The following is a 72,089-nucleotide window of genomic DNA, read 5'->3' as shown; positions in this document are numbered from 1 at the left end:
ATTCAGCCCAGTAAACCTGCCTACAGTGTCACTGGATCCAAAATGGATACAGTGGGAAAATTCTCTTGGCGCGGTAGATGTGAAATACTATTTCGCCCCGCACATGAAAAAACTGAATGATTTAACTTCTGAGCAAGAATATCCTCTGCCAATCGAAATTCTTCCTCTCCAACAGTACTCCTGTATAATCTACACAGACAGATTTGTACAGCATTACAACGTAGAAAATAAATCCTACGATGCAGCCTGCGCGATTGTTAAAGGTCGGTGGCTGTGCGGTAAATTCAGACCGAAAATAACAAAAACTGAATCAGTGAGAAACTGTTCGGCTCAGCGAGCTGAAATCAGATCTTTAAAGATGGCGCTTGAAAATGCGGAACGTGAATTACCGACACTAATCGTGTGCGGTTCGTATTTTTGTGTCAACTCTTACAATAATAGGTTGCAGAGCTGTATTCAAAATGATTTCAAAGATGACACAGGTGCCACAATCAAGCATAAAATGCTTTGGAAACAGGTAGTTCTTTTACAGAAAGAACTACAAAAGACTCACGTGATACACACTCTGAGTCATCAACGTGATGGCGTTCACGTTGCAGGGAATTCATTGGCTGATACAGCCACAGCGGAAGCAACTAAACCGGCTTCCGTAGCCACAAAAAAGCGTTCAGAAAAATATATAGACTGGGAAACCATGCTGGCAGTAAAGACGTCCTTAAAAGGCGACTGTGCAGCACTACCCGTGAACTATCCACTCAATTATGCATACGTAATTGATGCAAACTCCGTTCCTTTTGCTCGAATCCCTGAAGTGGGGGATAGGGTAATTCCAAACACGAACCGGAGAAAGTTATTAATAGCAGACGCACACATGGGTGAAGGTCCAAGGCACAAACAGATGAAGGAATCTCTGACTGAATTACAATCAGTTTACTGGTGGCCGGGGATGAGCGTGCAACATCAAATATATGTAAAGAACTGTCCCGAATGTGACAGAGATCGCAGTAATGAACCGGTCCAGTCTGTTGCCCAATTACCGTTTATAGACAGGGTAATGCTGTCTAGATGCAAACCAGTGTCCTATTAATTGTTTAAGACTAAAATGTGGCCCCAGCGCTCGGCTGACGCCAAAACTGTTATAAAAGATCTGCGAGTCTTTATCGGCACATACGCAATTGCCATGTTCCATTCTGACCAGGGTCCTGCTTTCAGCTCTCGAGCTTATAAGGAGGCCATGGCCAGTATGAGCGTTGGGTTGCGATACTCTTGTCCATCACAACCTGAGGGGAACAGTGTAGTGGAAAGAAAAAACCGAGACATAAGGCAATTTATAACGGCAAAGGTATTAGGTTCGGGTGATGGGTGGGTCAAACATTTAATAAGTGTCCAACTTAGTCTAAATAATTTGCCAAGAAATTCTCTAAAAGGTTTCAGCCCGTACAAACTATTGACCTCGATAGTCAGGCTTCAGTGGTAAAAGATAAGAATAAAGACTTTGACATCAAAGATCGTTTGGCTGTTTTACAGGACTTGAATGAAACAAGAAAATCCTTAAGCAACATAAAGTTAAAGCAACAGCCAACTACCCCTGAAGACACACCACCTGTCCCAGCAAGACCTGTCTGGATTCCAAAGATTGGGGATCTAGTCAGAGAGAAAATAGCGGTGAAGAAGGAATTTGGGCCTTCTTACGAAAAGCAGTACCTGTCTTGGCACTCAACAGAACAAGATCAGTAGTACTACCGCCTCTCGCTGGTAAAAAGGAGAACCGAGTTGTATCAATCCACCTGGTCAAACCACAATCATGTGGCCTATAATCAACAGTAGGCCAAGTGGACTCCCAAGAAATAACAGAATACCCAAATTTGCAACAATCCAAGAGGTTCAAACTGAAAGACTAATCACATTTGATAAACCTGCAGTGCACAGAGAGGGACTATGCAATAATGCCATGGAACTCGTGCCACTTAAAACACAGATTGAAACAGTTCGTCATGAAACACCTGTCTACAATGATGTGGCATCAGAATCTGCTAACGAAAGACAAATTGAGAAACAAATTCCAAGAATTGACAGAACTGCCTCTGGCTACTTCATCAACTTCAATACCTTTTCTGAAGATCAAAACGACCCTGAAGTGACGCCAGAAACAAAGACTTTTAAAGAAAAAGCAACAGAACTCTTTCATCAACTCAAGGAAACCTACCTTATTTCTCCATGGTTAGAGTTTTGGTTTGGGCTAGGTGTAGTTTTCCTCCTACTTTGGCTCATCATGATACTTTGTTTGGGAAAATTCATTGAAGGAAAATACAGTTCAATGGACACAGCAAGTCAGAACATCAACTTAGTTCTAAAACCACACAAATCATTCCACGTGAAGAAAAGATGACTATCATCAGTAAATGTCACAGCCATTCCAATACCCGGCTGGGTAGTATGGGACAAGACTGACTATGAAGTATATGGTCCGGTCGAAATCCTGAAATATCCTCACCAGTTCAAGGTTTCATTAAGTGACTTTGTAAAACCGAGTACATTCTCTGATGATTGGGATTTTGAAAGTATAAATAATATGATGTCTGATTTAGTATTGTCAGCAAGATTTACAGAACATGATTATTTACAAGGTTCGTCTAATTATGAACAGATGTACTGCTTCTCACATTACGGAGACCATTACTTACATAAATCTGCACAACCTAGAAATGTTTTTAAATATAACCAATGGGAACATTGTGCTACTCCACCTAAAAGTAGTTCGAAAACATTCTATGAGAAATTCCAGTACTTCTCAGGGTTTAACACAAGTGATGCAGAAACGTTTTATTATAAACTGTTGGATAAAACAGGGTTGCAAACAATGCTGACAAATACTAAATTGATATATTCAGAAGCATTTTATGAAAAAATGATGACATTTGGTTTTGATTTTTGGAGAAAAAACATTGAAACAAGAACCATCTGGGGTACAAAAGATTGGCAGGTACAAGGTCTAAAAGCATTGTTTCGAGCCTGCATGATCCCAGAACAAATAATGTTCTTAAATGACACAATTCACCTAACAACCTGTCTTGGCCTAGCTAAGATTAAAGACCTTAACAAACCGTCTATTCCAAAGCCAATACCTGATAATGCAACCACAGATGTTGAAATAGACGTATCTAAAATTTTACATCTAAACAGAACACATCCTGATTGGAAAAAGTGGTTAATCTGGCCTACTGACACAAATAACTATCAAGATAGACTCCTGAACAAAACACAGGGGTTAAAAATGACCAGACCAGACCCTAGATACTCCCAGAGACAACATCCAGGGATAGTAACAACATACAGTGTAGGGAAGCTGTGCCTTGAATGGCTAGAATCATCCACACTGGCAGAGATTAAGCAACACTTATCTTTACTTAAAGATGGTGCTGATTTGCGCGATTTCATTCTGGGACCACGCAAACAGCGTCAAAAACATTTCATAGCGGCAAGTATATATGCGGCATACAACGAGGCTTGGAAAGTAACACAAATTGAAACAGCTGAAAAAATACGAGAAATTGATCGTATTAATTTGGGAAAATCACTTTCTGTTGTGGACAATGGGTTAATGACTCTGTCCTCCAGAATATATTCACTGGACAGCATTGTATCATCTGCCATCGATATAATAGATAAAGGCTTGCTAATGTTACAACATGGTGTAGGAAAGAAGGGTCCCAGTAGAACTATAGTACATTTGTTTAGATTTATTACAAAAATTCAAACGTAATAACAAGCAATGTCAATTAATCACAATGCATAAACCATATCATTTAATAAATAAAAGTGCCCCAAGAAGGGAAAGGGAGTGGGATAGCGTGATGCTGTGAAGGAAAGGGACAGTGAGGAAATAGAGTTGGTGACAAATTATATATTGCAAAGTTAATTCAAAATGCAATAAGGTTTCAAGGCTTCAGATCCCTGAGCCGAAAAAATGGGGGATTATGATATATCCCAAAGGTTTTAGACTGTTTCTGTTGGCACTGAAGTTATCAAAATCATATGGAGGTAGCCGTCGACGTTTCGACCCCACGCTACACTTGTAGGCGTATAAATAGCCTTACACCGGGGTCTTCATCAGGACAGGGTAATCAGCAAAGGAGCACTACAATATCTAGAAATATAAAACACTATGGTGTAAATCGCCGACAAACAATGTCAATTTACCGTAGTGAGCGGTAAATACATAAATAACATTATTACCATGGCTATAAACAAACAAATAGATTATAAAGCATTGGGAATTTTACATTTAGAAAACATGAGCAGGACGAATCAAAGCTTAAGTACACATTTCAAATTATTCTAAACAACCCATATTTGGTGTCTAACTCTAAACAATATTTTAAATGTATACAGGCCGACACACATAAACACAAGAATCCTGGCTCGGCCAGAGGAAACCAATTAGTTCAATGGGAATTGCTAATCCCATGACGGTCATAGAGCGCTATGTCAAAAATGACGGTTAGGCTCTGTTGAGGGTGTATTAGATTGGTAAAACAGTCAAGACTTACTATTATGAGATTGGCAGAGATGTATGGAAGAATCAGATCATAAAAAACGGAAAACATGGCCAGTCGCAATTGCGTTCTATTGTACAGCTAGGCTGGACGCTGCAAAATCTTCGTTCAGGCTATGTGCCATGACGTTTAATCAACACAACGTCATTATTTTCCATCTTTAACCTTACTGATAAACAAATCAGCTTGGCACAGAAAGGAGCAGACTATACAATCCTGAGCATCGAAAAACTTGAGAGATTACCATTGACAATGTCAGAAAGGCCTGTCATTGAATGGATAATACACAGGATTATCACAATTCCGATAACAACTTTCCGATTTAAAAATTGCCTTGAATATATACCGACTGGCCAGTATGAACGATTGGGTAAAGGGTACATTAAGTCAGCATGGAAATTACCATATACACACACATGCTACAGTGAAAACAACAAAAATGCATTTCTTATTGGTGAAAATTGCAAACATTCACTAAGCGGTATACTTTTGTGCCAGGGTATTAATTTACACGGGGCCTGTGAAGGAACTTCAAACAACCTTTCATGCCACCAACATGTCACACCTGCAACGCAGATAGAGCCTTTCTTTAAGCAACTCTCTAACAGAAGTTACATTCTAATAACGGATCACAGCTGTTGTGGCTTGCTGTTAGGGAAAGGATATCTCGTAAGCGTAACTTCCATGGTCACTTGCTGTATGCAAGCATTGTTTGCAAACGGCCCTGAAGATTCCGAGGCGCCGATGTGGCCTCCTTTGAAAGTCTCTTCTATACGAATTGATACTTTAAGCAGAATGAAGTCTGTGCTTTTACAGACAACAGTGCCCATAACGTCATCAAAAGAGACGTATGATCTCCAAGTTGCAAGGACAGCTTCAGAGCTACATGAGCTTTTATCAACAAATTGCCCCGTGCATTTCACATAAATGCTTAGCCAAATTCTAAATATGTCAGATGCCGTAGGTATCTCAGGCGTATTTAAGACGATTTTTTCGGGACTGTTAACAACATTCAAAGCAATCCTAGGAATTATTCCTAATTTTGTCCATTCAGTCTTTGGCGGCATACCCCTAATTTTGGGACTTGTAGCAGGCATTTTATTTTTTACCCTCCTGCTCCGATATGGCAAGCCAAAACACAGACATGACTCTGGCAAGGATGGAAGAAACGATCCTAGCAGTACGCTACCGGGACCGCATAACTAGAGTCCTTGGATTGGCCAGGCTGAGAGATCTGAACATGACCTGGTTTCTTTCATTCAGACCTATATGGCAGACCTGCATCTTAACTGTGCTTCGATGTATGCTATGCGGAGAAGAATGCGTGTTAGACACCTGTCTTGCACTACCATCAGCAGTACCAATGGATATCGATACTTTGCTAAGTCCTATAACGGCTCACGCATCGTGTTGTCCCCAGCAGCTACCAATCCTGATGACGGCATTCGTTGAGACTCCTGTGCTACGACTAGGTGGCGGCAGTGAAGCGATACAAGAAAGCAACATCACCCAGGTACGGCCTCCTGTGAGCATTGCTGATCCAAACATCGATGATAGCAATCATTCTCACACCTGCCAAGTTACAGCATTATCGAACTTGGTCGAACTGTCACCTGAATATGTAGACCTGTTCTTTAAAAGCCTGTCTGATATGATGTTCTCGCCTGAACAGCAACAATGATTTTTTGGAAAGCATTCCGACGCACAGCGTTCCCATGAACTCTAAATTCGGCCTTCAGTTTTGATCAACAAAAACTACTAAAAAGCATTTGCAACTCTATTCCCCCATTCACCATGAACATTTTTTGGGGAATTGAACACTTTTTCAAAATATTTACCTTTTTTCTGGCACGAAAACCTTTGCTTAAAGTAGAACTATTCATAAAGAACAGAACTTCTATTTTTAGGTAGATCTAGAGACATAATAACTTTACCTGAGCCTCTAGCACATGTTACAGCAAATGCATTTATATGTGATGAAATAATCCCGCCCTTCCTTTCTGTATAAAGAGATATTTCATGTGTAATTTTTTCGCAAAATCGTTCAACTAATTACATATGCTATCATTTTTTAATGATTTCTATGCTTAAAGACGTACAGTACCAATATTTTAATGTATTTCAAATACGCCATTTCAAATGCAAATATGTATTTTGGGGTGGGAAGTATTACACACGCATCTTATTGCTTTAGTTTTTAGTAATTTGATGGACATAAATTCATGGAGTGGGTGTCGTGTTCTATCTAGGACCCCGATCAATATTGTGACCTTATGCCCCTATACGGCTATAATCCATCCATACCCCTATAATGGCATAAACGATCAGAGCCATATTTCAGAAACTCGCCTCTGCAGCTCATTACAGTATATGACACAACAGAAGCCACTATCTAAGATTCCTAGATTACACACCGAGTTCTTTCAACAGATAAAACCCCCAGCAACCTGGGAAAGCCCCGCTTGCTATGTTTTGATTAGTAATAGAACTCTAATGAGCACTGTAAGAACGACCGGTTCTTAGTGACATCTTTATTGACGTCTTCTGTCCAAAAACGTACGTCAAACAAGGCACCTTCCAGGTATAAATGTTACCAACGTTGCCTTAAGCAAACACAGCGGTGGTGGTAGAGAATACAGGAGCAGAACAGCTGTCCCTTGGAGAGCCCAGCAGATGCGAGAAGCCCACGGACGCTGCCCCTCCTCCTCCTTGACGCGCCGAGAAAGACGCTGTCTTTTCTCCTGCCGAGAAAATCCAGCTCCGGCGTTTCCAGCCTACCCTTGCGGGTGACTGGGATATCGAGTCCTGAGAGGAGATACAGGACCTCCAACATTCTATTCCAGAGGTACAGTGTTGACTAAACCCTTAGAGAGAATTCTTGAAGCAAACTCTTGGCAAAACCAACTTAACTTAAACTGCTACTTACTTACTCCCTTCCACGTATTAGGCTTAGGTCAGGTACACTGGGGTTGGCATAGTTAGAAGCACCAGTTGAGTACGTTAGCTAAATGTATATATGAATGTATATATTTTATTCATTTTAACCATTATATGGCTAAGAAACCATATCAATGCTTTTACAGTATTATTTCGCAATCCTCCTTTTACTGTACGCACTTTTTATAATAACAAGTCTTGCAATTGTGGCAATTCATTTCTCTTGCATGAGAAGAAAGACTGTTCAATAAATAATACTTTTTATTGAAAACGCCCGTCTCTCTATTCTCTGCATCCTGTGAAAGTAATTCTTGCACAACTGACTGAGTGAAATAGCTGTCTATTGTTTCACACGACTCTAGAGATTGACTCTTAATCTAAGGAGCAAAGTTGTCATGTTTATGCGGTTGTTGGAAAACTGAATCCCTTCTTGTCTGAGCCAGGGAAGCTGATCACTTCCTATTCAGTCAAGAAAGTTTCCAGTGACCTCTGAGCTAGTTGGTACAAACCCAATTAAGTTTAGCATAGTCAGTAGAGACCTGGAAGACCGCACTTCTACGTCTACACTGCTGTTTATGTTATTCCAATGCGCAGGGCCTATAGGGAAAATAGTAACTACACTACATGACAACTGAAGCCCACTGTGGCTAATTAACTGTTTCTCTTCTAGGACCACATGTCCCTGGATACAGTTTGGTGCATGAAGCGCGGCCCACTGGGGGCAATTAATTGAATATGCAGAAATAAAGGAGAGTGTTCAGGCGCCAGGAATGAGAAGCTAGCCCCTGGCGAGAGGCGGACGGCCTCGAAACGCGTGGGGCTTACCAACAACACTCCAAGAAGCTGAGGCGGAGAGGAGCTGTTGTGACTCCTAAAAGCTTCGAGTGCATTGGGATAAAAAATATATATATATACATATATATATATAGATGTAGTGAGCAAGGCGGACCTGTCCGCCGAAACGCATCTGATCGTTTTTTCTTGTTAATAAAGACCCTTGATTAGAATCCCACGGATCAACCTAAGCATGGGAAAAATCATAAAGAAATTGCTCATTGTCCGTCATGTAAATCTATTTCTTACATAAGGTATGAAGAAATAGACTAGTATTGGTAGAAACATTACCTTTATTCACCCCACAAAAAGCGCAGAGTAAATCTTTGCAGACTCATAGCATTTGACAATTGTTGATATTGACAAAAACTCAATTGCCTACAACACCCACAATGCATCATAACAAGCCAGGTGGGTGTTTTTGTATAAATTTGCAAAACAAACAAGGGACTATTGTTTGTATACCGTGACCAGGGACTGGGAAAGTCCGAAACGCCTAGGGTGGGAGAAACCTACAGAAAAGAAAGCACTAAAAACCAACTTGAAGTGGTGCGCGGCGTCTTCTTTACTGAGGATCATGATTCAAAAAGTACAGCGAGACTGTCCCATTCCTCGCTGCCAGCGCCAGCTAAAGATTGCTCCCCCCGCTTGAGACATTTGCTCGTGTGTGTATATATATTAATCAAATATGCTGCCATCTACAGAGATGCTATCTTGATTACCATCAAAAAGCTTGAAGAACAAATAAATACAATGGAAGAAACTGAAACCATCAAAAAATTAAAAGATGCCATGAATGAGAGACTGAAAAAACATGCAGACAAAATCAAAACAAGGAAAGTCAGTAAATTTGCACGGGATGCGGCAGACTATGCCAACGGTCAAATATTCACGTTCGCGCGCAAATATAATGTCACAAAACGACAGCAATTCAGAGGAAAAGGGACCATGGCAACAAAATCAGCAGGAACAACTACATCTATGGAGGCACAACATCTTGTCATGGGGAGTTCTAATCCGACATCGCTTCCACATCAAGTGAATCAGTGAGCTCCAACGATGATCTAGCCACAACTGGTCTCCCAATGCCTATTTTGGAAATAGATGAAGAGCTTGGTTTTTTAGTGGAAGAAAGGTTGCGCACTTTGAGACCACGCCAAAAGAACACAACAACACCCGTAGAAACAAAAAAAGACGGGAAAGGAGAAGGAAACGCAAACGAAGGGTGATGGAACAACAAGAAAACAAACCAAACATGGAAGAAGACGAAACAGAGTTAAAGAGATCTATTGTAAACCTCTCAGACATAACTTTAACAAAAGCGGAACAACAGCTTCTGTTGCTTGGACTTAATTTCTGCCCCGAACAGAATTTCAGATATGCCCCCACCAGAGTGGATGTATATCGCTATATTCGAAAATTGAAATTGAAGAAATTCTTTGCGTTACAAAATTTGAAATCCACAACAGGCACTGAAACCTATACCAGCAGTAACAATATTGAAAATATAGCTCAACTAACAGCCTCTGATGTACCACTTTTTCTTGACATGCATGACTTAGATAACGCAACCAGCTCTCAACCAATGACTATTGATGGCGAGACTAGCACACAAAAAAGAGTAGAAAAAATTCATGTGATCCAAAAAGGTGCTGGTATCACGCCATTTAAAGGAAAATCAGATTTTGTACCCATCATGGCAAAAGATGCGGTGGACGTTTTTCAGGATTGTATAATCGCAGACATTAAAGATTTGTACAGAAGGACTAACAACTATAAGAAAAAGAAATATAACGTGCAAAAGGCCAAATATTTTGAACTCATGAAGAAACTAAAAGACAACCCCAATATCGTAATAAAAACTGCAGATAAAGGGGGTAACATCGTCATTTGGCCTAAATCTGATTACTCTGCAGAGGCACTAAGGCAATTACAAGACCCTGCCTGTTACATCAAGTCAAATAATAAAGAGTACTCAAAAGCTAATGATGTTTTGCACAAACTACTTCTAAAATACCGCAGAGAAGGCCTCATCTCAGCAGATGAATATAAATTCATGTACAATGAGCATCCTGTACTGCCATGTCTCTATTTAATTCCAACGGTCCACAAAGGAACATCACCGATTCCGGGCAGGCCCATTATCTCCGCCATTAATAGTTGTGGAGAAAATGTGGGCCAATATATTGATTTCTTTTTACAGAGTTGGGTCAGTAAACTTCCCAGCTTTGTTTGAGACACCACTAACTTTTTTGCCAAAATAGAGGATTTGGAATAGCAGAACGGCATGTTACTCATCACTCTTGATGTTGAACAATTATACACCAGTATTTCACATCTTGATGGCTTAAATGCAATAACGTATTATCTTGGCCAACGACCTGTTGAACTGTACGAACATAACAAGGTGATATTAAGTTTGATTGATTGGTGCCTAAGTAATAATTATTTTTCATTTGGTAAGGAAATCTGGAAACAACTAAGGGGTGTGGCTATGGGGGCCTGCTTCTCCCCCAGCTATGCGTGTTTACAGGTTGGCTGGTGGGAGGAACGGGTCCTTAAGGTCACACACCAAACCTGGGTACGGGAGAAGATTGTAAAATATCTCAGATACATTGATGACATTTTCATTGTATGGCAAGGGGATGAATATGAAGCACAACTATTCATTGCTGAAATTAATGATAACCCCCTCAACTTAAAATTTACTTCTAACATCAGTGCCAAACAAGCAGAATTCTTGGATGTCAAGATATACATAGATGATAACAACCACATCCAAACTACTTTACACAGAAAAGCCACGGCAGGCAATACCACGCTCCATGCCGCAAGCCTTCATCCTAAGCATACTATCCACAGCATACCTTATGGAGAAATCCTAAGGTTAAAAAGAATATGTAGTACGGCTGAGGATTTCAAAAAATGCACTCTTGAGTTAAAAGCACGAATGAAGGCCCGTGGATATTCAGACCAGATATTCAACCAATCACTGGCTAAAGCTGAAAGTTTTTCTAGAGTCAGTCTACTCTCAAACACGGTAAACAAGAACAATGCAGCCACTGATGGGTCCGAAACAGATGATGTAGACTGCCCTAGATTTATTACAGATTACAGTAGTCAGGAAAACAAAATTAGGCAGATAATCAACAAATATTGGCCTACTATTCAGACAGATGCTGTTCTAGGATGCATGTTACTTGACAAACCCTTGGTCACTTTCAGGCGGGCACAAAACATGGGCGCAATTCTAGATCAGAGCAGCCCTGAATTACAACAGAAACCCAATTGGTTAATATCAGCAGGTTTTCGCAAATGCACAACTTGCAGGGCTTGCAAGTTTGGAGTGAACAAGACTCACTATAGAACTCCTTTTTCTACTGTTGATATCCCAATTAAAGGTAGCCATACCTGCAAAACCGAGTATGCTGTGTATGTCCTGATGTGCACTTGCAGCCTTAATTATATAGGCAGCACAAAACAGCAAGTGCACGTCAGGATCCTGCAGCATATCAGTACTATCTTACACAGTGACCAAGCATATCCAGTGGCTCGCCACTTTGAAAGCACCCACAATAAAGATCTCAATTGTCTCTCCTACTATGTAGTGGCTTCTGTCCCCAAGCCTAGAAGAGGAGGCAATCGGGAGCTTAAATTGAGGCGACTAGAGTCGAGTTTGATCCTCGAATACGACAGCAAATGGCCTCAATAATACCGAGGATCTACGCCACTTTCTTTAAACGCTCACTCTAATATTTATATGCCGCACTAAGAAAACTTGTCATCTTAACAGCATCTTAGTGGCTCCCTAGATAGGTCAGGTTCCTTGTGATCTAGGGAGGTGACCCTTTCTGATACATTGCACCTAATGAATAATATGTTCGTATACATTGATGCAAGTGGCTGGTCAAGTTCCTTGTCAGCCACTTCTTTGCACATTTCATCTTGTTCTGCTTCTTCACTGTATATAGTATTCACTTTTATATTTACATATTCATGAATTTTAGATGTGAGATTTTTTAGCACTCATTTTACACATGGTGTCTTTTTTCTAATCTTTTTATATGATGATGTATTTATACTGGTATTGAATGTTTTTATGCATGTTTTTAATAAGACAGATAGGAAATTATCTATTCTCCTCTAATGTCTAAATTAGCATTCATACATTATATACACAGATTACTATCATCATGCACTCACAGCACTTTTTCCTTTTTTCCTCTTCCCTCTACCTGCATTTATGCACAAAATACAAATTACTTCATGAATTGCAGACTGCGATTCAATGACAATTTGTTATTTGCACTTTCACCACCTTTTCCCGCTCCCCCACTGTTTACAGGTCGCAAACTTTGCACATATGCCATCTTTTGCACAGGGATTTATCCCAAAATAACTGAATAAGAACCTTTATGAATATAAATGTTTCTTTAAAAAGGAATATTTTCTTATCAAAAGTTATTCTTGGAAATGTAACACATGTAGTACATGTAATTAGCTGGCTGGTCATTTACAACGTAGAGTCTTTTTTCTATCCTTGTGATCATGTGACCTGAATGCAAAGTGGCAGGGAGGCGGGCTTGCACTGCATTATAAAACTGAAAAAATTCATTGAATCGATGCATGTGAACAAAGGCTTTGGAAGCCCGAAACGCGTCTTGTCCTCGCAATTTTCAACCTTTGCATTAAATATCTGTGTATCCTGACTGTGGTCCGTCTCCTACTTGCCTCGTGGGTTCTGAGTTGCACTAGGCCCTGAAGCGGCGTTTTTGGGAGTTTGCGCAGATTATATATATATATATATATATATATATATATATATATATATATATATATATATATATATATATATATATATATATATATATATATATATATATATATATATATACACATACATACATACATACATATATATTTATATATATATATATAAATATATATATATATAATATATGTGTGTGTGTGTGTGTGTATTTTAGAGTCAAAATACATCATTGACTGGAATTGTAAAACTCCTAAAGGTCTGAACAGTGGGGAGGGGCTTGCAATGGGCACTACATATAGAGAAAGTAACAGTTAGCTGCAATCTATTGATTAGTTTTTTTTTTTTTTTTTTTTGGTTTATGTCACTCTTTCACAATTTTAATCAGGAAGAAGATTTGGACTGTCCACTGTCAATATTGGGCCACATAGTGGCATCAGAGTGTAGTATATAAGTACACATTTGTGTCTTACTGCAAAGGTTCCCAGGATGACTAGGCAACCAACATAAAGTGTGACGCCCTGTTCAGATTCCAGCTATTTTTTTTCACCAGTGTTAGGGGACACTCACTCAGTCTAGTCTCATTCACTTTGCACCTCGTATAGGCTTATTCCTGTTTGGAGATGTTAAAGTCCTATGGTCCTTTGTTTCAGGGGCATATTAAATGCAGAGAAAACAAGCATTTGCAATGCAATAGGTCTCTCAGCATTAAAGTTTAAGTTATTGGCATTGTAAATGACAATGCTTTGCATTAACTTTTTTTTATTTGCAATTGGTATATAAACATTGTTTGTGAATGGTTAGCTGTTGCTTATGCCAAGCAAAGTTGCCAGTAATTTAAAATGTGCTAGTTTTGCTGTGCTGAATAAATATAGGCCTTGTTCGCTACGCTTTTGTAATGGGAGTCAACAGACATAGTCAATGACCACAAGTGTTTAACTTGTAGCAGTGCAGAGTGATATGTTGTAGATTGTATGCCTTATTTGCAGTGGGGGGGAGGACGGGACAGGACATAGGTTAATAAAATAACAGACAATGTAAAATTCAATATGCCACAAACCGTAAAAAGGATAAAAAATAATTTAAAAAACACAACTTGCGAGGTGTTGCGATGTAATAACATTTTTCTTTTACCGCCCCCGAAACATCATAACGGGGCGAGAGGCGCAGCTCCTGCATAATGAGGTGGTGTCCGTGTGTGCACTGCAGTGGTGGTGTGCGTGTGTGCATGGCAGTGGTGGTGTCTGTGTGTGCATGGCAGTGGTGGTTTCCGTGTGTGTATGGCAGTGGTGGTGTCCATGTGTGCATGGCAGTGGTGGTGTTCGTGTGTGCATGGCAGTGGTGGTGTCCATGTGTGTATGGCAGTGGTGGTGTCTGTGTGTGCATGGCAGTGGTGGTTTCCGTGTGTGCATGGTAGTGGTGGTGTCCGTGTGTGTATGGCAGTGGTGTTGTCCGTGTGTGTATGACAGTAGTGTTGTCCGTGTGTGGACAATGTAAAATTCAATATCCCACAACCTTAAAGAAGATACATTTTTTTTGTTTTAAAACACAACTTGCGAGGTGTTGCGATGTAATAAAATGTTTCTTTTATGCCCCCGAAACATCATAACGGGGCGAGAGGCGCAGCTCCTGCATAATGAGGTGGTGTCCGTGTGTGCACGGCAGTGGTGGTGTCGGTGTGTGCATGGCAGTGGTGGTGTCTGTGTGTGCATGGCAGTGGTGGTGTCCGTGTGTGTATGGCAGTGCTGGTGTCTGTGTGTGCATGGCAGTGCTGGTGTCCGTGTGTGCATTGCAGTGGTGGTGTCCGTGTGTGCATGGCAGTGGTAGTTTCCGTGTGTGCATGGCAGTGGTGGTGTCTGTGTGTGCATGGCAGTGGTGGTGTCTGTGTGTGCATGGCAGTGGTGGTGTCCGTGTGTGTATGTTAGTGGTGGTGTCCGTGTGTGCCTTTCAAAAAGAGGTTCATTGCTTAGAGGATGGAAGTGGGCTGGGGGGGGACGGGACAGGACATAGGCAGGTTAATAAAATAACAGACAATGTAAAATTCAATATGCCACAAACCGTAAAGAGGATAAAAAATAATTTAAAAAACACAGCTTGCGAGGTGTTGCGATGTAATAACATTTTTCTTTTACGCCCCCAAGACATCATAACGGGGCGAGAGGTGCAGTTCCTGCATAATGAGGTGGTGTCTATGTGTGCACGGCAGTGAGGGTGTCCGTGTGTGCATGGCAGTGGTGGTGTCCGTGTGTGCATGGCAGTGGTGGTTTCCATGTGTACATGGCAGTGGTGGTGTCTATGTGTGCATGGAAGTGGGGGTGTCTGTGTGTGCATGGCAGTGGTGGTATCCGTGTGTGCATGGCAGTGGTGGTGTCCGTGTGTGCATGGCAGTGGTGGTGTCTGTGTGTGCATGGCAGTGGTGGTATCCGTGTGTGCATGGCAGTGGTGGTGTCCGTGTGTGCATGGCAGTGGTGGTGTCTGTGTGTGCATGGCAGTGGTGGTGATCAGCGTGCAAAGAACAGCGTTTCCTGGCAAACTTTTGTGCGCAGAGATGTAGTCACGCACGGCGGTGTCTGTCTGGAAGGGCCAACGCCGTCCTGTTTTCAGGAAGCGCATCACTTTGAAGAGATGTTGTGTGCAAGTGCTCCGTTTAGACTCCCATCAAAGATTTTAAAAAGCAATAAAAGACAGAGCACTTTAAGCGCGCGGGGCGGATGTTTGCGATTGCACTTTCGGTTTCTTTTTTCATAATTGGCAGTCGGTTGGTTTTAGTGTAATTTCATTGTCAAATCCATGTTTACACATTTCTTGCTCAGACTGCCTTGCGAACTTGAGGTTACATTTGTATAAGATGCGCTCGTTTTGCACAGTGGTTTAAAAGCATTTCCCGAATGAAGCCTGCCGGCTCCAGCCCTCCTCTGCCTCCGCCTCTCCCGCACTCAGTCTCCGACGTCAGCCTCTTTAGCAGCGCAGCGCGCCTCTATGTAGACTCCCCCTGCATTCCAAGAGGCGCAAGCGCGTCGCGATCCGGTCTGCATTGGCATGCTGTGGAGAGAAGACCTGGCCGCGCACAACGTTATCCTATGGGGAAACGCTGCGCGCGGCCAGGTCTAGTCTCCACAGTCTTTTTTGTGCAGAGACGCCGACTATAGTTCTTGCTGCGAGAACGCACTTTCAGCGCGTTCGTCGTAGCGAGACCTAACAAGCATTTACAATGCAACGGTTTCGCCTTTGCAAAAGTTAGAGCTATTGGCATTGTAATTGACAACATTTTTATTTATGTGTTGGTTTTGAAAACAGATAAATAAATGGCATTGTCATTTACATTGCCAACAGCTTAATCTCTCGCAAATGTAAGACCTATTGTACCCTACTGGACGAGCTCAGCAGACAGCAATTACTACCACACACACACCCAGAGCCACACACACACACACCCAGAGCCACACACACACACACACACACCCAGAGCCACACACACACACAGAGCCACACACACACACACACACACACACACACCCAGAGCCACACACACACACACCCACCCAGAGCCACACACACACACACACACACACACACAGAGACACACACACACCCAGAGCCTCACAATGTGTGTGACTAGACACGAGTTTGCTGCATAACACAGTCCTGATAAAGCACAACAAAAAAAGCTAAAACCTTGGACAGAGAGCTACAGGCTCAGAAGTGTCACACGCAGAGGATGAAGCGAAGAGAAGATCAAAAAGCTTCAACCATATCCTAATGTCATGCACACAAAGGCAGACAGAAGTGTAATGGAGACCATTTGTAGGCAATGGACGTTCATGAGATCGCAGAAGCTATAGAGAATAAGCGCTGTTGAATGTGAAGAGAATTACAGTAGGTCACCACAGAGCTGTGCCTACAACTTGAGTTCATGCCCAGAAAAGCAGTTCAAAGGAGGAAGAACTGGGGGCTCAGGAATGCAGGGTCAAGAGTTCTAAACACACAAAGCTATTGAGGCTTTCATCAAGTTACAGGAACCCCCATCCATACACCACTGCCAAGCACAGAAAAGCAGCTAATAGAAGGTAGATCTGGTGGCTGATGGATTATGGGTCAAGAGCTCGGACAGGGCTTTCAGTGAGGCAATTCTGGTGCATTCATATCCCATCAAGCATAGGAAAGCAGCTGAGCGCAGGTGCAGCCCGGTGACAGGTGACAAAACCCTTTGCAAACTTGGAAGAACAGGGCTTACAGCAGATCTCCACCGCTTTCTTGACGCCCACACACAGAAGAGTTGTTAAAAGCACATGGGCCTCAAGAGCTTATGACACCTCCGGGTATAAGCTTTTCAACAGATCACAGACGTTCCAATTCAAACAGGTGGATTTCATGGTAAAGAGATAGACACTCCAGCGCTCTTGACACACTAAAAGGGCGAGGCCTACTGTGTACGGACAGGCCAACTATTCACCAGAGGGCTGCACATGTGTTCTGATGAAATGCTGCAAGCTTGTAGAGCCCAGGCTGGCTGAAGGATGCCATCTCAGGAGCTGCAGATACTTAGGAAGACTGGGTTTAGAGTGCATAAGCACCTAAAAAGAGCCTAGAAAATGGCAAGTCAGTCCCAAAGCTTTAATCACCTAGAACAAATAAGAATCCAGCTTGTCACTCAACAGATTTTCCCATGCTCTCCCTACCTACACAGAGTGCCACTATAGCACAGAACCGGTGGCTCAGACTGAGGGGCGATCAACACCTAGAGGCTAGAATTTACAACTGGTCACTAGACTGTTTTTACAAAGTCACGCACAGAAGAGTAAACAGAAACACTGGCGCATATAACCAGCTTTCTGGGACTACTTGTCTTCCAGTCTACACAGCATGAGACCCAGCAATTAAGGCTTTACTCTTCCTATTATAGCACTACCAAATCCGATTTGCAAATAGTTGTTTTCAGTCTGGAGTGGCATAGTAAACAATAAATGATTAACTGGGATGTGGACGCAGTAAATGACCAGTAGCTGAGATCAAAGCATTCGACCCATCACTTTTTTCGATTTACTATATGAGACACCATAAGTGTGACTGGTCTGACCAGGAGAGGGGCGCATGCTCCATGTGCCACAGGACTCAAACTAAACCCAATTGAAGAGAGCCAGTGCTGCAGCAGTCTGGGATTGCTGGTGACCACGTATTTGGGGGAGCGGGGGTGGGGGACTTGGCCTGGCAGTTCAGGTCAGACTGGTTTTACTAGAATAAGACCACGTTAGACCTGTGCATGGCCAGCCTCTGTTTGGAGCAATAGATGGTAAAAACACAATTAATTGGAAACGGTAATTGCCAGTGGCTAGTTTTAATGCTGGTGTGCCAGCAACCATTTTTTTTGTTTTTCTGTGGCATGTTAGCTCCTCTCCAGTGATAACCTTTCTTGGAGCTGGCACATTCTGTTTATTCTATTCGCACTATAACCCAAAACCGAAAAGCCACTACCCCGAGATCCAGCCAACCAATCTGCGCCATGCAGGAGTCTTACTCCAGGAAATATTATACTATTCTCTGATAAATACGAACGTAACCCACATCACCAGCAATCTCACACCTCGGATGCCAGACACCCACTCCTACTTTAGTGCAGCCGATAACTATGTAACGACTTTTTTATGAGAAGTGCTCGATGGAGGTTTGGGTCTACACTCATCACTGTGGATCCTGGGGGTTTCCAACAGCTCTTTGTCTTACACACTTTGGAATTAACAGTCATGTTTAAACCACCAGCCAGTCGCTGCAGAAATAAATAAAAAAGTTCTAGGCACCACGCGTCACAAGAAATCGAAAAAAACATTCAGCAAAAACATATAAAAAGATAGATGCATGCGAAAGAAACCCCTGGGTACGTATGCTGCTGGACCAACCTGGGAAGCATGCTCGACCTGTGATCAAGTGGTAAAGGGCTGTTTTTCACAAAGTAAACACCGTATATTTCCTCACTTCACAACTCCCCGCAGTGAAGTATTGCAGCCACTGCTCACAAGCATCCATTTGCATAAGGAGAGCGGCCTGCCCACCCTGGAGGTCACCACCGCAGCCTGCTCTCCTGAGCGCTGGGAGAAAGGGGGCCTGAAAGGGGGCATGGAATCAGTGGGGGAGTCTGGGGGCATGGGTGGTGCCACTAGCTCTGAATATCTGGCATTCCTCAGACCCTTCAGCTGCCAGGGTGTGAGAAGAGGCGGCTCACGCATCCTGCGGGGTATTAACATACAATCCACAGCATGGCCCGCGGGAAAACGTGAGGGGGGGAATCAGATAAGAGGGGAGGGACAGGGACACTGAGCAATCGAATGATGGGCTTGATCAAGCGATGATACTGGTCGGGTGGGCATTGGGCAATGTGGCTGGATAGCACTGGGAGCGAACGACAGGAGGCAGGCAATCCGGGAACAGAGGACGACAGCAAGGAGACACGCAAAGACGTAAATAAACAAAATGCTGCTTACCTAATAAGGAGAGGACTGAAATAGCGCAACCCACCCCTGCAAAACACACGTCCAAAATGGCCAAAACATCACGGGAAAAAAAAAAACATCCGCCCACCGCAGCATGACGTTTTAAAAGGGGCGGAGAGGGAAAAAATTGCCGGAACGCCCACGAATCGCCTCGGACAATGACGGACAGATCTCTCTTCCATTGGCTACCCTCCATTTATGGAGCTAGCCAATGGAAGAGAGAGGCGGAACAAAGCCACATACTGTTCTAACATAAGATTTCGCCTGCAGGAATGCTGCTGCGCAGCGGACGCCAGGCGAAACCTAAAAAGGGATTATGCAGTCTTGATTGCATTTAAGAAATGATTCAGAAAAGGGGGTGGTGATGAACAGAGTGTCTGAATTAAGCAGACCACTCTTACCCAGTCCAAAGATCAGGGCTTGATCTTGGCTTGGTAGTTTAGTCTGCCCTGTTCCCATGATGCACTGGGCCAGGGACTGACTGATTTGCATATAGCCAGGTTCTGAGCTGGGATGGTGCAGTGAGCTAAATAACGGTGATGGATCAAGCCCTGATCTTTGGACTGGGTAAGAGTGGTCTGCTTAATCCAGACACTCTGTTCATCACCACCCCCTTTTCTGAATCGTTTTTGGCCACTATAGGTGTGGCAGGGTATACTCAGACATGAGTCCCTTGCTCACTGCATCATCAGGATCCAAGCAAGCCGGGCCGACGACGGCAGAAATGCCAGAAACCGGTCCCCGGAAGCTTGTCTCCTTTCTGGTGATGAATTGGCTTGGTAGTTTAGTCTGCCCTGTTCCCATGATGCACTGGGCCAGGGACTGACTGATTTGCATATAGCCAGGTTCTGAGCTGGGATGGTGCAGTGAGCTAAATAACAGTGAAGGATCAAGCCCTGATCTTTGGACTGGGTAAGAGTGGTCTGCTTAATTCAGACACTCTGTTCATCACCACCCCCTTTTCTGAATCGTTTTTGGCCACTATAGGTGTGGCAGGGTATACTCAGACATGAGTCCCTTGCTCACTGCATCATCAGGATTCAAGCAAACCGGGCCAACGACGACTGAAATGCCAGAAACCGGTCCCCGGAAGCTTGTCTCCTTTCTGGTGAAGAATTGGCTTGGTAGTTTAGTCTGCCCTGTTCCCATGATGCACTGGGCCAGGGACTGACTGATTTGCATATAGCCAGGTTCTGAGCTGGGATGGTGCAGTGAGCTAAATAACGGTGATGGATCAAGCCCTGATCTTTGGACTGGGTAAGAGTGGTCTGCTTAATTCAGACACTCTGTTCACCACCACCCCCTTTTCTGAATCGTTTTTGGCCACTATAGGTGTGGCAGGGTATACTCAGACATGAGTCCCTTGCTCACTGCATCATCAGGATTCAAGCAAGCCGGGCCGACGACGGCTGAAATGCCAGAAACCGGTCCCCGGAAGCTTGTCTCCGTTCTGGTGAAGAATTGGCTTGGTAGTTTAGTCTGCCCTGTTCCCATGATGCACTGGGCCAGGGACTGACTGATTTGCATGTAGCCAGGTTCTGAGCTGGGATGGTGCAGTGAGCTAAATAACGGTGATGGATCAAGCCCTGATCTTTGGACTGGGTAAGAGTGGTCTGCTTAATTCAGACACTCTGTTCATCACCACCCCCTTTTCTGAATCGTTTTTGGCCACTATAGGTGTGGCAGGGTATACTCAGACATGAGTCCCTTGCTCACTGCATCATCAGGATTCAAGCAACCTGGGCCGACGACGGCTGAAATTCCAGAAACCGGTCCCCGGAAGCTTGTCTCCTTTCTGGTGAAGAATTGGCTTGGTAGTTTAGTCTGCCCTGTTCCCATGATGCACTGGGCCAGGGACTGACTGATTTGCATATAGCCAGGTTCTGAGCTGGGATGGTGCAGTGAGCTAAATAACGGTGATGGATCAAGCCCTGATCTTTGGACTGGGTAAGAGTGGTCTGCTTAATTCATACACTCTGTTCATCACCACCCCCTTTTCTGAATCATTGCATTTAAGAAAGGCAGATATAGACTTTAAGAAATTCGCAGGCAGCATTATGCAAGAAGTTCTTTGGTACCTAGATTACATCAGTAGAGGCTCACAGATTAATTAGTTGACATTCTTCGCAAAATATGCGTTTATCAAATGGCATTTGTCATAAAACCACCGTGGGGTTCAAAGAAATGTTTAAAAATTGCATTTATGCACAGCGTAGAAACCATTGCTAAGTACCACATGTATTTGAATTATTGTTAAGTGCCTCACTTGTTCGAATGGGCTGTGAAGATGAAGTTTGAATTCAAAACTTTATTTACTGTGCAGCATTCATGCTGCAAGCTCAATTGTCATTATCATGGAACATGCATAGTTGCATTATAATGTATTTGTAGTGAACAATCATGCCCTTTATAAATTTGACCGATATCGTAGAGGACCTGCAATTGGTATGGCAGGTTTGTAAACTTTATTGTACCAAGACATCATGAACAAGCAACTGCCAATGATTCTTACGTATTTAGCCATAATTAACAGCACTGAATGCGAAGCTCACAACAATGAAATGCAGGCAATTTACATTGTTTTATGATGTATTTAATTTCCATTTTTAGAAGTTTCAATGCATTGTAATTGTAAAAGATACTGGACAAATTAAGTATGTTGTCTATGCCTATGAACTCTTGAACCTATTTCTATAGGAAGTAGTTGTACAGGAAGTTACTTGACAAAGGTGAAACGCTGAAACGCGCCGTCTTTAACGTTAGTGCACAATAAACTATTTGTGCTGTCTCCTGGTGTGCCTGGTGTTTTTTCTCATATTGAGGGACTCCCTTATCTATACTACTATAATAAAGCAGAAACTTTCAGGCTTTGAGGCGGGTAAACTCGGGTACCACTGCGCCAATCTACACACCCGATACACCGTTGAAATCGGCAGGGTGTGTAGATGGTTATAGGCTACATAAATTAAAAAAATAAACGTTATTTAAAATTTTAGATTAAAAACAAAAGTAGTCCCTCAAAAGTAGCGCCGGCCGCGACGTGTGTGGTCACGTTAGGTGCACGGGGAGGAGCGGTGTCCGAGGAGCGGCAGACATGGCGCGGGGGAGGAGCGGTGACGTCAGGAGCAGAGGACCGGCGGCGGAGGAGGAGCGGCGGACATGGCGCAGGGGAGGAGCGGTGGTGCGAGCGGACAGGTGGGAGCAGCGGCGACGGAGGTAAGGGCACTCATGTAAGGGCAGGCGGGGGTCGGGGCAGGCGGGCCGGGCGGGGGACGGGAAGGGGCGGGCGGAGAAAAGACAAACGGTGCATTACAGGAGGAAAAGGAGGAAAAAGTGACGTGTAACCACAGGGGTTTTAGATGGAGGAGCGCCGGCGGAGGTAAGGGGATCCCAAGTCCATTGAGAAGTGGTTTGGGTCGGGGAAGGCGGGGGAAAGGCAGGGGACGGGCCGGGTGGGGGCCCGGCATAATGGACAATGTAGGGGCGGGCTGGGGCAGGGAAGCTGCCTGTTGCTCCCGGACAAGGTCGGGACAGGCTGCTAGTTTATATATATATATATATATATATATATATATATATATATATATATATATATATATATATATATACATTCAGGCCCACAACGCGTAGTTACACGACTGCACTATCCTCGAGAATCCAGTGATCAAATCCAATACCTGGTGCACTTTTCCAAATCCATTTATTTATTTAAATGCAGCATCGTGATGAAATACGGAAAAAAAACAACACGTTTCGGCGACAACACTCGCCTTGGTCACGGGTGATTTTACAAGCAATGTGCAAACAATAAATAAAGTTTCACGTGATTGGTGAAGAAAATAAACAATGGACTCAAGGCCATAATATCGCGGCCATCTTAGAAAGGAGTATGCTTACATAGATACATATAGCCCACAATGTATTATATACACTGTTTGTCCTTAAACAAATACATTTCAAAACAACCTTTTCGAAATATATACCTACTTTTGTCAGAATTAATTGTATTATTTGGTGCAAATGTGTACACAAATCAAACGCTAAGTTCGCGTTTCCCATCAAAATCAGACAACAGCTTTCTAGCATGTTTTAAGCAAGATCGTTCTCTTTAAACTCAAATCATTGTCGATTCTTACAAACTCAAGTGAGTATTTTCCACATACTGTAACAAGTTAAGTAATTTAATAAAAAATAATCTTCATATAGTCCCCAGTGAGATTATATACAGTGTGTTCACACGATCATATCCAAGTATCAGTGCCTCAGTAGGATTTTTCTTCCTGTACACCATTACATTTTCAACACCTACAATTAAAACACAAAAGAAAACGGGCCGATCAAAATACTAGTAAATCATAGCATTCCAAGAGGCTTTTAAATTGGCTCTGAGTCACAAACTAAGTGCATAAAATGGTGAAACAGAATTATCAAATTTATCAAATATATTAAAATCAGCAGAAAGCACGGTATAGATTTTGGACCTAAAGATCTTAAATTCTAGACATCCATAGCCTATTCTTAACGAGAATAGAATAACACAGAATTAAGTACAACTTGCATTTTAGTCCCCTAAATGCCATTTCATTTCTTCTTCAGAATTCAAGCATCTGGGCATCAGAGTATCTAACTCAAGAATGTATCTATTCTCCATTTGTCTTAATTTACGGATTTTGTCACCACCTCTTTTCATGGCTGGGAGCTTGTCAATTACGAAGAAGAAGAAATGAAATGGCATTTAGGGGACTAAAATGAGGACTAAAATGCAAGTTGTACTTAATTCTGTGTTATTCTATTCTCATTAAGAATAGGCTATGGATGTCTAGAATTTAAGATCTTTAGGTCCAAAGTCTATACCGTGCTTTCTGCTGATTTTAATATATTTGATCAATTTGATAATTCTGTTTCACCATTTTATGCACTTAGTTTGTGACTCAGAGCCAATTTAAAAGCCTCTTGGAATGCTATGATTTACTAGTATTTTGATCGCCCCATTTTCTTTTGTGTTTTAATTGTAGGTGTTGAAAATATAATGGTGTACAGGAAGAAAAATCCTACAGAGGCACTGATACTTGGATATGATCGTGTGAACACACTGTATATAATCTCACTGGGGACTATATGAAGATTATTTTTTCTTACATTACTTAACTTGTTACAGTATGTGGAAAATACTCACTTGAGTTTGTAAGAATCGACAATGATTTGAGTTTAAAGAGAACGATCTTGCTTAAAACATGCTAGAAAGCTGTTGTCTGATTTTGATGGGAAACGCGAACTTAGCGTTTGATTTGTGTACACATTTGCACCAAATAATACAATTAATTCTGACAAAAGTAGTTATATATTTCGAAAAGGTTGTTTTGAAATGTATTTGTTTAAGGACAAACAGTGTATATAATACATTGTGGGCTATATGTATCTATGTAAGCATACTCCTTTCTAAGATGGCCGCGATATTATGGCCTTGAGTCCATTGTTTATTTTCTTCACCAATCACGTGAAACTTTATTTATTGTTTGCACATTGCTTGTGAAATCACCCGTGACCAAGGCGAGTGTTGTCGCCGAAACGCGTTGGGTTTTTTCCGTGTTTCATCACGATGCTGCATTTAAATAAATAAATGGATTTGGAAAAGCGCACCAGGTATTGGATTTGATCACTGGATTCTCGAGGAGAGTGCAGTCGCGTAACTACGCGTTGTGGACCTGAATTTATACACAGGGTTACCTTTGCCCCTGAACTGCACCGCTGTCTCAGTGTCCCGGCGTTGCGAAGGATGTGAACCCGAATATATATATATATATATATATATATATATATATATATATATATATATATATATATATATATATATACATACACACACACACACACATTGCTTTTCAGTGTTTCAGTGTTACATTAATCATACATCAGATTACATGGATGCACATCCAAGACCGATTGCACACAATTAGTAAAAATACACTTCCAAAGACAAAAACCTAAAACGGGCCGCCATGCCAGGGGTGAAATTCATACATAAATATTTAACTGAAATTAAATTAGATATCTGGACCATTTGTCCAGATATGACTGTATTAATGTAACTTAGCTAGCGGGGAATAACAATAGCTCATCTTTCATAATACAAAGGACCTGTGTAGGCTATCCTTTTATCTTGAGTGGGACTGTTTTATGAAGACTAGACCATTTCTGTGAAAGGTTGTAAATCTGGAAAGGAGAAGTAAAACTTTTCCTATCACTAATTAGATAGTTGGGCAATAAGGTTTTTGTATTATTAAAAAGCTTAGTTGAAGTTGGAGACGTATGAGTTCACTGATTCAATTGCATTCTTGGCTACTGGATGCCTTGCTGTGCTTGCATCTTCCCAACTCCCCTTTATTCCCTTGTCACCATGGTTAAGCCCTAATTTTGTGGCCCGAAGTGGAACAGTTTGTTTTGCTTGTTGGGTATTCATTAAAAACAGTGCTTTCAGCATACCCGGAAATGTTGCCTGCGTTAAGGATAACATTTTAAGCCTGGAAACCTTAGTTATTGCTTAGACATTTAGAAACCTATTAATTAATTCACCTGTTTCTGTACCTTTTAAAGGCATTGATTTGTCTTCTGAAGGATCTAAATTAAAACAAACAACAATAGACAATATCATCTGCAGGTGTACTTGAGGCAATAAATTCTTTAGTACTTAATTGCAAACAGGTATATGAAGAAATGCGATGTTCTCACACGTTAGCATATCCAAAGGAAAGATCTACACCAGATCTTATAGTAGTTTCTATTATATTGCATTGGTCCCAATATTAAGTTATGTGTTGCAATGTCTTTGCCAAAACTAGTTACAGTCTGAAGGTTTAAAGTGTTTTGAAACAAAATACCATAATGAAGTGTTGAAGTGCAATAGAATGTGGGTTAAACATACCCATATTCTATATACTTCGTAGCTCTCACTGTCAAATATCTTTAATCGGATTTACAGAGTTCTGTTTTCTGTAACTTATTGGTTGAGCTCTGCTTTCAAGATGTGGTTTAAGGCATTTTATGGTCTAGGTTCCTAAATGACCAAACATCTACCTTCTCATTTTTAGGTTTCACCTCGTCGAAAGCTGCGCACTGCGCAGCTTTTCGGTGCAGGCGAAATCTAATGTTACAACAGTGTGGCCTTTGTTCCGCCTCTCTCCTCCATTGGCTAGCTCCATAAATGGAGGCCAGCCATTGGAAGAGAGAAATGTCCGTCATTTCCCGAGGCGATTGGTGGGCGTTCCGCCGATTCTTTCCCTCTCCGCAACGTCATGAAGACGTGGCCACTGTGGGCGTGTCCATTTTTCTTTTTTCCCCGATGTTTGTGTTCTTTGTTAGTCGTGTTCCCTGTCCCGCTGGCTCTTTGCTGACCCCCCCCTCCCGCTGTCCGTGTGCCGTTAACCCGCCCGCTGTCCGTGTGCCCGCCCGCCCCCTCCCGCTGTCCGTGTGCCCGTTAACTCGCCCCCCCCTCCCGCTGTCCATGAGCCCGTTCACCCGCCCCCCTCCCGCTGTCCGTGAGCCCGTGTGCCCGCCCCCCTCCCGCTGTCCGTGTGATCCCCCCTCCCGCTGTCCGTTTCCCCGCTCAGACTCGCCCCGACTGAAATACGTGTCATACGCCAGAAGCGTACGCCTCACACCAGCCTTTGATTTTCAGCCCCCCTGCGAGACGGACCGCCTTGCCTTTGTGGCCGTACGCCTCGTACCAACCTCCCCGCATTAAAGCACAGCACCTCTGATCCTGCAAGCCTGCATGGGTAGAGGTTCGCGTCGTACGCCTGAAGTGTACGCGTTGGCCCCGCACCTGTCCCCGAGGCCGCACCGCACCCGAGAGACGCACTGTACTTAAGTACAGGCCGCCCCGTGCCGCTGCCGCCTCTGGGGGAATCTGCCTGCCAGAGAGGACGTCTGCCCCAAGCCGGACCGGCTCGACAAGACCAGCATCCAGAGCCCGCCCCGCACCCCGCGTGTACCGCGCATCAACAGGTACTGGGCATTCCTTCCAAGGCAGCAAGAGCTGTACTGTACCCCCTCGGGCGCCCCTAATCCAGAACTGCATAGTTGGGGTGAACTAAAATATTGGTAAAGCATTTAAGGAGGAACTCAAAGTACTTTCAAGAAAGCCTCGTTTTTTACATTCCTGAAGTATTTTAAAGAAAGCCTCGGTTTTTTTCATCACTGAAGTATTTTAAAGAAAGCCTCAGTTTTGTGCATTATTGAAACAATTATAAGCTGATACTGATACTTTCGGGTCGAGTTTGCGCTATATAAAACGGAAAAATAATCACAATGTGTACTCGTGTGCATAGTACAACCCTGCTCACCGCTTTTGTGGATGTCCATGATGACATGTCTGGCAGGTTTTCTATGTCTGCATTTTGCTCACACATAGATATGCCTTTTTCGTCTGCACCAGCCTATCAATGATGTGTGGTAATTTCTACATCACCTCGAACACCACCCCTCCCGAGTGTCATCTACCACGAACCCCTAAGCCCCTTTCACCCATCCCTTCACTCTTGTCTCGGCTCTATACTTGCCAAACCTTCATTCCAAGACGCCTTCCAGTTACCCCAATCTCTCAGTCCACCTCTGCTTCATTTCCTCCTCCCTGCCTGTCACCCCTTCTTCCCACCATCAGTTCACGACCCTTCGCCTCACCTACCCCTCCATCACTCCACACAGACCCCTGCTGCAACCCGTCTGTTATTCAGCTCCAGCCCCTGCCGAGCCTCAGCCAGGCACCCTTCCAACCCTCTCATCCTATCCTTCTCACATCTCCTTCACTTCGTCCCTCCTTCTCTCCACTACCCGGTTTCACTCAGCTCCAGCCCCTGCCGAGCCTCAGCCAGGCTCCCTTCCAACCCTCTCATCCTATCCTTCTCACATCTCCTTCATTTCGTCCCTCCTTCTCTCCACTACCCGGTTTCACTCAGCCATTCTTCCCTCTGCAGCCAGCTTGTCCGGCCTCCTTCCTTCAGCTCTCCTGCCGTTTCTTCTCTTCATCTCCTCCCTCGTCTCCTCCCTTCCATTCTGGCCCCTTCCCTTCGTATCCACTTCCTACGACCCTCCCTATCCCTACACCCAATAACTCTATCCCTCCCTCGTCCTTGTATACCACGTTCACCATCCGTCCTTGGCGCCCCACCCCCCTCCCTACGACCCCCTAGTCCCTCCTTCACCCCATCTCTTTTTGCCCGCCATCCCTCATTCACAGCATAATCTGGAAAAGTGTGGGCAGAAGGTGAGGTGGGGAGCTAGAAGGGGGAAGGAAGGGAGAGAATCAGGTGCTAGAAAAGTTTACGCTATATAAAACTGCATTAAGTAAAATAAATACTTGCACCCATTCACAGCATAATCTGAAAAAGTGTGGGCAGAAGGTGAGGTGGGGAGCTAGAAGGGGGAAGGAAGGGAGAGAATCGGGTGCTAGAAAAACTCGAGGAAGATTACTTCATATAATTTTTTTAACATTGTTTTATTTTATTTTAATTGTAACGGATCTGAGTGCAGAGTGAGTGTGTAGAGTGCAGAGTAGTGAGTGTGCAGACTAGTGAGTGCTCAGTGTGAGTGCAGAATAGAGAGTGCAAAGTAGAGAGTGCAGAGTAGAGAGTGCAGAGTAGAGAGTGCAGAATAGAGAGTGCAGAGAAGAGAGTGCAGAGTAGGCAGTGCAGAGTGCAGAGTGACTAGGGAGTGCAGAGTGCAGAGGGACTAGGGAGTGCAGAGTGACTAGGGAGTGCAGAGTGACTAGGGAGTGCAGAGTGACTGCAGAGTGCTAGGGAGTGCTAGGGAGTGCAGAGTGCTAGGGAATGCAGAGTGACTGCAGAGTGCTAGGGAGTGCTAGGGAGTGCAGAGTGCTAGGGAGTGCAGAGTGACTAGGGAGTGCAGAGTGACTAGGGAGTACAGAGTGACTAGGGAGTGCTAGGGAGTGCAGAGTGACTAGGGAGTGCTAGGGAGTGCAGAGTGCTAGGGAGTGCTAGGGAGTGCTAGGGAGTGCAGAGTGACTAGGGAGTGCAGAGTGACTAGGGAGTGCTAGGGAGTGCAGAGTGACTAGGGAGTGCTAGGGAGTGCAGAGTGACTGCAGAGTGACTACAGTGATTAAGCTAATGGCAATGTAAATGACAATGCCATTTATTTATCTGTTTTAAAAACCAACACATAAATACAAATTTTGTCATTTAGAATGCCAATAGCTCTAACTTTTCCAAAGGCGAAACCATTGCATTGTAAATGCTTGTTATATCTGAAGACAGGTTGGTAATCAGGTTGAGCTGGATGAGTGTGGTAAGCATGGGCGAATTTTGCAAATTCGCGATCGGCGAATTTGCGGATTTGCGAATTTGCGATCCGCAAAATTCGCGAATCTGTGCGAATTTGCGGATTTTTGTTTTTTTGCATGTTCGCGGGGTTTTTTGAGTGTTCGCGGGGTTTTTTGCATCTTCGCGAGCCGCTTGCATAGCGAAGTTACCCATGCAGTCATTTATGGGAGAGGGAGAGAGAGATAGATAGATAGATAGATAGATAGATAGATAGATAGATAGATAGATAGATAGATAGATAGATAGATAGATAGATAGAAAGAGAGAGAAAGAGAGGGAAAGAGAGAGGGAGAGAGAGAACGAGAGAAAGAAAGAGAGGCCGGATCTCTGAAGGGCCAGATTCCTGAGTTGCCCCTACAGAACATACAGCTTTTTATTTTTAGCAAAATGCATATGAAAATTGTGCTCTAAAGGTCTCTTTTAGTTTAACCCCACCTGACAACTCAAAATGGGTGTATTTGCCATCCTCTCCCTTCTTCCTGTTTTTTATATCTGTAAGTGCTTCCTGATGAGGTTTAATTCCTTGAACAGGTGCCTCGTTGCCTACTTTTAACTATTCTCTGACCCTGCTTCAAGGGTCAGAGCAGGGTCAGAGAATAGTTGCAAGTAGGCAACGAGGCGCCAGGAAGCAATTAGCAGCAGGTGTCCAAGTTGAAGTTAATTTGTTTGTAACCCTTTTGTAAAAGGTTACAAAGAAATTAGGTTCAACTTTTGCAACTGCTGCTGTAACCCTTGCTTGGCTGAAAATTCGTCCCCGCTGATTCGCGGATTTTACCGCGATTTCGTGAGATTCGCGGATCGCGGAAAATCCGCAAATTCGCCCGCGAAACTGATTTTACGCCCACCCTTAGAGTGTGCTCTCTGGCTGAAACAAAATGAAGAGACAAATTTTGCAGGTAACCAGGTCTTGTTTTCTTAGATCTTATGGGTGGGGTAAAGAATTTTAACAGTGAACTTTGTCTCAGATGTGAACCATTGGGAGGCACTGACTGCTGGTTTAATGTGGTTATGTTTCTGATGGTTTAAAAAAAGGTTTTGTTATCTAATTCTGAAACATTTGCGTTTCCTCCATCAGCTATGTTGGTAGCCCTGTGTTTATCATGTTACAGTAATCCAGTCGAACCATCACTGGGGACTGTGTCAGTTCAATCTGGTGTTTGTTTTGTAGGAGATTGAGGATTTTCCAGAGTATGGACAACTTTAAATTTAAGCCAAATATCTTTGACGAAAACTATGAGCCATTGACGTGGTTGGGGAGAGATACAAGAATAAGTACGGCCAACCTTCAAAATCTATACATTAACATCTACATCTACATGCTCGTAACATGTAGCTGTTGCACAAAGAAACTGAGTAGAAGGAGTTTCAAAAGACTCTGAGCAGTCGACGGCCTTGGCACCTCACCTATCAAAATATAAATAGAGATATATTTAATGGTGGTTATGAGTGTAGCTAAAAAGCTTTGGTGCTTCAAGTTAAAGGGTCTCGAGTAGACCATACCTGTTTATCTTCTAAACTATCATACTTATAATCAGCAGGAGGAATTCACAGCCTCAAAACGATGATTTAATGTGTGCCTTTATTTCATAACAAATGGATTTTGAGGACTACATTATCAATAAAAAAGAACAAGCTTTGGTAAAGCCAATTGTTTTTTACTTTAAAATTCGCCAGCACTTATATGCATTTGCATTATCGTTAGCAACACGAAAGTACCTGTGCATGCATCTGTATGGATGGGTGCTTATCGTGAAATCTTTTTAAAGAGAAAACCCTTCCAAGATGGCTGCTAGTGAGTTAAAATGGATCCGCACACATGGGCAGCTGCCTAAGAATGGTCTTTCTATTAAAGAAGACACATTCAAAGATGGCTGCTGAAACATGTGCATGCGTGTTCATGACTCGTGATGCATCAGCACCTGTTTTGGATTTAAAAAAAAATATATATTTTCCTGTTCTAAAAAGGATGATGGACATTGTAGAATAATTATTTTAACAGAGCATGCGAGTGATGTCTTGCAAACCTACAAATATTTCACTACAACACACAAAGGACTGGAGGTTTTCTGATCCTTCTAGCATAGGAGATTGACACTTCCAGCAACAAAATAAGAGTTTGGAGTGAAAATAATAATTAGGAATGAAGGAAAATAGTTAGTTTAGATTGATTTACTTCTTGTTTTCTCAGGAAAATAGTCATGGCAGTCGCACTCTTTCTCTGGCAATACTTAAACCTAACCCTCACTATGGACTTTGCACCATCTACAGTGATAATGCTTTTAAGAAAGTCTGGCACTGACCTCACAATGCTAAACAATGTCAATTAACTTCAGGCCTAGGCCACGGTTCCACTTCACAGATGGGATTATGGAATGAGGATTTAATTCGGACTCAAATCTTGTTCCAATGTCAACTGCTGAGCAATCAGTGCTCCATCCGGTGTACAGGACTGAATCTGTTATAGTAGCAGCTCCACATATCGCACATTGGACTTCGGTATGCCTGAAGGGTCTGTTCTCAGTTCAACACTTTTGTTTCATAACCATAACGTCTCTTTAACTGTGAACATCAGTGGATTTTCTAGATTTTCTCTCAGGTCAATGTTACAGGGCCCTATGCTTATTTTAAGTGTTTGTTTCATTGAGTGCATACGTTGAGTTTGAAGAGAAGTGATCCAGAGGATGCTGAATGCCTAGCCTGGCACTTACCTAATCTATGGTGGCTGGCACTCGGTCACCAGATTATATGACCCTACCCTACGATATGTAAATAGCTATGTTAATATATTCCTTTTCCTCTTCGCCCAATGTGGGTTTACATCGGAGCATTATCAGTATGCATGGAAGAGGTAGTATGCGATGGGAGTATGAGGGATGCTTGCTGACGATTGCACATAATTTGCTTTCAAGGTTCAAATGAACAAACTTCCCTGCTTCCTGACCCAGCAAATTATAAACAGTAATGGTTTTTACTTGTACTTCTTCACAGGACCGGAAAGACTACTTAGTTGAAATTGGAAGTTATTTTAAGTATCTATATCCTTTTCCTGGTTACTGGCTTCTTCCATGCCCAACCTGCTGGTTGAGTCAGGAGTAAGGAAAATTGAAAAGGAGGCGGAAAAGCCGTTTTTGGGCAGTGCAAGTCTAGCCAAATAGTTTGTATAGAACTTTGTGACCAAATCCAACTTCACTGCAGAAAATAGCTTCAATTGTATAGGGTTTGTAAAACGCATATGGACTAGTCAACATAGCTGCCCTACATACCCTACTCTGACAAGCATAGGCCTAGAGAATTGTGCACATTACTGGAGTAGGCTTACCAGAGCAGATTTAATTAAATATAACCCACTTTTACAGTGATTCATACTAATTGGCACTTTACTTTTGTGCATGTTCTTCACAGGAACATTATCAGAAGTGATGTTGGCAGTGTGCAGTAGAATTCATTCACCAGTGCTAATCAACTAACCCACACTTTTCCTAATAAAGTCCCAATTGGATAAGGACAAAATGCTTTGGCTAAATGATGTTGGGTATGTATTGTAACTGTAGCTGTATACACGATGAAGGTAAGCTTATTGAATAGACTCACATCTGATTAAACTTGACTTCTTAAAATATTCTCATAAGGGGGGCAGCCCACATAGTATATAACACCATTAATCCTTTCAGAGGGTGCTTAATAGTTCCTCTACAGACAAGTTCCATGTAGTCTGCATTGCAGATGCCTGTTTGGGCACATTATCCACTAAGATGTCTTAACAAAGACAATGAGCTCATCCATGACGCAAATGAGAGAGATGAGATTCTATAGCAAGATGTGAGAAGCAGACTTGGCACAGCCAAAATGACATAAACAAGATGACACCCGAGAAGGTGGGTCATTTCAATTTTGAGAAGATGATATATTTTTATGATTTTGGTAAAGTTATCAGAATTTTGCAGTTTGGAAACCAGGGAAAAGTTGAACATTGTGAATTATTTCAAAATAATTTGACAGTGAATGGGTCCTTATGGAGGAACTTATATGGAAACTAGAAGCATTAAAGGCAATCAAAACTCTTAGATTCATTAAATCAAGTGGTCTGAATGGCATTTCATATTTATTTGAAAAGATTCTTAGAAATTATTTCCAAAAACTGTTGGGTCCGCTTACGGATTAATTATTTGGTGGAGAGAGAAGCGGTATCTTTGCCTGCACGAGAAGTCAGTGTAAAAGAATCCTCAGCTTCGCTTTTTGTATCTCCATACTGATGTTGAGATGTTTTGAAAGATATTGGCCAACAAGCACGAGAAAAAAATATGGTTGTGGACGTCATTAGAAGTAGAGAAGCCACAGGCAGATATGCATCTTATAGATTTATCAAGAAGACACCAGATTCCTGCAATATTAGTTCAACAGGATAGAGGAAAGGCATCTGACCATGTGGACGTTTATATTTGGTGAAGATCCTGAAGACACGTGGCTTGGGACCCAGACCTATGAGAGCCGTACCGGGTATTTATTGTGCCGCATGGCAAAGCTACACTTTAATGGTTATTTATGAGGGCTAATGTCACTTGGAAAAAGGATTAAGAAAGGGGTGTCCTCTCTCGCCCTTGCTCTTTTCCATGCTCATAGAGGCTTTTAAGGTGCAGAGAAATCTAACATTAGGTAGATATCATACTTACATGGCAAGTGTAATATTTTCTTACTTTCTGTTGACATACTACCACTGATATATGAATAAATGACCTTCCTGGTGAATTCTGTACTGCTCTCTTGTTGGCTATTTTCCTCAGTATATACTATACACAAGCTCAGAAGGAGTTATTGGATTGCCCTTCTCTGTTCATCAGTATGATTGGTGGCCATCACAGGGATGGTGGCCTGCTGGGGACATTAGTACACCATGTCAGTAATCACATTCTAGTAAAGTAAACTTTTTTGTAAATGCAGCCCGTTTTCCTAAAATTGATACCTGGCTGCATTTAACAATATATATTTTCAAAGAGTTTGAGAGCTACCAGTAATCCCATGGATCATTAGTAACTGCTCAACAAATGTTCCTCCTTCCCCTTTGTGAATGTGTTTCCACCCCAACTCGGGAAAAAGTAACTTTTCAATGATTTGCGACTGGATTACGGTCACAAAACACTGATACATACCATACCGAATTACTGTTTAGAAGGACTGCCTTAATTATGCCACTTCCAGATAGCGATTTGTTATGCCTTTCTAGAAACATTTTGTGATTTTACAACATTTTACGAAATCACAAAATGGGTTTCGTGAATTTAAGAAAGACATTTTGCAGTCACAAACCCTGTGATTATGAGAATTGCAGACTTTGACACCACAAAATGGCTTAAAACATCAGACCATATCAGGGATGGATTTCTGGGTCAGTAACATATGTGCCTTATTCTGCAGCAGCAGCAGGCTATAATGATGTAGAGTACAATACACACTACAGTTTAACTGTAACGGCATTTAGTGATATTAGTGTCACACACAAACACACTTTCTAGATTTCACATGTTGATTATTCTCTCACAACATTTGTCTCCTGTACAGCGCATGTATAGACAGTCTATACCTCATGGGGCTATTATACTACAACACAATGTAAATTCATACTGCATAAACACTTATACTTTGAAGATTCGTTACTCTGTAATGGTATGCAGTAACAGCGTAATGCAGAGGCAAGTGCTACCTTTATTAGGGTTCATTTTTTTGATTCTGTTCATGTTATCTCTCTTTTACATACACTTGCGGGGAAAAATATTTGCCATGGTGGAAATGGTCGATTTTAAGACAGGAATATGTGTTTGGCCTGCAAGGTCAAGGACTGGATCTCACGGTTCATCAAGAATTAATTTTTTGCCTTTGCTTTAAAATATTATTTGCGAATTCCATGAAATTATTTGGGTTACTGTAATGACAGCTTGGCCTCAGGAGATGATTTCTGGGAACCCTTTTAATCCGTTTTCTGATATGTGCAAAGTACAACACAACTCGTTAGACAACAACTTGATAACACATAATTTTGTGGCATGTATAGTTTAATAGATGTTTGCTAGGTAGAGAAAGCGTCCCAACAAGAAATCCAAACACAGACAGGGGTTTAGAGTCGGTAACAGGTAGAACAATACAAGAATGTCGAGTTGGCGGTGTTATACAGTCCAAGCAATGGCAGACAGTGCATACAGAGTGGGTGCAGGTGGTGGTGTACAGTACAAATATGGCTTTGGCATACACTACACAACAGGTTAAACGACCTGCTCAATAGAACTGACATTGACACACCCTGGGTGACAAGATATGACGCTGAGGGCGTGAAGATTACTATCCTAGCATCGAGTGACATCTACAGCGACCTAAGAAGAAGATTCTGCAAAGGAGACCAAGACCTGGCAGCATAAACCATATTTCTGTAAACTATAGTTTTGCTCCAGGAGTCGAGTTCGTGTTTTCTTCTCCAGGGCAGGGTCTGTTAGGTTGACTTTAAAGTTCTGAATTGTACAGTTCAATCTGGTAGGCATGGCGTCAGGTTCTAAACATTGTATCACCTTGCAGCTGAAGCCGGTTTAAAATGGGAATTTACAGGCATGTGTTCTGAGTTTTCGGTCAGGAGGGAGGGAGAGAGGATTGTATGTGGTGAGGCCATAAGACAGTGAGCACATTTCAATCAGTTGATGAGCAGCCATTCCGCACTTTACATTTAATGTCTACTTTGCCTTGAAGTACTGTGTGAGGTTGTTTGGACAATTACCCCAGAGCTGCTTCTGCCTCCTCCACCTGCTCCACCAATACTTCCTCCACCTCCAGAGCCATATCGACTGCCACCGCCGAACGAGGCACTGCTGCCTCCCATACCATATCCTCCACCGCCTCCCGCACCAAACCCGCTGCCACTGCTGAACCCACCACTGCTGCCTCCCATACCATATCCTCCACCGCCTCCCGCACCAAACCCGCTGCCACCACCAAATCCACCGCCTCCTGCGGCAAATCCTCCACCGCCTCCTCCTCCACCAGAGCTGTAATTTCCACCGCTGCTGACCACAGCTGTAAGAAAAAGCACATCAGAATTAGATTTGAGCATTTCTGCAAACCTACAACAGAATGTACAAAATGCAGCATTGCTCCTGAACAGTTGAGATACTTACAGATGCTCACTGCATTCTGAATTTCTCCAGTCATCCTGTAGGAGAAAGATAAGAACATTGGTGAGAACAGGAGGTTGAGCACACAGACCTTCGAGGAACATCTTTTTGCTTGTGTGTTTTTTGTTATATAATGTCCAAAGTCCACAGCATAGAGCACAGTAAGGTGATTGACGAAGTATCATTCAATTGTTGCTATTGTTACAGGGACTGTCACATGCTTTGAGATATGGCGCAGTAGGCTAACCCAACATCACAGTGTGCACCTACATCTGACATAGGCCAGTAGATATTTCTTTGAGTTTGAATGTGAACGGTGCAGAATTTAGGCCTGAAGAACGAGAGTTAAATCATAGGTACATTTAAATGAAAAATACATTTTCTGTTTATTCAGAGTTCTTTCTGTGAATCCCTTAAACAATGTTTTTTCATACTTTGCTCCAATTTATTATCTGATTTTTCATTTCGTTGACCCAGATATTGAGCCCCCTCTGCCATGTCAGCCATTCACTGGTATTTCTTTTGTAGTTCTCAGAAGTTTGCTTGAATTATACCCGTGGGTGAGATCCTCTGACCCCTCATTCAGGGAGGATTAGTGACTTATGCACATGTATGTTCATGCATTCTTCTTGGTAGTTCCTTGCTATTAATCGTGTGCCTGCTTGAAAACCTCTGGGCGCTGACTATTGATCACATGTGAAATGAACAAGCATAAAACCGATCTGGTGCACATGTGTGGCTTTCATATGTTACTTAACCTTAAACATAATTTCCGTAAGCACTACAAACATCTCAAAATACAATTAGATTGATCACTTCCACATTGTTACAATTCACTCACCTGTGTTCTTCGCCCTCCAGCAGGGTCATATAGGTTGCAATTTCAATGTCCAGGGCTAGCTTAACGCTCATCAGCTCCTGGTACTCCTTCAGCTGGCGCGCCATCTCCTCCTTGGCCTTCTGGAGCGCTTTCTCCAGCTCTGCCAACTTTGCCCTGGCATCCTTCAGGGCAAGCTCACCGCGGTCTTCAGCCTCGGCGATACTAGTCTGCAGTTTGGCACACTGTAAGAAATAAACATTAGTTAGCGTAGTTTGACTTTTAATGTTATTAAGTTGCTACCTCCTTCACCACTTATATCTGGTTAGTGTCATTCCTGGATACCTAGGATTCAGTACACGGTGCAGTCATTGTCTTCTCTTGAAAATCCTGCCTCTTTGAGGCATTCATTGTATGATCAGCCAGGGCTTTGCACATCTGATATCCTCATCTTCCCTCCACTGGATGAACTTCTCTCAATCATAGCTCTAAAACTCTTACCCATGGATAAATAACACTACTGCTCTTAATCCGGCATAATAGTAACTAGAAGGGCTCACTCTTGATAATTCATCCTTAATACATGCTTCTTTACCCACCACTCTGGGGTCTTTGCTCATGAATATTCAATACTCATTTTATATACTTAATGGACTTATTTCTAGTTGTTTATTGAGCTCAATCGTTTGACTGTCTCTTCTTTTGTTGCCATTCCACAGGTGTTAATGAAACAGTCAAGCTTGACCCGATACAACGATTGTGTTATCATACAGATATTGACTTTAGATATCAGAAGTGTTGCGGCCACTTGACAAACTCAATGAGACTATCCCAATATATTTTTTTACTTATATTCAAGTAAGCCCTCTTGCACATTTGAGGCCGTGGAACACCATTCCCTTTTTGAGATGTGCCCCAATGGTTGTACAAGAAAAACCCTCCTGTGCTTGAGCATGCAGCACAATCAGTGGAGGCTGCCTTCTTCTCCATCAAAGGTTCTGTGGACCACTAAAAATAGGTACATGTGATAATAGCTACGCAAGACGTACCTGTTTTTTCACACTGTCAATCTCTGACTTCAGCCTCTGTATTGCCCGGTTTAGCTCAGAAATCTCTTGTTTACTGCTCTTCAGATGGTCCCCATGCTGACCAGCGGATGCCTGAAGCTGTTGAAACTGAAGGACACAGAAATGGAAAAAGAGAACTTATATAAAAGCGGTTATTTTGTTTTTAAAGAATCACATTTTGCCGCTTAATGTTCTCTGGTGTAGTTTCTTCAGCTCACAACCTATTCTGAAGCCTTCTTGTGCTTATGGAATAACATGCAGCTCCAGAATACCCATGATCCTCTTCATCCCGGACTCTGACACACTTGATCCCGAGTATCAACTTCCGATCACTGCCCAAACACCATGCCGAGGTACTCGACCTCCTCCAGGATCGATCACCTGAGGTCCTTTTCCTAACGGAAACCTGGCTCTCCAAGACCTCTGTGGCCATAGCGGCCCTTGCCCTCCCCACAGGTTTTGTCATATGCAGTCTCAATAGAACAGGGGGGAGAGGAGGCCGCATAGCGATAGTCTATAAAACCATCCACACCTCCAGCTTCACTCCCCAAGATCTACCAGATTGTGCAAGTGCGCTTTTTAAAATTGCACTAAGTGCAAACTTTACCTTTTCTGGCCTACTAATCTATCGCCCACCCGGTTTATCTAACATTTTTAGGGAAGCCCTGGCAAATACCACCTCAGTACTTGCTCTCCAGTCGGCTAACTTCAATATTATCGGTGACTTGAATCTTCACATGGCGATGCTAGAATCCCCGGACATCCTTAGCTTCCTAGGGGACCTAGCAGCCTGCCAGCTGATCCAATTGGTCCCCGGCGCTACGCACAGTGCCAGGCATCTCCTCGATCCTGTTTTTCTAACCTTGAGTCGCTGGAAGTTTTAACACCCCTCCCCATGATCTGGACAGATCAATCTCTCATTCTAATGCAGCTAACACTGGCCGACCTAAGTCCCAGTCAAATCAGAACCCCTCACTGAAATGGCCTTGGCATAAATTTGACCAGGAGGTCTTCCTCACAGCCCTGAAAACAAAACCACCTGATAGAGCCATTAACATGGAAGAGGCTGATGCAGTCTTTCATAGGTGGGTAACCCAAGCACTAGATACTTGCATTCCTCTCAAACTCACACACTCTAAAGGTGCGCGGGCTAATACCTGGTTCAACGAGGAGCTGACCCTAGCCAGGAAGAACTGCAAAGTTGTAGAAAGAGCATGGAAGCATTCATATGACCTCCAGGCTAAACTACAATATAGATCCGCTATTAAATCTTACCACAAACTAGTGCGTAAAACTAGGGCAGCTCACTACTCTACCCTGATCACCACCAGCACTAATCGCAGCAAAACCATTTTCTCTCTTCTAAAGGATCTGGCCACCCATCCCTTGGCATCAGTCAGTATTATATCCTCCAGCCAACAATGCGAAGAGCTGGCGAACTTCTTCCTTGAGAAGGTGGAGGGTATTTATCATAACTTCGATCATACTGTAACCCCAGCCACCATTATGAGGAATACCTACACCTGCTCTGAGACTGTTTCTCTTACATCACTACCCATCATTCTCCTCAAAGATCTGGAAGAATTAGTGATCAAAATTTAATCAGGGTCCCCAGAGGACCCCCTAAGACCAGACGCTTTCAGGAAAGCCCAACAGGTCCTCCTACCGAAATGTCTGGATCTACTCAATCTATCCCTCACCTCGGCAGTGTTCTCAAAATCTTGGAAACACGCAAAAGTGGTCCCATTACTCAAAAAACCTTCACTTGATACTACCAAGTCAGAGAACTATCGTCCAATTTCTCTGCTTCCATTTCTGTCCAAAATCCTGGAAGCCTTAGTGAATTCGACATTAACTCTCTTCTTGGAAGTTAATCATATACTTGATAGCTCCTAAAATGGCTTCTGACCACGCTATAGTACTGAGTCTGCACTGCTGACGGTGGTAGAGCAATTGTGATCTGCTGCAAATGCCAGCAGGACCTCAGCTTTGGTCCTGCTGGATCCCAGCCAGAAAAGAGCAACATTTAAAGAAAACATACTGGCCATTGCAGAGTGGATGACGGCTAACTTCCTGCAGCTGAACTCTGCAAAATATGAGATCCTTCTGATTGGCAAAGATTCCCATCTCTGGAACAATGAATGGTGGCCTCCAGCTCATGGAGCGCCCCCGGCATCCAAGCCTGCTGGGAAAAAACCGGGCTTTACGCTTGACAAAGATCTTACATTCGATACGCACGCCAAATCAGTGGCAGGGAAATGCTTTGGGCTGCTACGCGGCCTTAAACCGATACTTGGGTTGTTCAATGCCCAAATGCGGCAGCTGATCATCCAAGCCTACATATTGGCCCGATTGGATTACTGTAATGTGCTTCTCCTTGACTCTAATAAGTCTGTGCTGAACCGACTGCAGCGGGTCTAGAACGCTCCAGCACGCGCCATTTTTGCCATCCCTAAGTACAGCCAAGTTTCTAATCTCCTTTTCCGCCTGCACTGGCTTCCCCTTGCACACTGTGCCTACTTTAAGGCGCTCTGCACTGTGCACAAGATTTTGACCGGCACTGGCCCAGACATTCTGAGCAACTTGTGCACCCTCAGCGTGCGCTGCGTTCGGCAAATCTTATCCTCGCATAAATTCCACGCATTCGAAGGACCAGATCTGGCAGTCGTTCCTTCAGGCGACTGGCCCCTGCCTTATGGAACTCCCTTCCCCTACACATCCACAGCATTTCTGAACGCCAGGTCTTTAGACGATCTGTGAAGACTTGGCTTCACTCTCAACTCTAATCCCTCCTCTGTTCCCCACTTTGCCTTGCTTCAGCGCTGGGACGCCTTATTGCCGAGGCAGCCATGCGCTTTACAAGTGTTGTAATCTAATCTAATCTAATCTTCAAGCTCTGGCAGTATGGGCCTCAGAGACCTACATCTGGGTCATCACTGTGATATTTGTGTCTCTCTTTGAGGCTGGAAGCCTCGTATTTGCTGTTTGACTGGCCCTGGAAGCTTAAATGCAAAGGCAGAGTCTGTTGAGCGTGACTGCGGTACTGTGTTGGAAGTTGGAGACTTCTGTCAATAAGCATTTCATGAATGATGTAGGTGCATTTATCAACAAGTAGTAACAAGGCATTGAAAGATGCATGGCACTGTTGATGTGTAAGGCATGGCTTTGAACTGGAATTAAGAAGTAACAATCATTTGCAATGCAATAGGTTTCACATTTGCGAGAGTTTGAGCTATTGGCATTGTAAATCAAAATGCCTTTTAATTATGTGTTTTGAAAACCTGCAAGCGATGCGTAAACACTCACTTTGTACTTATAGTCTTTGCTTATAAAAAGCAAAGCTGGCTGTAAATGGGGTACAACGGGGTGTTCTCCAGACTCGGGATGAGGTGCACTGTCACAGTTGTTTGGAGGATCTAGTAACAAAAGAGCTGTTGGCACAGCAGATAATGATTGAGAAGCACCAGTAGAGATCTTTGCCAGTTCACTATTGATAGAGATGGACTAGCAGATCTGCAAGCATGTGGCCTTTTTGGAATAAATGAATGCACTGCAGTCAGGGTTTGAAATGCACTGGCAGAGTTGTGTGTGCTCTGAATTAACCCGTAGCTTCTATTTTAACTTATCCATACTCAATGACAAATAGCGTTGCATCTGCATGTGGTCTTGTTGAACCTGTTAACACACTGATAATTAACATTGGTATAATATATAACAATTTTAGGTTACATCACTCAAGCATGCAGAGTTTGAAGATAGGCTAGTCTCCCACACTTGAGGGCTTGTGGGAAGCCCATCAGAGTCATGTCTAGGGGAGTGGACGGACCAGCTCTAGAAAGTAAACAGGTGTTGTGTGCTGTGATAGGCTGTGGTGAAGTAACAATGAACTGCAATCCCAGGCTTGGAAGTGTTTGTGTACACTCCCATCATTATTGTTTAATGAAATATTAGCAGCAAGCGGGCAGCCTCACCAACCCCGCCGCTTTATTAACGAAAGTGGCTCATCTTTGCAATAGGTTTAATACAGAAAATACTTTTCGGCATCTTTGTTACTAGGCATGTTCTATTCATGATAAAACAGCCGCTGAAGACCCGAGAGAAATGTGTCCTGACAGAAAGGTAGGGTACATTAGTGCCATGGTAACGTGGAGCAGGGAGATCCCCGGGTGTGGAGGGAGGAGGTTGGGCAGAACAGTGAATGCTGTGGGAGGGAAGAGCAGTAAAGATTGAAGACGCGTTACTGCCTTATTAAGAGAAAGGCTGCAGCCATTCTGAAAGTGAAAGCTCAGTATGGATCACATGATGTTTTCGTTAAGGGGGCGGTGGAAGCGAGGAGAGGCACTCATACGAGAGGTTCTCTACAAAAAAAAAACATTTGTTTGTTAAAGTGAAAACAGTGAGCCTCGTCAAAAGAAAGGAGTGTGATCGCCATTTAAGTGAAAGCGGGCATTTGGCTGTTTTACCCCCCCCCCAACCCCCCCCCCCAAAATGTTTTTTTGTTAAAGTGAATATGGCAAGCTGTGTCTAAAGAAAGGGGCGTGACAGCCATTAAAGTGAAAGTGCACCATGGTGCGCTTTAAAAAAACAAAAAGAAGACTTTGTTTGTTACAGTAAATATGGCCAGCCTATATTAAGAAAGACGCACAGCCGCAATGCAGCCCTCTCAGGTTAAAAAAACAAAAAAGAGGTTGCTGGAGAGGATGACCTGCCTGCAATGGCAGGCAGGAGAAGTCATTTAAGAAAATAGTGCCCACAGACTGTTAAAAAAACCTGCAGAGTAACTACACAAGTAAAAGGGCAAGTCCTCATGAGAGGTTACAAAAGTAGAAAAGGTGGTACTTAGGAGGGACTACTAAACCTATTCACGAATCAAAAGCAACCACTTAGAAAGGACAGTAACAGGAGCCAATTGAAAAGATGGGCAGGAAAAGGGGCGGAGCTTCAAGTCCATAACTGAACACAGCATGTCTCAAAGAGACAGCGCAGGCGCTTCCTACGCGAGACCTAAAAAAAAAGGCACAGACCCAAAGCAAGCATAGTGAATACCCTACTATTGGGTTCAAAGACAGCTTATCCCTTTGAAATTTTGCAAACACGAACACTTCGATTGAAAATGGAGGACTGTAATCTTTCACACCAAAAATATATGTGTTGTATTGCTTTGATTATATTCACCAGTGTTTTTCTCTTTGGAATAAGAGAAAAAAAACAACAGAAGCAATAAGAGTGCAATGATTTGAAGTTCATGCCCACAACCTGGGGGTACTCTGGTGGTATGTTGACCTAGTAATATCACAGATACACAGGCTAAACAGTCCAGGGCCACAAAGGGTTTCAGATTGGACAGCAAAAGTCATTGGCTCAGGGTAGCTGGGTACCAAATGACATGCTAGCCAGCCTCATGTGGCAGGTCACAGGGTAAAATGAGGAAACAGAGTAAAGCACTAAAAGGTTGTACAAAGAGGGGTATGTTGGCCAGATTTAATCAATACCATTTCACAGCCCGGCTCTGTCACACATGAAGGGTATGAGGTTCTCAGCAGATGTTGATGAACAACTTTGTCTGACATGGTCAAAGTTTCAACATCTTGGCTTCTTTTCAAGGTGAAGGATACATCAGGGTGAAGCTATATCCAGGCTCTCAGTAGCAATGCAGGGCTCCTGTGCTGACTGAAAATGTCTATGTTGAGCAGGGGCAGCAGCAGCAGGGCAGGCAAGACTTTAAGCAGGGCCTTGGCTTAGCCCCATCCAGAAAAAGAGGACAACACACCCTCTCCTCAATTTGATTCAGGTCAGTATAAAAAGCCAACAAACAGGTCAAGACCAACAAATGTTCAAAGAGCTGACAGGCAGGTCCAGGTATATTTACAATGGTGGGCAGGTGGTAGCATCTAAATGCCCAATCACTGCCCAGTGCATTCTACAATCCCAAAAATCTAACCAATCAGGCTATGGTCACATTGTCCTCTGCAGAGAAGGACCTGGGATAGCAGGTATATCCTTTCACATGTAGAGGCTCCGGGAGACCCCTTATGGGGCTTTGCCAGCAGAAAGCTATGTGTATTCCCTCCAGACTACCTCAAAGTAAGATCAGGATTATAGAACACTAACTAACTCCTTCTGGAAGGCACCTGGAAATCATTAAACTGGCCCAGAGGTTGCTGAAGCTTGGTTCCGCCCCTGCAGTGTGTCTCCAGTTATTAACGGGATCAGAAGTAGTCCCTTGAATACTGTTCATTACGTGGGTGAAATACCACATATTTACCAAATCCGCAAATTTTTTCCAATTTGCACAACCTGAAGTATAACATTATTTTAGCAACCCAGAAGGTTGCTGAGGGATGTATGATGGTACAACGCGGTATATAACACCGCTGTACCATCACAACGCAGCTTTTACAACGCAAGTCATTACCACGACTTACGCTGTAGGGTGCTGGACGAATAGTATGATTTACTATTCTAACACCAGCCTACGTACAGTAGGGAAGGTGTTGGAATAGTAAATCACACTATTCCTCAGTCTAGAGTGCCCTCCAGCGCAAGTCGTGGTAACGACTTGCGTTCTAAAGTACGCATTGTAATGGTACTGCGGTGTTATGACCGCGTCATAATGGTTGTTTCAACTGCTGAGAGATATTTTCTGCTCGAACCAGTCTTCTGCACTGCCTCGAGTATCCTTTGTAGTCAAGATATGACCTCTCATAGAAAAATCATGCATGATGCCGAGCCAAAACCTCCTACACAATTTACCTAATTTCTCAGAATTTTTCCCAAACTGTGTACATTTCAGTTAAGGGAAAATTACACAAATTACCACGGGCCCAACAAGGCACTTGTTTCTTTCTTTCGCTCTACACTTAAATTTGCTGTTAGATGTTCTCTTCTCTTCCACCGGTTTAAGCCTCTGTATCACAATAGACTCTTCCAATCTTGACAGTGGTGTAAAGGCCTATTTTAACTGAAGTGGAATTGAAAAAATAGACTTTGCTACACATCAATGAAGAGCATACTCTCCTTTCTTTATTGCTTCTGATTTAAAAAAAATGTCATATGACACAATACAGAACTCTGATAGTGTTCTTGTCTTGGCTGCGCTCCTCCCAGGCAGAAACAGATCTTCACAAATAAAACATAAAACTGCTAAGAATCTGCACAATGACTCAACCAGAGAGTTACAGTGATGACAGGGACTTTTTCTTTCATAGGTGAATGAAATGTTCATTTGAAAAAGGCTTTAAAAGCTAGTTTGTGAGCTAGACCATGTTGTTAGGTATGATGTGCTTGATGTTTGCACCATTCACATCAATCATATTGCATCACGCTGCAGTGACGGTCCAGCCAGCTACACTACACTTGTCATGCCACGCGATACAAACATCACATACATACATACATCGTTGAAGGGCCTTTGGGTCAGTCTCTTTCTTTTGCTCTAGAGCCTTGACCAATTGGCTTGAGGCTCAGTCAGTCACTTCTTGAATCATGTCATAGGAATAGTTTATTCTCACAATTTCTTCATGGGCTATTTGGGTGTGTCCTTCCGCCGCCATTAGAATAATTGAGGGAGTATTTGATGTAAAATCAATTGGTAAAGTGCCTAGTAGCACTGGGGAAACAACCGTTTTGCTGTATTTTCTATAACATCTATTTTTTAGATGCCTTTGTCTTTGCTCACTCCCCAGTGCTGCTGGTCAAACAAGCATTGCCAAAGTGATTAGTTTTGTATGACTGCGGCCGAATCCAAATGCCATACGAATCTCAAACCTATTGGCTTTACCAATGCGTGTTTCTCATGATGTCTACGAGGACAGAAGTCACGTAAAATGTTCCTCTAATCGGCATCCCACTTCATGTTTTGTGATATTCTGTGATGCTATTCTTGAGCAGAGGGTGGTGTGATATGACATCCTCAGTGTGTTAATAAATGATTTTCAACCCTGAAAAGGCCTGCTTTTTTTTTCGTCACAGAATGTTGGTAAGTATGGGCCACGGAAAGCACCCCCCTGTTGTTGTAGCTGCACAGTTTTGTCACCTAGGCATGTGCATGTGGCACATCAGGGGCTTCTCTTCGACAAACCGAGCTACAAAAATGAAAGTCAGAGTTGGCATCTGTACACAACGTGATGAAATAAAGACTCCCGTCGCAGAGATTGCACAGGAGTGTTAGTAAGCAAGCCCAATGACGAAGCATGTCACAATTTTGTGAGTGAGGGCAGTTTTTTCCCATTGAGCACGTGTCACTTTCTTAAGACACTTTCCTACGGTGTGTTATAGTTCTTGATTGGGGAGGTCGGAGTAGGGATGTTACCTCTCCCTCTTTCTGGTTGAGTGATTTATAGCATAGAATTAATACACAGAAGTATATTGCCTTTAAAGAAATACATTGAAAGGGATTTCAAGGCTCAGCATTCAATAATACGTATTGATTTGCATAAGCAGAGTTTTGGGAGTTTTGGTCTGCCAGACACATAACAACAGCATGAAGAAATGGAAGGTGCATTAGTATCACCTACTTTTGGGGCTTGGCGATTGCATAAGCAACACTTTGGAAGACGCAGGATGGCATAAAGATGGCTTTGAAGGGTTCATTACTGCTATCTATTCCTCCTGCATATGCATTATGGTGCGGGACTATGTTTTGAGAGCAGTGTCACTTTGCACCAATAGATGCTCCGTGTGTTTAGAGGCTAGATTACTTTATGATGTCCATTTGCTGATTCAAAGTCAGTAGGATCCCAAAAAGAGGATTGAAATCTAACTTTTTTCTCTATATATCTGTCCCCAAGAGGGTGGAAGTTATTGCAGCACTTCATGTCTGGTTAAACGGATCTGTGGTAACCAATGGAGGTTGACGTCTTATAAACGATGGACAGTCATTTTTGTGGTTAATACAAAATAAATATGATCAGTATTCTAAGTCGAAAAAGGACAATTTACGCAACTGAGGTGTCAGATCACTATGAATGCTCAAGGTTATAACCATATTTGTGAATGTCCCCCAATGGTTGGTTTACAAGATGGTCTTTAAACCCTCCTTTGGAGAGAACAGCCACTGGAGTCACCAGAAAGCACTCCATTATTCTCTAATTCAGGTCACTGTTTTCACAGATGGTTGGGATTCTTCTACCGCATTGTTCATGGACCAGAAACCTCTCCTCTTCCTGAACTGTTTTCTGGAAACAACTGTGTGTCACATTGTGCGCGCACATCCCTCAGTACATTCATCACTGCCCTGTGCCCAGGATAGTTTGCGACTCCTTCCTCATTCACTATTGGTCAGGATTGAAAGACTGGCACTATGTCAGAATACTGATAGCAAAAATACCATCTGACATATATATTGTGACCTAAATATCGAGCAGATTTTCTGTTATTAACTTCAGTAGGCCAATATATTTGTCAGATGATATTTAGGCCTCAGTGGGCCAGTGATATACCTGCCAACTGAACATCGTTGCTAGTTTGGGGGTTTTCATGCTTTTCCAACGTGGAGTTTCTTAGTTTACTTGCCTTCTGCACATATCTGGAAACCAGTTTCAAGCTGTGAAAGCTTTTCAAGTGGTGGTAATTCTTAGCTGATCGACATTTGGTGTCCACCATCTGCTTTGGTGACACAGATGCCACATATTACGTAAATAAGCAAAGTGGTGTCCTATTGCACTCCATATAGTATAATGCCACATAAATGAAGAAGGGAACCCTAGCAATCACATGCATGCACATTGTTGTTTTCCATCTTTCCTGAAGTGAAAAGGTCCAAGCATACTTGCAATGGTGCATCATGCTATGCATGAATGACGGCTCAACCCATTGTCTCTTAATAGATCTTTGGCATAAGGGCACATTCACCGATCAGGCTTTTTGCTAAAGGACTCAACTCAAAATGGCATCTGATCATTTCCTGGACTGACAGTTGTCTGCGATCCCATGTGAATTATTTCTCACTGAAGCAAATGTACTGTCACACCAATGGAGCAGCAAACCCCAACCACTTCCTCAACTCATAGCATCATATTCGGTTTTTAATATTCTAGATTATGTAGGTCTATACTCTTTGAAGTTAAGCTTGGAGGTAATTTGTGCAGGCACAGAAAATCCTGCTAGAAGCTCATATTAGCAAAATTGTCTCATGTTGTGCTTATGGGTGCTGGAGAACCACGATGAGCCCAATTGTATTTTGGTTAATAGTATTCTGTCCGTAATTATTCTTTACCATGGGGAAACCGGAATTCACCTTTACCTATACAAGCAAAACCTGTAATTAGGGCTTCAAAGAACTATCTGGATAAGTTAATTTTTCTAAGGAGAGTTAAAATACCACGTTTATAAACTGGTTTACATATTCACACCTGTCAAGGAACGTTCTCTACAATGGCATTTTAATTTCCTTTTAACTGCACTGATCAATAAAGTTCTCCAGTTAATGATTTTTTGTAAACATAAGTTTGCCACTTAAAAGTGGTTTTGTTTATGGTGATAGCATCAGATTGGAGCGACAATGGAAACCAAGCTTTATCTATTTCAATCATAGCCACACACTTTCTTTCACAAGGTGGAACTGTGCAGAAACACTTAGTTTATTCCATAGCTTTGCTTGGATTTCCACCGAAATCAAGAGACCATATTATGCCTGTCATTTTCTAAAACCTAAATCAGTTGGGCTGAGAGAGAAGGTGCTTGATAATCTTGATGTCAAAACAAATAACATTAAATGCTTTCTGCATTACTTTATTACCAATTTCTCCAAATTCACAGAGATATTTAGTAGTATGAAAAGGGGATGCTTTCATAGATGCAATTGGCGGTAAACTCAGCTCTGCGGGTTGAGGTTTGCCACTCCATGCTCCACTTGGAACGTGGAGTTCAACAAAAACTCTGCCAACCCGCCAGCGGAGCGGAGTTTACCAGCACTCTCACCCCTAGTTTCTGCAATCCTGCTGTATGGGACTTATTTGAGGCAACAATAGGAGTTCTTGGCCCACAAGGACCCTCAGCAGCTAAGGGTGCTTCATCCCCAACCAGTAGTGAGCCAGGAGGCCCCTTTACAGAGTAGTTGATAAAGAGAGCAGGACCTCTGATGACGTTTCAGTAATCCCGTTGTGGAGGACTTACTTGGGGCAACAATAGAGGTTCTTGGCTCCCAATGACCCTTGACGGCCAAGCTGATTTCATCCACCATTCAGCAGTGCCCTAGGAGGCCACTTTGCAGAGAGGTTGAGAAAGGGGACAGGGCCTCCAATGAAGTCTCAGCATTCCTGCTATGGGGACTTACTTGTGGCAACAATGGGGGTTCTTGCCCCCAACCTCCACCAACAGCTAAGGAGACTTCATCCCCCTACCAATAGAGCACCAGAAGCTTCTTTGCAGAGTGGTTGAGAAAGGGGGCAGGGCTTCCAATGACGTCTCATTAATACCGCTGTGGTGGAATTATTTGTGGCAACAATAGGGGTTCTTGGCTTACAGCGACCCTTCAGCAGGTAAGGGGAATTCATCCCCCAAGCAGTGGTACGCCAGGAGGCCCCTTTGCGGAGTGGTTGAGAACGGAGCAGGGTCTACGACAACTTATCAGCAATCCCGCTGTGGGGAGACTTACTAGGTCACAACAATAGGGGTTCTTGGTCCCAAACCACCCCCAGCAGCTAAGGGGACTTTATCCCCCTATCAGTAGTGCACCCGAAGGCCCCTTTGCAGAGTGGCTGAGAACGGGAGAGGCGTCTCCGACAATGTCTCAGCAATCCCGTTGTGCAGGGTTTCTTGGCCCTCAACGACCTTCTACAGCAAAAGGGACTTAATTCCCAAACCAGTAGTGCACCAGAAGGCCCCTTTGCTGAGTGGTTGAGAAAGAGGGTGTGGCCTCTGATGATGTCTCAACAATCCAGCTGTGGGTGACTTACTTGTGGAAACAATAGGGGTTCTTGGCCCCTAACAACTCTTAGCTGCCAAGGGAATTTCATCTACCAACCAGTACTGTTCCTGAAGGCCCGTTTGCAGAATGATGGAGAAAGGGGAGTGGCCTCAGATGAGGTCTCAGCAATCCCGCTGTAGGGGGATTTCTTGTGACAACAATAGGGGTTCTTGGCTTACAGCGACCCTTCAGCAGGTAAGGGGAAATCATCCCCCAAGCAGTGGTACGCCAGGAGGCCCCTTTGCGGAGTGGTTGAGAACGGAGCAGGGTCTACGACAGCTTATCAGCAATCCCGCTGTGGGGGGACTTACTAGGTCACAACAATAGGGGTTCTTGGTCCCAAACCACCCCCAGCAGCTAAGGAGACTTTATCCCCCTATCAGTAGTGCACCCGAAGGCCCCTTTGCAGAGTGGCTGAGAACGGGAGAGGAGTCTCCGACAATGTCTCAGCAATCCCGTTGTGCAGGGTTTCTTGGCCCTCAACGACCTTCTGCAGCAAAAGGGACTTAATTCCAAACCAGTAGTGCACCAGAAGGCCCCTTTGCTGAGTGGTTGAGAAAGAGGGTGTGGTCTGCGATGATGTCTCAACAATCCAGCTGTGGGTGACTTACTTGTGGAAACAATAGGGGTTCTTGGCCCCTAACAACTCTTAGCTGCCAAGGGAATTTCATCTACCAACCAGTAGTGTTCCTGGAGGCCCCTTTGCAGACTGATGGAGAAAGGGGAGTGGCCTCAGATGAGGTATCAGCAATCCCGCTGTAGGGGGATTTCTTGTGGCAACTATAGGTTTTCTTGGCCCTCAACAAACCTCGACAGCCAAGGGGACTTTATTAGGGGTGGTCGAGCAATACTCCATCTGCTCACAGAACTCTGCGGAATTTGGCAGAGTTTTTCGGCAACTCTACGGAATTCCACAGAGTGAAACTCTGCGAGCTCTGCCCAGGCCTAATTCATAGTTCACATACTTTAGCTTTTGAGGGCACATCCCATTAAGTCAAAGTCAGAGCCCTACTAGAATATTAGAGAATGATGTAAATGTATTGCCTTTTCTATGATATTGCAGAATGGTGAAGTCTTAAATGACCTATAATCATATTATGTGTTGAACATGAATATGTTCCCCCCTTAGAAGTTTTTAAGATATTTGTTATTGAACTGGTGCCCATCAGATAAATCATGAAACACTAACTAGGTTACATGTTGACTGTTTCCCTTGTGCTTTATGATGAACCCAGCTGGCTACCATCCATGTGAATGCTTGCCATTCCCAATGGGTCACAAATTGTGACCTGCCTCATGAATATTAATGAGGCAGGTGCCTTGCGACCCATTTAAGAATTGCAAACAGTGTCTCAGATACTGCTGTACATTCCGTTTTGCGGGTCGCATATTGTGAGTCTCAAAATATTGCAATTTGAGCCTCGCAAAATGGAATGGTCATACAACTGGCCTTAAGTCCTGAGAAAAACATGTTATACTCATAGATATATTTTCTTTTTATGGTCTATTGTAAAGAACCCATTGCACAGCTGAGTGTTTTACAACTGTGAACCCTGAAATATCTCATTCCAGCATTTAAGACATATAAAACTTGGAAGATAGTCCACCACCTTAAGTAATGTTGCGCCATGTCATGTTATGTTGTCAATATTGTAAATTGTGGAATCAATATATTGTTTATGTGCCAGGCAGAAGGTGCTATCTTCTCCTAGATTCATTGATGCCTCCTATCCCCCTGGTGCCAGGTAACGTGTCACATACCTTGTTTGCGTAGGCAGCCTCTGCTTCAGCTTGGCTCCTCCTGGCGATTTCTTCATACTGAGCTTTGGCACCAGAGATGAGGCTTTCCAGATCCAGCTCTCGGTTATTGTCCATAGACAAGATGACCGACGTGTCCGACATCTGTCCTTGGAGCTCTGCAAGTTCCTGCAAGTAAAGTGGCACAGCACTGAGCAGATGTTATGCTACACCTTGATTCACCCCCTTCTGCTGTCCTTGGGACTGCTCATCTTGCACTCTCTGTTTTTCGTCCATCGAAGGCACAGACACTGCACCTTTTATGTTACTCGTCCCTTCTAGGCCTTGAAGAGGTTTGTTGCACACACACTTCATATTGTACAGTAATAAATGCCTCTCCCTTTTCCGGATTTAGCAGCTGCCAGGCACAATGATGCACACACACATGGACTTGATGCACCACAGACTTTTAGGACTACAAAGAGGCAAAGGGGAGAGAGGACAAAGTGCCACCGTATGTTTAAATATAAGTACACAAGGATTCAACAGTGGGCCATGCAACTGTGCCGAAGGTTATATGAACATATCTCTTTTTTGGACCACTGATGGCTGGATGCGCATTTGCTCTCTTTGATTACAAACAATTGGTTCTATAGGAGATGGATGTCCTGCTACTATCTTTGATGGATGAATCTAAGTCTTGTAGGTGCTCCATCTTCCCTTGCCCTCTTTCATTAGGGATTATCAGTGCTGCAAGAGCTACAAGTTTCTCTGTGCTTATTGACAATGTGTGATTCGGTACTTAACAGGTGAATGTACCTTGTCTTGGTGATAAGGGAGTCTCAGTGCTGTAGGAGCTGGACAGGCCTCGGCCCTCTTTCATGTTGGGTACTCAGATTTATAGCAATCTAATGTTCTGCTCCATCTTAAATTAAAGGCTCAGTCTTAGAGAAGGAGGCGTGTCTGCCTTCCTGAATAGGGAGTGGTCAGATCTGTAGGAGTTAGATGCTCCTCTACCCTCTTGGATTAGAGGTTCTCAGTTCTATAGTGCCTGACGTTACGTTGCCCGAATTGATATGGTCGCACTAATCTTTATGAGAGATAAATTCTCCTCTTTCCTCTTTGACTGGGGGGGTGCAGCAATGGGGTGGCATATCCTTTTTCCCCAGGTTTTTTCGTGCTTTGTTGTGTAGGAGCTGGAATTTACTCTTCCCTCTCTGATTAAGGAAATGGATGTTTCTTTCCCATCTTGGATTAGTGAGGCTCACATTTTAAAGCAGTTGGATATTTCACTGCCCCATCGATTGGGTCGACATTCATATAGGACTTGAATGTTTTTATGCCTCTATGACTAGGGGATGCTCAGTTACAGAGGAGCAGACTGGTATCTGAACACATTATGTTAGAATATGTAAGACTGTATGTTTTGTAATTAATCCCTAAAATAAGCCATTTCATGACTATTCCCTCTGAAGAAGAGGGTGCTGATGGTGAACTTCCGAGTGAAAGGGACTGTGTACTCACCATTTCGTATAGATGCCTGAGGAAATCGATCTCATCAGTCAGAGAATCCACTTTAGCCTCCAGCTCCACTTTCTGCATGTAGGCAGCGTCAACATCCTGAGAAACGAATCACAAGTCGTTAACAGTGCATAAGATGGTGGATCCCTTAGATTGCAACTTGGTGGCTTTTACAGGCTATTTAAACTTCTTCAGCAACATCGAGAGGCTTTCCTTTAATCACTTCCAGGAAAACAGCTCAAACCTCTCTGCTCGGGTGACTTCTCTATGCTGCTCACGCTCAGGTACTGCCTCATGCAATGACACTGACCTCGTGGTCCCCATATTTCTCTATCCCCACTGAGTCATTATTAATCTTCCCCTTCCTGTGTATTTTCACTTCTGTTTTTGATTCTGAAGCCGCAGCTGTTGTTGAACCTCCATGGCTTTAAGTGCTGTTTTTCCCTTCTACGGTTCCTGTTCTCCTCTCTACTGTCCTTCATCCTGGACACTGCCCAGATACTGCCCTCAAAGAAGGATAGGGGACACAGTGCACGCTCACGGATACTGAACAAGAAGAACAAACATCCCGATCAGTAGTGCAGACCCTGGGCCTCTGGGATCTCTGCCCGTGACATTACAACACAACATCAGAACATGTACATGGCAGACCCTGTGGGACCCCTGCACAGGACATCCCAACACAACTTTAGGAATATACATAGCAGCCCCGGTGCCTCTGGGACCCCTGCACATGACATCACAAGACAACCTCAGGACATGTACATGGCAGCCCCTGTGGGACCCCTGCACAGGACATCCCAACACAACTTTAAGAATATACATAGCAGCCCCTGTGCCTCTGGGACCCCTGCACATGACATCACAAGACAACCTCAGGACATGTACATGGCAGCCCCTGTGGGACCCGTGCACAGGATATCCCAACACAACTTTAGGAATATACATAGCAGCCCCTGTGCCTCTGGGACCCCTGCACATGACATCACAACATAATCTCAGTACATGTACATAGCAGCCCCTGTTTCTATTGTGTCTCAGACCACTGACCTTCTTCAGCACCACAAACTCGTTCTCTGCCGCTGTGCGCTTGTTGATCTCATCTTCGTATCTGTTGAAGTAAGATACGGATTAAGGATGGATACCTCATGGCAGAGTCTCAGCCAAAGCGCAAGACTCCTTGTGTTTGCATTTACTACAGCAGTTCATTTACTAGACCCCGTTCATGTGCACAATCCCAAACCTGACACCTTTTTATTTACTATATGTGTCTGATTACAAAGCAACTACACCCTGTCTGCATTAGATGCAACATCTTGCTTGTTTGTAGAATTTTAAATATGCCTTTAAAATTCCGCACACATTTGCACACCTGATTCTGAATAAGATCCGGGCTACACTGTAAAATGCAGCAACACTTGAAAGTCTGAGTTTATTAAATGCAACTTAAATCTACATATATCACCTACCTTATACATATATACCTTCCATGTACTTATGTATATTTATATGTATTACTTCTAATTCTGTATCCAATGCACTACCCTATATCGCACGCTATACCTCTCTCAATATATCTTCTACCTCCAGTCTCTGAGTCATCTCAAACCTCATTCTACTACTCCCTCCAATACATTAGCCTATTTCTCACCCCATACCTCTCTCAATATTTCCTCTACATCCCCTCTCTGACTCATCCCAACCCCCATACTACTACTATGAACGCCCAAAATAACCCTTCTAGACTATTCCCTCCTCTACCCTTCCTTGCATCATCTCATGCTCATTTTACCATTCAAATCTCCAAAACAAGCCTTTCTAAACCCTTCCCTTCGACTCCTCCACCTCCCCTTTACTCATTCCAAACCTCCTCCTACTGCTATGAGCTGCCAAAAAAATCCCCTCTTCTATCCCTCCACTATCCTTTTAAATACAACTAACAGACTAAGATGTCCACCACTCTAAATAATTTCATATTTCTCTATAATGATTCCCCTCTAGTCCTGTTTGGGTTCTGGAGTAGCGTGCTCACTGTCAAAAAGTGCTTGGACACCTCATCAAGGTTAGTAAGTGCTATATAAATGCAAACCTTTCCCAGTTCTATCCCGCCACTATCCTTTTGCAATCGAAATAATAAACACATATCCACCACTCAGGTTAATTTTATATCTCCCTATACTAATTCACCAATAATCCTCATTGGGGTCCAGAGTACTGTGCTACTTGCCGGTAAAAAGCACTTTGATGCCTCATTTGGGTGGTAAGTGCTATATAAATGCAAATACAATTACAAGCCATTTCCTGTTTATCTTTCCAGGGCACACCAGCCAGAAGCACTTTGTGTTTATTTCTGCTGCAAGGGCTGCACTTGGTGCTTGGCAATTATATCAGCTAGCAACATTTCTGGAATTCTAAGGAGAGATCCCTACATTGCTTGCACCCTAGGTTTCCACACTCAGCCTACCGCGCAGGCGAGCAGCACCCCTCCTCCTCCAGACAACCCCTCACATACTTGTTCTTGTAGTCCTCCACATGGTCCTGCATGCCCCGCAGCTCGTTATCCAGGCGGGATCTGTCCATGACCATCTTATCCAGATTTCTCCTCAGGTTATTAATGTACGCCTCGAAGAGGGGCTCAATGGTGTTCCTTTTGATCCCAGTTTGGCCATGTTCCTGCAAAAATTTCCACTTGGTCTCGAGCACCTGGTTCTGTTGCTCCAGGAATCGGACCTAAAAGTCATAAGAGAAACACCAGCTAAGTCTCTGTAGTAGATGCTTCACTTACCTGCATTTCATCCCTTTTGCTACCTTTTTTTACTCACTTTGGGAACACTTTGGGATGGAGAGAGTTTTCTCCAAACAATCACAAAAATTTGCTTGTTAATTTGTGACTATTTAATCTAGGTGTATAAATCAGTCATTAAGCCCTTTCAACATCTATCGAAACAGCAGCCTACCGCAGGACCTGTGAGCTTGTGAGTGGCAATGTGCCTGGAGATATTGTGACTGAACACAGTTTATTAAAACCCTCGTTGCATACACAACTACAAATTAGGCTATTTGTCAAGATCTTGCATTCCAGAATCGAGGCACAAGAACATGTTCACTATGCATCAGTCATTCACATCTTCTTAAAATTAAGTATTTGTAAATCCAGGAAGAGTTATTAATATTAACAGTCCTTATACAGTTTCAACGTTTTGTATCACTGATAGTAACGTTAGTCCTGTTGACTGCAAGTGCATTTGTATTTTTAATGCTATATGGAAAAATAAAGAAAACAATCAATCTTTGCAGTCTCTACCATCTAGAAAGAGCCTATTTCATTATTGTACATGATAGTGAATCACGAATAAAAAGATGTCTCTATAAAAAAAGAAGGAAAATAGGTTCTTGGCTTACCTTGTCAATGAATGAAGCAAATTTGTTATTAAGCGACTTGATTTGCTCCCTTTCCTCGCTTCGCACCTTGTTGATGGTAGGGTCAATGTCCACATTGATTGGTGTCAGGAGGCTCTGGTTAATGGTCACTTGTTGGATTCCACCAGGAGGACAAACTGGAAAAGCAGGAGGAGCACCTCCAAAACCTCCTCCACTGCCGAAACCACCTCCACCTCCAGCACCAAAACCTCCACCGCTGCCAAAACCACCTCCACCTCCAGCACCAAATCCACCACCGCCACCTCCACTACCATAGCTCCCAGCGCCTCCAGCGAAACCACCCCCACCCCGAACACTGCCTGTGCTGATGGAAATTCTTTTAGTGCCCCCTAGGTTATAGAGGCTTCTGCTGCCAAAACCACTTGCACCACCACCTCCACCTCCACCGCCACCACCAACACTAGTGCGCCCATAACCACCACTGCCTCCGCTTTGGGATACAGAAGAAGAGCTAAAGCTTACTCTTCCTCCTCCTCCACCTCCTCCTCCAACGGAGGCAGCACTGAAACCCTTGCCTCTTCCTCCAGACTGAGAGACTGAATATTGGGAGTAACTCATGGTGACTTCCTATAAGAGTAGCAGAAGCAAGGAATGATCAGAAAAGTTACAGTGCACGAGAGAGCCGAAAGGAAAGGAGACGGTGCCCCTTTGATTTTAAGAGATGCTGTCGCCTTTTATATGTTTTGGCAGGTAGGCTGGGCCACAGGCAGCTAAACAAGTCAATTTACTCATCAACAGGGGCTTGGCACATTTGGCATGCCTGGCAGCAACAATTCCTTCCCAACCTGTTTAATGGAGTGCTAAATGAAACACGCCTATCGCAGTTCGAGATTTAATAAAAGGGATTTGCTTGCAGGCTTCGGCATTGTGAAATACTTGCATCTACAATTCCTGCAGGGAGCGGGGTTCAGTTAAGGTATGCAAGAAAATGTAGATCTCTGGGCGACTGTTTTTCTTATAGATGTTATCAGCTGCGTCTGATGCAAGATTCATCTACACCTGTAGGGGCAGTTTTATCGTCTTTTTTTGTGTGCAACAACATTCGTAGTTAAATCTCTCTGCTTCAGAAAAACACAGTCCACATCGGTTTCGACAGCGGGTACTAAGTAGCTGCCAAAGATGCCCTTCATTGATATTTCAGAGAAATCTCCAGGAACAGCATAAATTTTAAACTCAAAAGAAAGATTGGCGAAGCACCGTGACTTTCTCATAGTCTGGTGTAGGAACTGTTCTTCTACAGGCTAGGTTCTTAACTGGGGATTGTATTGGCAATGGACTGTATTGTTCATAATTTGATGATGATGGGCTGTCAATGACCCGATCAGGTTGTCTGATCCCTGGTATCACTATTACTACGGTGCACCTGTGGAACCAACTGCCTTGGGACCTGGATGACTTGTAGCAGAGGAACCGGACTCCTGGAGAGTTCTTAAAATCCCTGCATGTCCAGAAAGTGCGCCTTGGAATCTTAACCTGCTGTTCTTTTCGGTATTTGTACAATGCTGTGCATGGTTAACAACTGGTTATGTGGTACTTTGGATGCGATTATATTAACCATGCACGGAACATAGGTTTCGACTTTGAAGCCAGACTCTCTTAATCCATTATATGAAACTTGCATTTCAAGCATCTGTGCTGTGTTTGACGTACGAGGAACAGGCGAATTGTGGTACTGTCTGGAAGTATGCCTGAGTGGAACAGGTTCATTCCTGTCATGGACTCATCGGCTTCAACCAGACCGTCTCTTATTCCTCTTACCACCACTGGGTGCACATTGCTGTGTGAATAAGGGAGGTGCCCGCTGTTGCACACACCCTTGTGCATCAAGCCTCGTTAGTTTTTATGCTCTAGCTTTAAGACTACCTTCTTACACAAAGCTGATTTCACGTTTTTAAAATTTTTAGTACTTGCAATTATATCTTTAGGGTTAAATGGCATGCCGGAGACCTAAGGTTCCTGAGCTATCACCCTTCTTCAGACATGCTGTATGTCGCTAGGATTGCTAGTTAGCAGCTTCACCCGAGCTTCACTCCAGAAGAAGGGATGAGCATCTACTTTGGGAAATATTTAGAATGACTACTGTAATTTCACCAAAGTCCTGGTGTAGCATAATAACAATACAGAATGTGACCTCACATTATCATTGACCACATAGTCGGTATACATATGTTTTTTGAAACAGCTTTTAACGTACTCTTAGGAACGGTTGATAATAGACATGCACAATGTGCAAATAAAAATGTAAATATAAGGATGCAGATTTATTTTTATGATCAGGGGTCAGATGCACAAAGGAGACTTAGCACATTTTGCATGGACAGATGCATAAATCCTTCATTGAGCAAATGAAATGCCCTCAGCGATGCATCCCCTGGCAACCTCTTCAATATTTCAAAGGTGACATATGGAAGAGAAATAAGCCTTTCAGGTTTAACTGATGTATCTGCCTGTTTTTTTACATAATGCAATAGCATTGCACCCCTGCCGTGTTATAGGGACAGAATGCCACTGTGATAGGTGCAGTGTGACAATGGCATTGGGGAAGCATGCTGTGGTGTCGGAGAATTACTGTGGCTATTAATTGACCAATTTACTAGGAGTAGTGGATGTGACATCAAACCCATTTACTATTAATTCACATGGTTAACCCATTGTTGTGCCCACAGTGCTTTTACACAATCTTTTTTGCTCTAAAGGGTATAGGGGATGGATAAGAGGTGCAATAAAGGAAAAAGTCAACGGGGCTCCCAGAGCCCAGGTCACTCTCTACTGTTTGCCAATACTTTCAGGACCCTTGAGACTAGGAGTAGTAAGGGCAGCCCAAAAGCAACAAGCATTTGCAATGCAATAGGTCTCGCATTAGGAAAGTTTGAGCTATTGGTATTGTAAATGACAATTTTTTTATTTATGTGATATTTTGAAAATAGCGAAATTAATAGCTTTGTCATTTACAATGCCAATACTTTTAACTTTTGCAAATGGGACACCTATAGCATTTGTAATGCAATATGTGTTGTATTTATGTGACTTAGAAGTATTGATATTACAAATACCAATTGTTTTTAATTTTTTTTAATAATTAATACTTGAATAAAAGTTGTAATTTATAATGGCAATAGCTTAAACTTTTGTAAATAACTTTTGTGAAGATTATGTTCAGTGTTTTTTATTGTGACGAAAATCCAAGAACAGAAGAGAAATATTAACATCTTTTTGTGACATTTCTAATAAAGCTTGAAACATTGAGAGAACATATGTGAACCAATTGTTGAATGGTTGCACAGACAGCGTTCAGTGATGCTGTGGTGGTGCATAGTGATGCTGTGGTGGTGCTGAGTGATGCGGAGTGATGCTGAGTGATGCAGTGGTGATGCAGTGGTGATGCAGTGGTGATGCAGTGGTGATGCTGTGGTGATGCGATAGAGTGTAATTATGTGGCGTGTAATTATATGGCACTGAGTGGTATTTGGAGTGAATGTTGCGTTGAGCACAGTGTAATTATGTAGCATATAATTACGTGGCACTGAGTGGTATTGTGTGGAGTGCATGTTGTATTCAGTAGAGATTAATTGTGTGGCGTGTAATTATGTGGCACTGAGTGGTATTTGGAGTGTTTGTTGCGTTGAGCGCTGTGTAATTATGTGGCGTGTAATTATATGGCACTGAGTGGTATTTGGAGTGTATGTTGCATTGAGTGCAGTGGTATTATGTGGAGTGTAATTATGTGGCACTGAGTGGTATGTGGAGATGTATGTTGCATTGAGTGCAGTGGTATTATGTGGAGTGTAATTATGTGGCACTGAGTGGTATTTGGAGTGTATGTTGCATTGAGTGCAGTGGTATTATGTGGAGTGTAATTATGTGGCACTGAGTGGTATTTGGAGTGTATATCGCATTGAGTGCAGTGTAATTATGTGGCGTGTAATTATGTGGCAGTGAGAGGTATTTGGAGTGTATGTTGCATTGAGCGCAGTGTAATGATGTTGTGTGTAATTATGTGGCACTGAGTGGTATTTGCAGTGTATGTTGCATTGAGTACAGTGTAATTTGTGGCGTGTAATTGTGTGGCACTCAGTGGTATTTGGAGTTTTTGTTGCGTTGAGCGCCGTGTAATTATGTGGCGTGTAATTATGTGGCACTGAGTGGTATTTGGAGTGTATGTTGCATTGAGTGCAGTGGTATTATGTGGCGTGTAATTATGTGGCACTGAGTGGTATTTGGAGTGTATATTGCATTGAGTGCAGTGTAATTATGTGGCGTGTAATTATGTGGCAGTGAGTGGTATTTGGAGTGTATGTTGCATTAAGCGCAGTGTAATTATGTTGTGTGTAATTATGTGGCACTGATTGGTATTTGTAGTGTATGTTGCATTGAGTGCAGTGTAATTATGTGGCATGTAATTATGTGGCACGGAGTGGTATTTGTAGTGTATGTTGCATTGAGTGTAGTGTAAATATGTAGCATATAATTATGTGGCACTGAGTGATATTTGGAGTGTATGTTGCATTGAGTGCAGTGTAATTATGTGGCGTGTAATTATGTGGCACTGAGTGGTATTTTGAGAACACACATGTAAGCCTAATTTTAAAATGTTCGCCGTCCTTGACTGACGTTGACTATAGGTAGCACGGTGAGAGGCCCAAGGGCGCACAAAGGTGCTAAATATGGTAGCGCATTATTCGTTTTCATTGCCCTTTGGAGACAATATCAGACCCTGCAGGGGCACACTGACCAGGGTGCTTCTTAATAATTAATAAGTAGTGAGAAGGGAGTATGCAATATTAAATCTAGTATTGATTCTTTGCCCCTTGCAGTGTCTAATAAAACCAACTCCAGTCAGATTTTAATTAATAAAAAGCGGCAAAGGAGGAGCCAACCCCTCAAGTGTATTAATAAAGCATCTACAAATGACAAACAAGAACAGTTTTACAGCCTTTGATGCATTTGTGAATACTTAATCTCTAATAGACATCATTAAATTACCCTTGCAGTGATCCTATTTGTAATGCCTGTCCCTTCATTATTATTTTCCTACCTTTCACGGGGGCTTACAACGTAGCACGGTTGACGCTACACGAAAGACATGTGTTTAACCCTTTCGATGCTGATGACGAGCTCAGCTCGTCATCACCCACGGGTGTCGTGTGCTGATGACGAGCTGAGCTCGTCATAGAAGCAGCAAAATTGTAACAGGGCAAAAATCCCCACAGCAGCCATGTGGTTAAAGAAACTCTCCAGATAGACCGCCCTGTAGGTGAAGTGATCCATCTCGTGCTAACTGAAGTATCTTTAAGGCAAAATGCAGTCGCTACACAAATTTCAAAAGTCAGCCCTGGTGAAATGTAAAATATGTATTTCTTTTGCATGCAAATGATAGAATGTGCCCAGATTTTACCCTTCGCCGTTTCCAGACTGCTTATGTGGTGTAAAGAAGCTATACAAAGCAAAAAAAACAAATAAATAAACCATAAAGATTAGCACGCGCCTGGTGCTTTCTGCCCCCATTGGAAATGCTATAAAGTGCATAAAGTGGCTTCTGATTAATCCCGAGTCAAAATACGCTTTTGTATTGTTTCACTTGGGTTTCTCCTTCTGTAAGTAGTTTTCAGAACTGCATGTTCTGCAACATTTTAAATGGGAAAGCTGCTTTCCCATTTGCTACTAGCTACAAAACTGATACTGCCACATGTGTCTAAGATAAAAAAAAAAAGGTTTTAAGATGCCATCGAGCAAAGCCCGCTTTCCCCAGCACCGTTATGTTTTTAGTCTCCTTTTACCACTGCACAAAAGTAGAGTTGATAAGCGTACAGCACTATGGCCCTCTTTAATTCACAACAGTGCACAGTACCCCTCAGTTTACCATGGTCTGCGCTAAACACACAAAGGCAAGGAGAACACTCTTTTCGTGGATATGCAGAACACTCGTTGCCCAACCAGTGTTGCTGCTTTAACAATGTAACCCAAGACCTTGTTCTCAATCAGCAAAACACGTCAAAGGAGCACATTTGCAGTTTAGTGATGCAATGTTTACTTGCTCCCCTCGTTCCGTCCCAAATCAAGTTTATTTTTCTATCAATGCTACCACGCCCAATTGCACGCCCAATTGCACGAAGACACAGTTGCTTTCATCACACTAAGGAGGCCTAAATAAAAACGACAAAACGTGTGTATAAAGAAAACAAAAACTTTAATCATGTATTTATAGAAAATAAACACACGTCGCTTTTCTAGTTATAACAGTAAAAACACACGAAACGACGTCACCTGTTTGTGTCTATATGACATAGACTATGTCCCTTACTACTGTACCATATACATGTACTACCTAGGTATTAATTACTCTCGAAACAGCTAACCCCCAGTGGAATACTTTTCAATTCTGTGGCAAAGCCCGCGATGGAAACTTACAGCGCATCACCTGTGATTCCATGACCCGTTTTTAAGGCCTTCTGTTCTCAATCCAGCACCGGTAAGGTGCAATCAAGTGCCATTGGCCCCGCGAGGTGCTTCACCGGGAGCGAAGACAACACAGATCAACCCATCATTCGCCCACTCCCCACGCGCGCGAAAAGCTCATTCACCGTTCCCTGGCTCGTGCTCGAGTGATGGAACATTTCCAGTCAGAAACCGGGTGCCTCCGTACTTCTGGCGAGAAACGCCGCCTTGGGGGCAAGGATTGGGGTGAAGGGAAGCGCCCAGAGGAGACGAACATGTGTTTTGTGCACTAGGAATGATTAATCACCTGAAGAGAGTAATCACGTTTGCATCTCCGTCCGTCATGCCCTGATGTTGCATCATTCTACGTTCAATAAAGTGGCTCTGGGCAGTCAGTTAATCTCCGAGTGCTTAAAACACAACAAGGTATCGGCATTGCTGTGGCGTAAGGAATGGAAATAGTGAGGGATAGCGATGGAGACGATAAACAGAGCAAAAGAGAAAACAAGTGCGCAGAACGACTGCCGATATTATAAACACTGTTGCGGGACAGTTCAGTTTCGGAAACGAGGCCTGACACGCAAAAGGGATTTCCGGCCGGGAGAAAGGAGAGGCGTGACACGCACTGAAGGGGCGGAGAAACAACGGAGCGGGCTGCGGAGTCTGGTCTGACACGGAGGGACAGGACGAGAGGAGCCGGTGAGGGGGGGGCGTCGGGGCACTTTGACGGTGCCCGCCCCCCCGTGATGGAAGCCCTGCTTGTGCCCGGTGAGCGGGGGAGGGGGGGTGCGCACGCTTGTATGTGCCTGCGTGTGTTGTGCCTGTCTGCGTGTTTGTGTGTGTATGGGTGGGGTGTGGGGGCGGCAGCGTGTGTATGTGTGCGCGTGCGTGCAGAGGGGTGGGGGCTGCCTGTGTGTGTGCATGTGTGTGCGCATGCGTGACTGTGTGTGATTGAGAGAATGCGAGGCAGGGGATAGTGTGCCTGCGTGTGCATGCGCGCGCCTGTGTGTGTGTGCGTGCATGCAGAGGGGTGGGGGCTGCCTGTGTCTGTGTGTGAGCGAGGGCTTGCGCCTGTGTGTGTGCGTGCGTGCATGCAGAGGGGTGGGGGCTGCCTGTGTCTGTGTGAGAGCCAGGGCTTGCACCGCGCATGCGCAGGTATCAGACGCGCGCTCCCGCGAGGAAAAACGCAGCTCGTAACAGATTGGTGTCCTCATTTCCAACTCATTCCCCATACGGGCGGCAAAAGGTCTGAAGCAGACACTCTCAATGCTCACGCATTGAGAGTAAGGTCTGCTCGACCTAAAAAGGGCAAGCTGGGAGACTTCAAATTGGTTTCCAGGTGGATCATTGCCTGAACCTTTTAATGACTCCAGTTAAACATTTGCCAGTTGCGTAAACTAGTTTAAAGGATTCTTCCCATTACCTTATCAGTGTTTGATGTAACATCCCAAGTGGCTAAGGGTATCCCCAGATATGTATTCCTTGCTCGCGCTGTGGCACATGATACACGCTATTCCTTAACTGGCAACAGATAAGGTCGAAAACAGTCTAAGGTTGCTTGTGTTCGTTCCTGGAGGGAGCCTAGCAAGGTAGTTTGGAATGCGCACCGGTCAGTACTAATATGTGTAAGGCAGACCTCTATCTAGCGTGACACAGTGGGCGAAAAATGGCAGGTTGGAACATTATCTAGGGTGATTGCCTCTGGTTTAGTCTATTTGCAAGCATTCCTTTAATCACATTTAGTGCGTTTGACCAGATGAACCACACCGAAAAGATATTGCTCACCGTGGCCTGCTTCTGCTTTATGAATGGTTCTAAAGTCTTTGAACAAGCAGTGCTATTTTGCTGCCTAAGTGGTTCAAGCCCCCTCACGAGACCTTCTCCTAGTGAGTCACAAGAATTCTCCGTGTGATTTATTTCTATTCACATTCCAAACAGGAAATCAAGTGCACATTTTGTGCATCGTACTGCAAAGCAATCCACGGGAGTTGCAACCAATAACATTGGAGTAGCAATGTCTACCCCTAGCTGCCATCTAAGGACACTCCTACGTTGATATTAGTGACTGACTACTCAGGTTAGTTCATAGAATTGTGAAACAGTAAACATTTTAACATTTACAACAGACGTAGTCATAAATATTGCTCGGTTTATCACAGTGACACCGATTTAGAGATATTCTTTCAGGTTGTGTGACTTAACTATTTTTAATTGTGAGCACAAAGCAAGGAAATTAGGTAATAATAATGTGTATAAAATAGGTGCAGAGACCATTCACATATGTTATTCAAAATCTTTTTTGAGTGTGTAAATCATGCACAAAAATACAAGTACTAGGGCAGGGTAAATTTGTGGAGCGAGTTTTTGAAACTGATTTTTGAGCAGTGGTCAAAATGTGACTGTTAGGCTAACACTTATATTATTGTGTATACAAGTACTATGGAAGGCAAGCTCATTTTCGCAGATTTGTACGATTTAACATGTCTCTTGGTTGTTAATTTTTGTATGATATTATTTAACAACCTAATGAACAACAGACCTGACAAAGAAAATATATGCCTTGGTGACATTCTTTCACCAGGGAGTGTCAATCACCAACAATGCAGTTGCAAGCAGTACCTCTGCTCGCCCCAAAGGCACCACTTCACTGTCTCTACAGACTTATCACTATTTGGTAATGGTTAAGAATGCAGACACTGGAGCACAACGAACAGGCGACAATCCAGAAAATTAAGGAGAAAGTGGAAGGGTGGTCGCCCAAATTCACAACATGGTGGGGAAGGGTAGAAGCGAAAAAAATGATGCTAACACCTGTGGTCAACTACATGCTAACCATGCTCCCATTGACAAACACAAAAGATTTCCACAAGAGACTAGACAAGATACTGAACAACTTCCTGTGGAAAGAGAAAAAACCCAGAATAAGCCTACACAAGCTTAGGCTCATAAAAGAGCAGGGTGGTCTGAACATAACAAACTTCAAAAAGATTCCAGGTAGCATGCATAGCCAGACAGGGACTACACTGGTTAGACCCAAGAAAGGAATATACCCGGCATGGCTAACACTAGAGCGTGGACTATTAAAAGGCATGAACCCCATCACCCTCCTCACAGCCACCCGACACCCAGCAGTTAAGGAGAACCCCGTCCTGAAGAACACGAAAACAGCTCTCCTGAGTGTTGACAAACTATTGACATCAAGCATAAGAGGCAGCCAACTTGAATCCATATGGCACAACCCGACATTGAAATACAGAGGTAAGGTCCTAGACATGCACGAATGGTATAGGAGGCCAAGAATTTGGGAAGAATTTGGGAATCTGGGTTGATCCCAACTTGTCCTATGAGGGCCATATAAATCGAGTAGTGGGAAAATGTTTTGGAATACTCAAAACCCTCAATCGCACGCTGGATCTACTTCCGCTAGAGGCCCGGCGAACCTTGACTCAAGCCCTGGTTACATCCCGTATGGACTACGGGAATGTGCTACTCTTAGGTACCTCCGAAAAAAACCTTAAACGATTGCAAGTCCTCCAGAATACCGCTGCCAGGCTAGTACTGAGACTCCCGAAAAGAGCAGCTTCCCAACCTGCCTTGGCGTCGCTACACTGGCTTCCGGTCAGAAAGAGAGTGCTATTCAAAGCACTCCTTATATGCCATAGGATTGTCTGGCATAAAGCCCCATCCTATCTCTCTGACCTGATACAGACATATGAACCCACCAGAGAATTACGCTCTGCAGGAGCAGGACTACTAAAAATTCCTCGTGTCAGAAGAGCAAAAATGGGTGGACGCTCTTTCAGACATCTGGCAGCCAGCAATTGGAATAAACTCCCCATCAGCCTTAGGCTAGAAGGATCTGAAATTAAGTTCAGAAAACTTCTCAAGACCCATCTGTATAAAAACTAGCTATCTGGTTGATCGCAGGGTGGCAGTCTGCCTCTCTCCTTTTGGGTTTTCTTTTTTTCTCCGCAGCGCGGGGACACGCCGTGAAGGCGTCACCAGGCGCTTTATAAATCTCTTTATTATTATATATTATAGACATGGCATCTCCACGGCCCAAGACCTTCAAAAACAGGGCGCATACACAACTTTCGACACCATCAAAGAAGCACACAACCTACAAAGCATAGAGCTCTATAACTTCCTGAAAATCAAAGTAGCCATCAGGAAGGCAAACCTCAATAACCGTACACCTGCGCTCATACAACTCGCAGCCAGTCTCAACACACTAGGACACCAAGTAGCACACCTATACAAAGTCCTCCGCCCCAAAAACTCCAAACTAAACGATAAGGTCACAAATTTTTGGGGGGCGATAGCAGGAAGGGAGCTAAGCGAAGCAGTGAAAGCAGAGATGTGGAGATCCTCCACTAGGAAGAAAATAACGGCAGCGCTCAACCAGACCAAATATTGCCTAGTGCACAAGGCATACTGGACACCGGCTCGCCTGGCCGCTCTGGAGATCCGAGACAGCGATAAATGCTGGAATTGACACAAAGGGAAAGGAGACCTAGAACACCTTCTGCTCAGCTGCCCTAAGGTCAGGGGATTCTGGAACAGAATTGGAACACTCATCAATGAGATCACAGGAATAGACATACACATAGATTTCCCAAACCTAGTCCTAGGCTTTATGTCTCCGTCAATCACAACGACAGAAGATCGCGACCTCATTGACCTATTGCTAACGGCGGCAGTCAAAACGGTCCTAAGTAATTGGAAGGACACCTCAAAAGACGCGCCCCAAGCATGGCTCAACTGGGTCACGTTCTTAAGGGGGGCAGACAACATCACAGCGAAACACTCACCGAAAACCCATAGGCAGGCGAACATGTGGGGACCCCTAAACCATTACCTAACATCACATAAACCCCCATAGGCGCAGAATCCAGACAACAATAGAAGGGACACACTTTCCTGCGTACCGAGCACTCTCTCTCTCAACCTCGACCTCTATCCTCCCCCTTCCTCACTATTGTCCGGGGCTGGGGGAAGGAATACCAACGAACAACGAAGCGTCGCAAAGGAGGAGGCATAAGACAACGACCAACAGAACATGGACAATCGAACTATTACACCCCCCCCCTTCCCCCCCAGCGCCCCTTTCTTTCCTCTTTTTCCTTCTCTCTTCTTTCTCTGATCTTCCACTCATGTATATCCCATGCTCCATGTAAATATATATTTTTTTTACTCAATAAAAAATTACAGAAATAAAAAAAAAAGAATGCAGACAGTGGCATTTAAATACTTCGTCACATCAAATTGAATCCTCTAAAACTGAGTTAGAATTATAATTATGGCTATTGTATGTAAGTTTTCCACTTTTGTCAATTCCAAGCATTAGTCTCATAGGAGAAGTATTGTAAAATGTAATAACGTATACAATGTAAAGCAATCTGATAATACTGGGTCACTTGCCAATAAAGCCACTTAATAGTTTTAATTAGGCAAAATCCTCAACCCGAAGTCAGCGTAACTATGTATCTCACGCACATTCAGGACATGTGATCGCCACTTTATTGACTAAAACAAAAAAATGCACCCTTACTCAGCAGAACACTACGTTTTTCTGAATTGCTGGATTTACCAAGCCGACCAGAGATGGCAGTGAAACTATTCCAATATGTAACGATGCTGGGGCTCCTGAGGCATCTGTCATGTCGTGGGAGATCTTCAGAGTCACTGTTCTCCTCTGTTCTGGTCACATCCACCTGCATTTTTAAAATCTCGGGTATACACAAACTGCATTTAGCAAAGCAAAATATATGTTTATATTGGAGATATGAAGCTAACACCAGGTGTGCTAAAACTCAAAAAGTGCCTTAATAGCTTAGATCAGTTTGATTGCAGGTTGTATTCATAAGGCAATGCGTCACAGTTGACCCACGCTGCTGGCAACAAGCTGTCTTTTTCCTCGGCAGCAGTGGTAATGCATTCCCATTGAGGGCAGATCCATTGGTTCCAACAGGCGCAACAAAATCAATGTGTGGTTTCTGCAGCAAACAGACAGAAAATCCACTTCCAAGGGTACAGGACGGGATTGGCACCACTTGGCAGGCCATGACTCATACTTGGGTTGTCCGAAGTCTTGAATGTCCCTGAGACTTCAGAACCAGCAAGCTCTTAGAGTCACTTTGGTTCTGAGTATGTAGAGATGCAGGTCCAGTCCTTTTCACTCCCAGACAAGGAGGGCAGCAGGCAGCAAGGCAGGCACAGAAAAGCAGAAGTCAAGCCAGGTCCAGCAGAGTCCAGCAGAGTGACAATCCTTTCAACAGCACCGCAGTCCTTCTTCCTAGCAGAATGTCTCCAGGCCAAGAAGTGTACTTAGTTGATGGTGTTAGGGGTCCAATACTTATACCCAGTTGGGCCTTTGAAGTGGGGGAGACTTTAAAGAGAGTCCTTTTAATTGCACAAGGCACCTGGCTCCAGACTCACTAAAAGGGGTTTGCAGCTCTTTGTGTGGGGACAGGCACAGCTCTATTCAGTTGCAAGAGGCAGCTCCTCCCTCCCATCCTTCCCAGTATGGGCGATCAGCCTGGTGATGGCCCATCAGGATGTGAATCTCCCATTAGGCCATTCGCATCTCTTTGTGTGTGACTGTCTGGAGGGAATAAACAAATCCCGTCTGTCACCCATCCCAGATGTGTATTCAAAGACAGGCAGAAGGCACAGAATGATTAAAGTAAGAAAATGCCAACTTTCTAAAAGTAGTATAGACTAAAATGTGCTCAGTTGTGTCATCTAATTGCTTAATGTAAATAGCGAAGTCAATCAAAATCAGTGAATGTTTGGGGTAACCTTATTCAATCAATCACTTTTCAAAACAGAAATGTTGGTCAAAACACATCACAAAAAAACATACTCTATGCTTAATACATATATATTCCTTTTAAAAGTCTCCTCTTTTGTAAGGCTGTTACATAAGTGAATCACAGGACAAAAATAAAAATAGAGTGACTAATGTGACATACAGTGTAACAATGTTCTGTACAGGGGGGGCGGAGCTTGCCAGCACCGATGGCGGACGCCTAAGAGAGGAGCTCCGCGCCGCCACCCACTATCCTGGTTTATAATCCTGACATCAGCGGTGCCTGGGCGTTAAAAAAGGTGAAAAGGTGTCTCGAGCCCCCCTGTGGCAGCCGACACCAGTGTGGGGAGCCGCGGTGCCACCGGACTGCCAGAACAGCGCGTGCAAACCCATAGACGCTCCGGCGGACTGGGCCGCGAAGCCGCGGACTGGTCTAACTCGCTCCCCGGTGTGCGTCACCCGACGTGCGGCCGAAACCGAGGATTGGACTCGGCGGGTCCGGCAGACGGAAATCGCCCCGAAGTGAAGGTCGCGCTATCGGTGGGACTTGAACCACCGGTGAGCGCTTGGGGTCCAGAGTGCCGGCTGGGACCCATAAGCCGGGCACTTGCACTGTGGCCGCTGTCAATCCTGCTGGGGACATCGGTGGACCTCGGAACTGCTGGGCCCTTACCCCGAAGCTGCCGACACAAGGGGCTGAGACCGCGTCAATAGCAACGCTCTAAACGGCTGCTGGCATTTGGTGTGCCACACCGCCAACCTGCTCATGACACATGCAGGTGAGCGCAGCAGAGAGCTGCATAAAATAGTAAGGCCTAACACAACAGAAACACACCACTGTGCTCCCGGCACGCCATACGAACATTTTAGGTGCCCACTTGAAGGACACAGAAGACTGATTATTCCCCTTTCTTAGCCTTCTGCTCTGAGAAACGAATTGCGGAAAGGCAGCGCCCATTGGCTGGGGAGAGTGCTGGGCCGAGCAGACACACACCTACGAGTTGGGGCCCTGAAGCGATAGAGGAGTGGGGACCCTATTAGACTCGCCAGAGCAGTCTGACGCGGGACCAGTGGCCGGATTACAACACCGCAGTCTACTCCTGAGCACGTACTGTGAGGCCCGACGTCTCTGTGGCCTAGCCTGCCATCATGGGAAAAGGCGACAACACTCAGGCAAAGCTAGCTTTCGAACAATGGCGATCAAGATCTCCGGAACCAAAAGAGCCTGAGCCAACGCAGCAGAATAAAAGCCTGGAGGGCTCAATATACTCCGATATTAAAGAACTG

The 72,089-nt window shown here is 43.7% G+C and overlaps 1 protein-coding gene across 1 annotated transcript; it reads right to left on the bottom strand.

Annotated features, from left to right (window-relative positions):
- Positions 1-35,595: 35,595 nt before the first annotated feature.
- Positions 35,596-58,217, bottom strand: LOC147748221 (keratin, type II cytoskeletal 6A-like). The gene is made up of 9 exons (XM_086959144.1): positions 57,518-58,217; positions 56,628-56,845; positions 55,166-55,226; positions 54,119-54,214; positions 52,619-52,783; positions 38,932-39,057; positions 37,907-38,127; positions 37,069-37,103; positions 35,596-36,967 (listed from the first exon to the last, which is right to left on the bottom strand). Exons 1-9 carry the CDS (start codon positions 58,112-58,114, stop codon positions 36,621-36,623), a joined length of 1,866 nt encoding a protein of 621 aa, XP_086815270.1. The 5' UTR covers positions 58,115-58,217; the 3' UTR covers positions 35,596-36,620.
- Between the last annotated feature and the right edge of the window lie 13,872 nt (positions 58,218-72,089).

This window comes from Lissotriton vulgaris, chromosome 1_1 (genome assembly GCF_964263255.1).
Source record: "Lissotriton vulgaris chromosome 1_1, aLisVul1.2, whole genome shotgun sequence".
In the NCBI taxonomy this organism is placed as follows: Eukaryota; Metazoa; Chordata; class Amphibia; order Caudata; family Salamandridae; genus Lissotriton; species Lissotriton vulgaris.
Note: the sequence above shows the minus strand (reverse complement) of the source record. Positions and strands in the feature narration are given on the sequence as shown.

Bases quoted from the DNA above. Each gene is read 5' to 3' on its own strand.
- LOC147748221 (XM_086959144.1), bottom strand. From the start codon at position 58,114: ATGAGTTACTCCCAATATTCAGTCTCTCAGTCTGGAGGAAGAGGCAAG. The intron at 54,215-55,165 runs GTCAGTGGTCTG...TTCGTTTCTCAG, and splicing joins AGTTTGTGGTGCTGAAGAAG to GATGTTGACGCTGCCTACAT. The intron at 38,128-38,931 runs GTACGTCTTGCG...TATTTCTTACAG, and splicing joins TTGACAGTGTGAAAAAACAG to TGTGCCAAACTGCAGACTAG.